We start from the raw sequence: 50,508 nt of genomic DNA, 5'->3' as shown, positions 1-50,508 counted from the left end.
ACTCTCAACCACTGCGCCACCAGGGAAGCCCCAAGTCCATTCGTTTTAAGCTTTGAAATTTCTTCTTTGTAGAACGGGTAAGTATTAATCTGTTTTCCTTTTCTGTTTAAAAATTTCTCTTATAACAACTTAATGGTTTGACTTTTAAAAATAAAATTATTAATCCAGCTAGAATTCATTTGGTGTCTCGTATAAAATGAAGATGAAAATTTTTCTCAAATAACTAATTGTTTGAGGGCCATTAAAAAAGAACCACAACAAAACCCCAAAAAATGCCTTTCTCCCATACTAACTTGCGGTGTCCTCTTTATCATATATAGCGTACATACACTTGGCATTTAAAGATTTAAATATTTTCAACTTTGACAATTTGAATGACCCAGGAAGACCACAAATATAGTATTATAAATTGCAAAATAATTAAAAATTATACTACATGTAAAGTAATATTGAGTTTTTCTGAGTACTAATTTAAATTACAAAGCATGTGGGAACAAGCTACCTAGCCCCCACATTTCAATGAAACTTGATTATTTTTCACTCATCCTAAGGCATTTTCTGGGGGAAACTTACATGCTTTAATGAGAGCAAAGGGGTACTGGGGTCCCTCCTGGCTGCTTCCCACACTCACAAGAATATTTTGTGGGAATGTCAAAATATTTATTTAAGTTTATTGCCAGGAAGTGGAGCAGTTGTTTGACTTCTGTTGGCCTCGGCAGTTATAGAAAGGATTGTTCTATTTATTGTTTATAGAGAGAACCTACATATAATCATCTGTATCTTATCTAAAACACTGTCTTCCCAGATTAAATCAACTTCTCTCCTTAGGATCTGAAATAACTGAAGGGCATGAGGTTCAATCTGCCTGATAAAGGAACTTTCCCATACTTCCTTCCAAAAAAATATTTGTGGAATGTTCAAAACTGAATTACTCACTGAAGTTAAAAGTTGGGAGATATATTCTTCATCTTTCCCTGAGTGGAAGCTTCCTTTCTGCTTTCCTGTAGCAATCTATTTGCACAATTTCTCTAGGGATTGTGGTTTTGCAAGGTTTGTTACCCTATTTTTAAAAAACAACAAATGCTGTATCAATCTCGCTCAATATTTTTGGTCTTTTTCTCCTCTTATTTAATTTTATTTTCTTCTTTTCTTTAGTTTCTACATTTTTACATTTAAACATAACTCATTATATTTATTTTAAATATTCTCAGTTTGGTCTCTAAAGCATCATTTTTAAGGTCTTACATATTTTCATTTTTATTAACCTACATATTATGTTTCTGCTCTTTTTTTTTTTGTATTGATGTTTAAGAATGTGGTGTGCAAAATCTAGTTTGGGGGAATTTACAGAGAATCTCTTTCTGCTTAAGTGTTTGATCAGTTTTTGTACAATATCCAAACATTTTCATTTCATTCACACTATAAATCTGTTAAACATAGCCATTTGGATTTTGTAAAAAGCAATTAAGTGACTAGGCTATTTGAATTTCTCTTTTTTTTTTTTGCTTGCTTGCTTGCTATGTTTCCATGACCCGGTAGTGTGATGATACCGTTTACTGCAATGGAAACCAGAATTTGTGGGTTTGAGTCCTGAATTACGTAACCTGGGACAAGTCTCTGATCTGTTAGGGAGATTAGCTTCTCTAACTGGGAAATAAGGCTGGTGAGTTCTAAAATCTCCAAGAGACTTTCCACTGTGAATGATCTATATTTTCATTACTTTTGCTCTGTATTTCTCCTAGTTTTATTTTATGTATTTTACCATTTTGAAGCATGTAAATTAAATATTTTAATTTATACTAATCACTTCCTAATAAGCATTTGTTTAATACTTAATGCTTAAAAAAAAGTGTTCATAATTACCTCATTCAATTATTCCAACAATTACATTAGTTAGATATCTTTGTTCCCATATCATGGATTGGGAAGCTGAGGCTCGGAGAAGTGGCTTGCTCAAGATCCCGTAGCTGGTAACTGGCACCTACCAAACTTGAAACCATGGCTCTGGTTTGAAAACCAGTGCTCTTTGTATTGCCCTGTGTCACCTCCCTTGGATGTTTGTGGTGGAGAGTCAGACACTGCCCTCTGCACGGATGCCTTTGGAGAAGCTGCTCCAGGGCCCCTCTACCCAAAACCATGTGGCCCCTCTGCTCCCACCTGCAAAGCTTCCCGGTCAGCCTGAGCAGCTGCAATTCCAGAAGCAGCTGAACTGTCAGGAAGTCAGATAACTACCACCCTCCAACTCAAGGTCAAGCACCTGCAGTGGGGTCTCTTTCTAGATATATTAGTGTTCTTTACATAAACTTAGTGGCATAAAACAACAAAAATATATTCTCTTACAGTCCTGTAGGTCAGGTGTCCAACATAGGTCTCCCCGGGCTAAAAAATCAAGGGGTTGGCCTCCTTTCCGGAGGCTCTAGGGGAGAAGTATTTTCCAGCTTCTAGAAACTACGCACATTCCTTGGTCCCTTTCATCCATCTTCAAAGCCAACTACAGTGGATGGAGTCATCACGCACATCTCTCTGACCCTCTGCCCACAGCCTGGAGGGTCTTCCAGTCTTAAGGGCTCATGTGATTAGAGTGAGCCCACCTGGATAATCCAGGCTCATTCCCCATCCCAAGGCCCTTAACTTTAATCACATAAGGTAACATATTAACAGGTTTGGGGGATTAGGACGCCTTCTTTGGGGAAGGGCATTATTCTGTCTACCATATTTAGGCAACAAAATCACCTCTCATTCTGTGTGAATGTCAAGCAACAGTGTAAGCTCTCAACGGTGTGTTAGATTTTGTTAACCTTTTGCTTTTAGGACGGCAGTTGAAATCTACACCCCATTTCTGCCATCTTGGCTGCTTGCTGACCATCCAGGTCAATTCAGTAGAAGATACTCCATTCTCACCCCCAGATTGCTCTGTATTTATTCCCCCAAACTTCTTCTTCCACTGTGGACTACCCTTTTACCCTTTCCACAGTTCTCTTATTTAAAGTGAATTTCCCTACACTAATTTTTTTTCCCACAAAATTCTCCTACAGACCTTCTTGCCTTATGTAAGCCCGGACTCTCCCTAGAAGATGCTAATTCCCCAGCAACATTACTGATACAAAGTTCCTCCTTTTCCTCCCTGACTGTATGAACCCTTGGGTCCAGGGCAACATCGGCATTTCCCAGCTACTTATGGCTGCCTCTGAACCATAACAGTTCTGCTCCCACGCAAAAAAAAGTCCCCTTTCCTTTAGATTCAGGCAATCTGATTATAGCTTCTCTTTCTCACCTTGTCTCCACTTTGCAAAACCCTCACCTTCTAATTCTCCCTGATGGAATTATGCCCCCAGTTGCTGTCATTTTCCTTCCTGCCCGAGGGCACAGCACGCGGCTCATCACAGCTGTCTCAGCTACTGCAATTTATTTATTTACTTATTTGTTTATGCTGCCCCATGGCTTGTGGGATCTTAGTTCCCCGACCAGGGAGCGAACCCGTGCCCCTTGCAGTGGAAGCGTGGAGTCTTAACCACTGGACCGCCAGGGAAGTCTCAGCTACTGCAATTTAAGGGCAACTTCAGTCATCACGTGGGCAGCAGCACCCACACAGTTGAGTAGACACGTAGCCATGAATATTACCAAAAAAAAAAAAATCCATCAGAGGAAGGATGACAGAGAGGAATAGGGGCTTGCTGTATTTTTTTTAAATTTATTTTATTTATTTATTTTTTGTGTGGTACGCGGGCCTCTCACTGCTGTGGCCTCTCCCGCTGCAGAGCACAGGCTCCGGATGCGCAGGCTCAGCGGCCATGGCTCACGGGCCCAGCCGCTCCGTGGAACCCGCGTCCCCTGCGTCGGCAGGCGGACTCGCAACCACTGCGCCACCAGGGAAGCCCGGGGCTTGCTGTTTTGTACAGGGTGATTTCTCAAGGTCTCTCTGATAAGGCGACATGTGTTTACAGAGAACTGAACGAAGTGAAGTAACAGGTCACGCAGGTGTCTGGAAGAACAACATTCCAGCGGGGGAGAATCACATGCAAAGCCTCTGAGATAGAAGTATAGTCGGTATGTTTGAGGAGCAGCAAGGTGGTCAGTGCCGCGGGGGTAGAGCGAAGGGGAGGTGAATAAGTGATGAGGTCAGAGCAATAGCGGGGAACGAATCTGAAGCCTCTACAAGAGATAGAGTGACGTCATGAGAATGCGAATATCAGCTCCTCGGGAAGCTAACACAACTCTAAACCTGCAAGTACACGTTAGCATCGTATGAAAACCGATTACCCATGTTCAATGGGTACACTTTATTTTATGTAAATTGTATCTCAATAGTGTTGATAAAAATTTTTTTAAAAGAATAAATGTTCATGGACAGCACATAGGAGGTGCTAGATAAATCCTTGATTGGAGGAGTGCATACATGAATAATTCATGATGGGTCACCAGCTCTTGCCTCACCTGCCCACATCCCAGGATCGCACAGTTTCTAATCCAGGAGCAAAGCCTAGCCTAGGCAGCCTACATCACAGGGCAGGGGGTGGGGGGCAGCAAATATAGACTGATAGATATAGCAAGCACTGACAAACTTACTATTTATGTCAAATCAAATTAGATAAATAAGAATACAAAAGTATACATATATAAAACAGCCAAAAAGAGAAAATTTAACCTTTTCAAATACACATAGATGTTTTGAAACTCTGACCCAGCTTTAAGACACAAAGGAGATCGCAACAAAACAACAGACCAGAAATTCTAACCATGATACACTTAAGCTAGTAATCAGCAATTAAAAGACAATTTAGAAAAGTCCCTTATGTTTGGGGACTTCCTAGTAGTCCAGTGGCTAAGACTCTGCGCTCCCAATGCAGGGGGCTCGGGTTTGACCCCTGGTCAGGGAACTAGATCCCACATGCCGCAACTAAAAACTCCACATGCACAACGAAGATCCTGCGTGCTGCAACTAAGACCCGATGCAGCCAAATAAACAAATAAATAAATGTTTTTTTTAAAATCCCTTATGTTTGGAAACTTTAAAATTCACTTAAAAAAATACCTGGATTACAGAGGAAACCAAAAATGATACCAGTGCCTGGATAGTTTATAGGCCAATTTTATGTAATTTTCCAAATATCTACATAATCTGTCTTATGTAGATATTCAGAAAAAAGAAAAAGAGGAAAAACCATACAGTTCATTCTATGAGTCTAATAAAGCAAAGTATCAATGTAAGAAAACAGTACCAAAAACAAAAAAAAAGAAGGGCTTCCCTGGTGGCACAGTGGTTGAGAGTCTGCCTGCCAATGCAGGGGACACGGATTCGTGCCCCGGTCCGGGAAGATCCCACATGCCGCGGAGCAGCTGGGCCCGTGAGCCATGGCCGCTGAGGCTGCGCGTCCGGAGCCTGTGCTCCGCAACGGGAGAGGCCACAACAGTGAGAGGCCCGCGTACTGCAAAAAAAAAGAGAAAATTCTCAGCCTCTCTTAATTTTGAACATAGATGCTGTGTGTGTGGGGGGGGGGTAAGGGATGGAGAGGAAGTGAGATTATGTATAAAAGGAGTGGGTGTTGTAAGATATTAACATCTAATGAATCTAGATGAGGGTATAGAAGTGCTCTGTGGGTTTGAAAATTTCTAAACTAAAAAATTAATAAGACTTCTTCTCCTTAAAAAAACACAACTCTATGGCAGTGTTACGGGTTGAATTATGTCCTCCCCAAAAGACATATTCAAGTCTGAACCCCTAGTGTCTCAGAATGTGATTTTATTTAGAAATAGGGTGTTGTAGATGTAATTAGTTAAAATGAGGTACTACTAGAGTAGGGTGGGTGCTTAATCCAGTATGACTGGTGTCCTCAGTCACACAGGGAGAAGGCCATGTGGCCAAGGGGACAGGGACTGGAGGGATGCTGCTGCAAGCCAGCGATTGACGGCCACCACCGAAAGCTGGGAGAAACAAGGAAGGACCCTCCCCTACAGCTTTCAGAGAGACCACGGCCCTGCTGACACCTTGATTTTGGACTTCTGGCCTCAAGAATTGCGAGGCAGTAAATTTCTCTTATTTTAAACCAGCTGGTTTGTGGTACTTTGTTATGGCAGCCCCAGGAAACTAATATCGGTAAATACAATATTTAAGTGAAAATTTAGAATTGTTCCCATTAAAGTTAGGAATAAGGAAAGGATGACCTACTATCTCCACTTCAATTCAATGTTAGAGAGGAAGAGGGAAAACTGTCTATTTTCTGTTGACAGAAAATTCAAGAGAGGGACTTCCCTGGTGGTGCAGTGGTTGAGAATCCACCTGCCAATGCAGGGGACATGGGTTTGAGCCCTGGTCCAGGAAGATCCCACATGCCGAGGAGCAACTAAGCCCGTGTGCCACAACTACTGAGCCTGTGCTCTAGAGCCCACGCACCACAACTACTGAGCCTGTGTGCCACAACTACTGAAGCCCGTGCACCTAGAGGCCGTGCTCTGGAACAAGAGAAGCCACCGCGATGACAAGCCTGCGCACCTCAATGAAGAACAGCCCCCGCTCGCTGCAGCTAGAGAAAGCCTGCGTGCAGCAACGAAGACCCAATGCAGTCAAATATTAAAAAAAAAATTTTTTTAAGTATCTCATTCCTATATACCAGTAATTAGAAAATGCAACAGGAAGATCCCAAATCACAATTTAAAAAACACAAGAAACCGAGATAAACAGGAATAAATCTTTGCACATGGTATCTATGGAGAAAATGACAAAACATTATTGAAAGAATGTAAAAATAGATCTGAATAAATGTCCATGAATGGGAAGACATCATTAAAAAGATATAAATTCTCTCCCATTTTAATCTATAAACTCCACACAATTCCAGTGAAAATCTCCATAGATTTTTTGTGGAACTTAATGGGATGATCCTAGGTTAAGACGATTTTGCAGAATGGCATGGAAATATTTGACCTACAAGTTATAAAAACGTCTGATCAAGCTATCCTAATCAAGAGAGGGTGTGATTAGCCTTAGAAATACACAAATACAATAATAGAGAGAAGAGAGAAGCCAGAATTAAATGCAGGAATATACAGATGTACGTGATAGAAGTAGCGCTGTAGTCTATGAAGAAAGACGGCACTGTTTAATGAATGGCATAGAGACAACTGGTTAGCCATAAAGGATAAATGACGTTAGACGCTTACCTTACACCATTCCCAGAACAATCAATTCTAGGTAGATTAATAATATAATGTAAAAAAGCAAAATTTAAAAAAATGTAGAATATCGTCATGATCATGGAATAAGGAAGAATCTCTTCAACAAGACACAAAAATCATAAAGAAAAATATTGATACATCTGATTTTTTTTTTTGCCTGCATTGTGTCTTCGTTGCTGCACGAGGGCTTTCTCTAGTTGCGGCGAGCGGGGGCTACTCTTCGTTGAGGTGTCCGGGCTTCTCATTGCAGTGCCTTCTCTTGTTGTGGAGCATGGGCTCTAGGCACGTGGGCTTCAGTAGTTGCGGCGCATGGGCTTAGCTGCTCCGTGGAATGTGGGATCTTCCTGGACCAGGGCTCGAACCTGTGTTCGCTGCATTGGCAGGCGGATTCTTAACCACTGTGCCACCAGGGAAGTCCTGATTGTTTTATTAAGTTAAAGCTAGTTGCTAGTATAATAAAACTCCAAAATTTGTAATGGCTCAAATGCAGTCAAAGTTTATTTCTACTCATTTAGTAGTCCAAGGCAGGTTCCTGATTGAGAGGAAGCTCTCCTCCATGGGGTCAACTCAGGAACACAAGCTGATGGGATCTCTTCCATCTTCAACCCATGACCTTCAAAGTCACTGCAGTCAGCTCCACCCTAGTCAGCCAGAAGGGGGAATAAAGTGTGGAGGCAGATAAACCAACTTCCTACAAGCCTTGGTCAGGAAATGTGGTTGAAATATAGTCACAAGGCCATTCCTACTGAAAGGAAGTCAGGAAAGCCCAGGGTAGCTCTGTGTCCACCAAGAGGAAGTGGGTTTTTTGGTGAACTTCCGTTCAACATAAGACACTATCCACAAAGATGGAAGGTCAGCCACAGACTGGGGAGTGATATTCTCAGTGTATATAATACAGGATTCATTATTATAAAGGCACCTCCGAATCAGTAACAAACGGACAACCCAATCAAACAATTGACAAAGGATAGGAACAGACCAAATTCACAGAAAAATCTATAAAAAATCTACAATAATATGAAAAAACACTCCACGCTGCTAGTAATCGAGGAAATGCCAAGAAAATAAAGGATACCGTTTTTTGACCAAATTTGGCAAACACTAGAATGATTGGTAACAAATAATCCAGTGTGGGCTAGGCTCCAGGGAGAGGGCCCTCTTACACCCTGTGATGGAACTGTGAGCTGGTGCCGTCTTTTGAAGGACAATTTGGCAGTATCCATCAGAATTTAAAATAAGAATTCCCTTTTGCCCAGCAGTTCCACTTTTAGCAATTTATCCCAGAGGCGTAAGCATTCATTTCCACAAAGGTATATGTACAAGAATTGCCGGTACAACTTCTCTTTTGAGTAAAATAGTAAAAAGTAAAGATCACCAAATGACAAATGGCTAAACAAATTATGGCAATCCATTATGGAATCCATATGGAATACCATACAATGCAGTAAAAAAAAAAATTGAGGTAAGTCTCAAGTATTGTCATGGGAAAAGTTCCAAAACATTAAATTGAAGTTAAAAGAGTAAGTCTCAGAACAATAGAGATGGTACGATTCCACATATTTAAAAATCCTTAAATCTATGTGTGTGTGCACATGTGTGTACATACATACACACATATGTATATTAATGCATAAAGCCAAAGTTCTGAAAAGATACATGCCATGCAGTTTTAGTGGTTTATATTGCGTTTTGGACAATTAATACATATTATCTGTGTAGTTAAATAAGAGAAGGTCTCAATCAGGCCAACATAGAAAAAAAGAATCAGATCTTGCTTTTATTTGGCCTTCTACTCAGTAAGGAAATAGCCTTGCTCAAGAACAGAGACATTTCCTCAGACCGCCACACGGCCTGAGCAAAGACCCTTAAACATTACCCACCGCCTTTCGTCCTAGTTTAACACTCTGCGCACAGCCCTCTGATCATTCGGGTTTCCAGGAAGCTTGAAAGTCAGAATGCTCGGATTCCCCTCGGGACCCAGTCCACTCCCCAGGAACTGCCCTTGGCGAGGATGTGGTTGCCTGGTCCAAAGTGATGCCCCCTCCCTGGGGGGCAGAGGGTGTCCTCGTCCCCGTCTGGTCCCCTTACCTGGGCCAGGTGGGACCTCTCTGCACCGCTCCTGAGTGTGCTGCTCAGACCTCCCTTCAAGAGAACCTGCCATGAGGAGTGGGGTTGACAGCTTCCAAAGCTTTGGGATCTTCTGCAGTATACACACCAAGGCCATGCCCTCCCAGGGGGCTCCCAGCCAATCACTAAGCACACTGAGGTGGGGGGGCACAGGCGGGGGACGAACAAGAGCTGGGCCACTGGGGCACCCATGCAGGACTCCTCCAATGGACGGTCTTTGCCCTGGGGCTCCCCACCAGCCCCTGGGAGCCTTTCTGGGAGCCACGCAGCAGACTGAAGGGCTTGCAACTTTCCTTTCTTTCCCTGCCTCTCTTTCCACAGGTGTCAGGCCAGAAGCTTCTGGTCCACGCTTTTCCCTCTCCCCTTTATCCTTCACAGACATTTCTCCGTACACACGCCTCCCATTTCGTCTTGGCTTCTGCGTGCCAGAGGCCCTGAACTGACACCCTCCTAGCTTCAGCGTTCCCCATGGGTCGGCAGCTGCATCACAGCCCCACTCTCCCCATGAATTCTTGCTTTCCGCTCCCCTTACGTGGTTCCCAAGAGCGCCCCAGTGGGTTCCCTGCGTGTATTTAAAACTCCATCCCAGAGTTTGCACCTGGGGGAACTCATCCTGCGACAGGAGGCTGACATTATGACCCCTGCAAAAGAATATCCTCTATTTGAAATAACGAAGCAACATTTTGAAGCAGAATCTTTTCAGAGTCAACAGAAGATTAAAGACTCATATGGCTGAAATATATGGAGACACGGAGGGTCTCCATGAGGATGATTTCCATACAGACAGGAAGATCTCTGTGACGCAGACACAGGGTCATGTTCCCAACGACACGTTCATACCTGAAGCACGTGATGCTCCAATCAGCCTTGCTCGAATCAGCCCCTCTCTCTTTTCGTTTCTTATTAATTTAATCTTTCCCCGAAAAATTTCCAGGTGATAGTCTAGTTGCTCTTTCAAATCATCTGGAAAAAAAGTCAACACTTGACAATTGTAAACCATAAGTACAGAAATTAAACCAATCTCCCACAATTTTGATTGATTCCTAAAAACTATGCTATTCCACAGACGTGCTAACCTTAAAAGAAAATTTTATCAGACGAACATGCATAAAGTGTGAACAAAACGTGAACAAAAAGAGATTCAGCATTGAAATCAACTGCAGACATCCTTCTGCGTTTCTAGTGAAATACCTCTATTTTAATAAATCACTATTAAAATTTTAATAGAAAAGGCATGAGTTATGACTCCTTGGGGCAATTTGACTTTATTATTAACAATCGTGCTCTTAACTCTGTAATACTTCCCAGGCAGGTTATCACACCACTCGAGTCTCAGTTTCCTCATCTGTGAGAAGGCAGACGTACCATATTCCCTGCAGGTCTGCAGTGAGAGGAAGAAATCCACGAACGAGCACAGAGCCTGGTACCTAACGGTCACTCAATACTTGGAGGTTAATATGAAGTCTCTGGTGAGATGGATACAGATGCCTCAGAGGTTTAAACTCCTAAGTCCTAGGAATCTGGATCAGGAGGCTGGGGCGCAACAGAAGCAGGTCACTGTAGTCTCGTCAGAAGGAGGGATCTCTTTCCTTGTCTTTAAGGAGAGTGCCAGGGCCCTGCTCAGAGGCAGACTGCAGGCCGCACAGCTTTGCTTGCAGGGCAGGGGCAGCGTCTCAGCTCAGATGTCTGCAAACCCCTCCCAACATCCGGGACCCAGAGGAACTCTGTGTGGCAGACCTAGGAGTAAATGAGGCCGTTCTGGCAGTGGTCACTGCTGCCATGAAGTGGAGGGTTCGGGTCCTTCAGAAGATGGTCATGTCGTTGGCTTGTAGTCGAGAGGTACCAGGACTATGAGAAAGGTGGACAGTAGCAGGTCAGCTCTGGACATGCCTCTCATGTAACTAACTCAATGGGGGCAGGTGTCTGGGCCTCTGACCCCTGCTATCCCAAGCCGAGGAACTCCATCAGCAGTACCACCTGCTATGAGCTAGAAAAGACTAGCTACAGTTGAAGAAAGTTCTCCTAGAGCCCACATGAAATCGCTGTGGATTAAAGCAGGGGTACATCAATCCTGAGCTTCATCAGGACAGAGAACACCCCATTTCCTGTTTGAGGTTCTGTGTGCGTCCAAGACTAAGCTCCTTGGTGGGGTGGGTGAAATGACCACCAACCAGGTGACCGTGGATCCAGGAGGAGAAGCAGAGTGTCCGGTCCAGCAGTCCAACCATCCCTCAGCCATCAGCAGTGAGTCCTCTAATGCCTAAAGAACATCTGAGGAAGCCACCAAGTATGTCTCTGAACTCCTGGCATAGATCTGAAAGGCTGTGGGAGGCTCCCTGGTCATCCTGGAATTGCATCTCCATGGCAGGATCCTTGTCCTTCTGGGTGAGAAGTTAGAACTCCACAGTCCAGCAAAGATCCCACCCGGCTCCCTGCTCATGGCTTTACTGGGGCCTTCCTGCCCCACACGTGGCCAGATGTGCTGCTCAGGGTACCGGTCAGATAAGGAAGCCGGCCGTCCCTCCACATCCCCTCCTAGGCACAAGACCAGAAATAAACAGTACTGGACCCCTCTGATCTGCGTGGCTCTCACACAAATAATGTCATACGTGATAGTGCCTGGCCAATGAGTGGAACTCCTAAACGTAGCTGACATTAGCTTGAGTTCCCTTTCACTTCTGAGTTGACGCATCTAGTTATTTCTCCGAGGTGAACCTCCCGGGACACCTTCTTTCCTTCCTCTGCCTGTTCCTCTTCTCCTGTTTCTCCTCCTCTTTTTCTGTCCCGGCCCATAGTGGGTCAGATTCACGGTGGATTAGGTAAACTGTTAGGTAGAAAACTTATCCAATACAGATACATTGCTTCCATGAGAAATGCACCTCACAGGGAACCTGCAGACTTCAAAGAGCTTATCCTTAATCTGGGCCCTCTTGGCTTGCCTGAGGTTTGTAACTAAGTTGTAAAATAGACAGCTAATCTCAAATGCTAAATGGAGTTAATCAGATTTTGTTCTAGTGTCATAGTTCTTTAAAACCAGTGAACATGGAGGAATAAGCCATTAAGTGTAGTTGGCATGATTAGAATTCTTTCATGTAAAGTACGTGGATGGTGTCATTTCCCTGCATTAAGCCTTGGAATCGTTCCCCATTTTCTCCAAATAAAATTCAAACAATGCCTTCAAGAGGGGCTGCCTTTTTACGTTTCTGGTTTCAGGCCTACCCCCTCCCTCCTAACACTATACTCATACATAATCTACATCAAATACAGAACTATTCCAAACTCGCTATGTTTTCTCTTGCCTCTGGGCCTTTATAATGCCATTTCCTCTGCCTAAAATACTTTTTCCTTCCTTTCCATCGATATAAGCCCAACTCAGCCTTCAGACCTCAGTTCAGATAGCACTTTAAAAAGAAATTTACTTTATTGAAGTATAGTTGATTTACACTGTTGTGTTAATTTCTACTGTACAGCAAAGTGATTCAGTTATACGTATACATATTCTTTTCCATTATGGTTTATCACAGGATATTGAACATAGTTTTCTGTGCTGTACAGTAGGACCTTGTTGTTTATCTATCCTATATGTAATAGTTTGCTAGATATCATTTCTTGAACGTCATGCATGACCTCTAAAGACCAGCTTGCCCCTACATTTGTCTCATGGAAGCACTAACCATTCCATTAGCCCAACTCCATAAGGACAGGGACCAGCTCTCACATCGCCATGAGTGCACCGAAGTGCCTGCCTCAAAACCCACTGAAAAATGTTCTTTGTATAAAATAACTCAAGTACCAGAGATAGCGCTGCCTTCAAAGTAGATTAGATAGATGATTAGCGTCCTGTCTTACCAAATTCACTCATGTCATCTACCAAAATGATTTCTTCAAGGATGTGCCGTGGAGTGAGAGTCATGACACTGGACACTGTCCGAAGCAAGGCATTAAATTCTTCATTGTGGAAACAAATGACAATGCTGGCAGTAGGTAGGTTCGATGGGTACCGTTTTTTATGACACCTGCAGGCACAAGCAAGAGGAAAAAAATGATTCATCTAAAAGCCTTAGATCTTTTGAGGACTCATTCAAACACCTTTCCTTATTCGTATTTTTTCCTCTTTATTCTTTTAATCAATGATTATGATAATAAGGTGACGGTACATTTAAAATACAAAACGTAAGACACAAAAATTTCTTTAAACTTCTTATGTTGTTCTAATATTTTCTAAATCATTCCTCCCTTCTTAATGCCAGTAATAATTGCTTTTCCCTGAGACTCTGCTTTGATAATATTAGTTCTGTTTTGAACATAGTATAAACACAAATTATTCCTATATTTTAGTTTCTATCATAAGAATGAATTAATAAGCTTATACGCACTGAAAGGTTCAAATTAACTTTACTGTTCTATCTTCAAAGAAAACCTATGTGTTGTTCTTACATTTGTGTAGTCTATTGCAACAAAGAAATGTAACGGATATGGTGTAATTAGATTTCTTCCAAGGCTTTGACAAAAAATGTTTTACTATTTTTTTGTGCACTTGAGAGAAGAATAGACCCTGAATTCTAGTAATATTAATTTTTAGCTGTTAAGTATTGTTTGGATTGCTATATTATTTGGTTGTATTTTGAAATATTTTGGTAGTAAATGACAAACCCACTGGCACTAGCTTAAGCGTAAGAAAGAGATTCACTGTAGAAGGACCCAAATGTCCCACAGGACCTAGCCAACAGGCAGGAACCTGGAGCCTCCAAGAGCAATTCTAACCAGAGGCTTGAAAGCCACCTGGACATGCTCCATTTCTGCTCTTGTCTTTACATCTGGGAATAATTATAATGATAACAATAACTACATCAACCTGCCTCATAGGCTGTGAAGTTTCAATGAATTAATACATGTAAAATGCTCAGGTCAGTGCCTTGCAGTCAGCATTCTACAAGGCTCATTACATGACTCTTATTCTCTCTCTGCAACCTGTCTTGTTTTCCCTCCTTTACCCCATAGAGTGGGAAATGCGGCTGACGTCAGCGTGTCCTACAGTCCAGCATCCAAGGAGAAACTGCTAAGACTTCCCCCTTCCCCAAAATTCACAGGACAGGATTCACTGGCTCAGTTTGGCTTAGGTACCCATCATGGCCAGATAGTGGGGTCAAAATAGAAAGTCACTCTATGCACTGCCGCCGTGTGAAAAGGGGGCAGTGGGTAGGAAACCCCAGGGAAGGACGTGCTGGGCAGGCAGCCCCGCAGGGATCCTGGACAGACTTTCAGGATATTTATGGATTGATGTCACCATGAAAGAAGAAGACCTTGTGCTGGTTAACATTTTTATCCAAGAGTAGATGAAGATATAGAAGGCATGCTTACCGGGTGGAAATGGACTCGTGCTTCAAGGAATGAGAATATGAGATGACAGAACCAAGAAAAGACCTGAGAGGATGGGAAAAGGGGGCGAGTGCTGTGGGCTGCACGTGACCTAAAACGTCAGGTGGGAAAATGTCGCCTCACAGAAACAGATAGGATTAAAAGGCTTGCATTCCAGTAGGATCACTGTGTGACCAAAGAGCAAGTAGATGAGACACAGAGACAGAGAGGATGCCCCCAACTAGAGAGAGACGGTGGTCCAGGGTGAGCTCAGGCTCAATCTCTAGGATCACATTCAGTCCTGGGTATATCATTTTCAGAAAACTATAAACTGAGTCCCTTCGGAGGAACAGGACAATGATACTGAAGGAGGCTGAAACCACGTCACACGTGGTTACACCCCTAAGAGAAGCCTGATGTGTATGGGTTTCTCTAAAATTAATTGATAGGGGCTTCCCTGGTGGCGCAGTGGTTGAGAATCCGCCTGCCAATGCAGGGGACGTGGGCTCGAGCCCTGGTCCAGGAAGATCCCACATGCCGCAGAGCAACTAAGCCCGCATGCCACAACTACCGAGCCTGTGCTCTAGAGCCCGTGAGCCACAACTACTGAGCCCATGGGCCGCAACCACTGAAGCCCGCGCACCTAGAGTCCGTGCTCCGCAACAAAAGAAGCCACGGCAATGGGAAGCCTGCGCACCGCAACGAAGAGTAGCCCCTGCTCACCACAACTAGAGAAAGCCCACGTGCAGCAACGAAGACCCAACGAAGCCAAAAATAAAAAAAATTAAATCCTAAAAGAATAATTCACAATTCATTCTACAAGGCCAACATTACTCTATAACAAAACCAGACAAGGACAGTCAGGACAAATACAAATTCATAGCCCTCACGAACACTGATATAAAATTCCAAACAAAATTTCAGCAAATCAAATTCAATAATATATAAAAAGGATAACGCATCATGACCAAGTGGGGAATAGCCCATAAATATAACCTCTGTTTAACATTAGAAAATCAACATAATTTACCATCTTCACAAACTAAAGATACACACATCTCAATACACAGAAAAGGATGTGACACAATTCAACAGCCGCCTGGTGAAACAATTCTCAGCAAACTAGGAATAGAAGGGAACTTCCTAAACCTGAAAAAGAACATCTATGAAAAACCTAAAGATAACATCATACTCACTGATGAAAAGCTGAGTGTTAAGAGCAAGAGCACAGCAAGGCTGCCCAATTTCACCTCTTCTGTTCAACATTGTATTAGAGGTTTTAGCCAGTGCAATAAGAAAAAGAAAAGCACGCAGACTAGAAAGGAAGAAGTAAAAGTGCATAGGTCATGCCCATCTACATAGAAAATCCAATAGAGACATCTTTGTGATCTTGGGCTAGGTAAAAGTAAATTAAAAAATAGAATAGGGGGCTTCCCTGGTGGTGCAGTGGTTGAGAGTCCGCCTGCCGATGCAGGGGACACGGGTTCGTGCCCCGGTCTGGGAAGATCCCACGTACTGCAGAGCAGCTGGGCCCGTGAGCCATGGCCGCCGAGCCTGCGCGTCCGGAGCCTGTGCTCCGCAACGGGAGAGGCCACAACAGTGAGAGGCCCGCGTATCACAAAAAAAATAAATAAATAAATAAAATAAAATAGGGCTTCCCTGGTGGCGCAGTGGTTGAGAGTCTGCCTGCCGATGCAGGGGACACGGGTTTGTGCCCTGGTCTGGGAAGATCCCACATGGCACGGAGCGGCTGGGCCCGTGAGCCATGGCTGCTGAGCCTGCGGGTCCAGAGCTTGTGCTCTCCAACGGGAGAGGCCACGGCAGTGAGAGGCCCGCGTACGGCAAAAAAAAAAAAGAATAAAATTAAACAATTGAACTCCATCAAAATTAAAAACTTCTGCTTTTCCAAAGGCACTGTTAAGAGAATGAAAAAAACAAGCCATAGACTAGGAAAAAATACATGTAATCATCAATATGATAAAGATCTTATACCAAAATATACTAAAAAATTCTCAAAACTCAATAATAAGAAAACAATCCAATTTTAAAATGGGCACAATTTAACTTCAATAAAGAAGACACACAGATAGCAAATAAACACATAAATAGATCTCAGCATCATTAGACATCACGAAAACGCCAATTAAACCACAATGAGATCTGACTACACACCTATTAGAATGGCTAAATTCAAAATACTGGCCATACCAAGTGTTGGCAAAGATGTGGAGGAATTGGAAATCTCATTCATTGCTGATGGGAATGTAAGATAGTACAACTACTTTAGGAAAATGGCAGTTTCTTTAAAAATTAAACATACACCCTAAGATCTAGCCATTCCACTTGCAAAATATTTACGTAAGAGAAAAAAGAACATCTGTTATGCAAAACTTGTCTTAAGAATATTCATACCAACTTTATTTGTAATAGACAAAAACCGGAAACAATCTGTCCTATCAACAGATGAATGGATAAACAAATTGTAGTACATCCGTACAGTAGAGCGCTACTCGGCAATAAAAAGGAACTCCTTGCGACAACATGGCTAAATTTCAAAATAATTAGGCTGCGTAAATTTTATTTATATAAAATTCTAGAGAAGAAAAATGAGCCTATGGCTGAGCAATCTCATTCCAGAAATCTTCACTCCATATATACTACCATGAGGGCATAAAAATATGTGTACAAGAGTGTTTATTACATCATTTTTGAAAAGTTGAAAGATTAAAAACAACCAGGATTTCTATTAATGGGGAAACTGTATATTTATACAATGGATAACTGCTCTCAACTGTTAAAATGAATGAGGCAAATTTTATGTGTGATGCTTTGAAAAAGTTCTCCACGATATGTTGTTAAGTTAAAAAAAACACATTATAGAATATAAAAAGTAAAGCCCATTTTCATAAAAACGATATGATTATATTGTATGCTTACTGTCTACTTATAAATATGTGTATGTGTCTATAAATTCTGGAAGGATATATACTAACATCCTGACAGTGATGATCTCTCTGTGTCAAGTGGGGAGAAAATAGTTAGGTGACACCCTATGCATTAAGACAGAAGAAAAATCCCTAGGATCATGTGTGTTTTTACTTTCCCCTTTTATGATTTTTTATATTTTCCAGGTTTTTCACAATTAACATTTAACAGAAATCTGCACCTTTATTAATTACAAGAGGATAAATGGTAATTTTACTGTGCAGAAAATCTGACAGTCGTTTTAATCAAGTGATCAAATTAACTTCACCACAAGTCACTTCACCAGTAATGGGACAAAGAGACATCGTGTGCCTTTTAATACAATGTGCTGAGAAGCATATGATATTCCTTCCATGGTATTCCTGTCAAAAATGCATGACCCGGATTTGATCACAAGGAAACATCAAACTCAAATTGAGGAGCATTCTACAAAATAACTGGTTAGATCTCTACAACTGTCACAGTCGTGGAAGATAAAGACTTAGGAACAGTTTCAGATGAAAGGAAACTCAGGGGGCAGGAACCCTGCACACAGTCTGTAGTCCTGGGTTAGATCCTTCCAGAGAGAGGACACTAGTGGGTTAAGTGTAAAAACTTGAATACCGTCTGTACATTCGCTAATGGTATTGTATTGTTAATTTGCTGGTTTTGTTTATTTTTCTGGTTCTGAGGGTACGGACGATGTTAACATTTGGGAAATCTAAGAAAATGCTAGGCAGGAATTCTATGAAATATTTTTGCAACAATTTTGTAAGTCTGAAATTATTTCAAAATTTAAAAGTTGAGAAATAAATGTAATTGGAAAACCAATCAACAAAAAATCTATTCTTCAAAGATTTGTATCAAGTATTTCTCTAGTTCAGTGAAAATAATAATATGAATTTTAAAGTAAGGCAAAGCTGAAATGGAGGGCTTCCCTGGTGGCGCAGTGGTTGAGAGTCCGTCTGCCGATGCAGGGGACGCGGGTTCGTGCCCCAGTCCAGGAGGATCCCAAGTGCCGCAGAGCGGCTGAGCCCGTGAGCCATGGCCGCTGAGCCTGCGCGTCCAGAGCCTGTGCTCCGCAGCAGGAGAGGCCACAACAGTGAGAGGCCTGCGTACCGCAAAAAAAAAAAAAGTCAATATATCCTAAAGCAATCTATAGGTTCGATGCAATCCCCATCAAAATTACAACGGCATTTTTCACAGAAATAGAACAAACAATCCTAGAATCTGTGTGGAATTACAAAAGACCCCAAATAGCCAAAGCAATCTTGAGAAAGAAGAACAAAGCTGGAGGATTCATGCTCCCCGATTTCAAACTATATTACAAAGCTATTGTAATAAAAACAGTATGGTACTGGCATAAAAAGACACATAGATTAATGGAGCAGAGTAGAAAGCCCAGAAATACACCCACACATATATGGTCAATTAATTTATGACACAGGAGCCAAGAATATACAATGGGGAAAGAACAGTCTCTTTAATAAATGGTGTTGGAAAAACTGCACAGCTGCATGCAAAAGAATGAAACTGGACCTCTGTCTCACACCATACCCTCAACTTAACTAGAAATGAATTAACTGAATATAAGACCTAAAACCATAAAGCTACTGGAAGAAAAGATAGGCAGTAAGCTCCCTAACATCAGTCTTGATTTATTTGGATCTGACACCAAAAGCAAAGGCAACAAAAGCAAAAATAAATAAGTGGGACTACATCAAACTATAAAGCTTCTGCACAGCAAAGGAAACCTTCAACAAAATGAAAAGGCAACCTATTGAACGGGAGAAAATATTTGCAAATCGTATATCTGATAAGGGGTTAATACCTAACATATGTAAAGAACTCATACAACTCAATATTGAAAAAAACAAACCAATCTGATTAAAAAATGGGCAGAGGATCTGAATAGACATTTTTTCCAAAGAAGACGTACAGATGGGCAACAGGCACATGAAAAGATGCTCAGCATCACTAATCATCAGGGAAACGCAAATCAAAACCACAATAAGCTATCAATTCACACCTGTTTGAATGGCTCTTATCAAAAAGACAAGAAGTAACAAGAGTTGGTGAGGATGTGGAGAAAAGGGAACCCTTGTGTGCCTCTGGTAGGAATGTAAATTGGTGCAGCCATTATGGAAAACCAGTATGGAAGTTCCTCAAAAAATTAAAAATAGAACCGCCATATGATCCAGCAATTCCAATTCTGGGTATTTACCTGAAGAAAACAAAAGCACTAACTCAACAAGATACATGCACCCCCATGTTCATTACAGCATTATTTACAAGCCAAGACATGGGAGCAACCTAAGTGTCCATGGGTGGATGAATAAAGAAAAGGTAATATATATCTATATAGCTATACTATATGTTATATATCTACATCTATATCTATATATATAATTCAACCATAAAAAAGGAGGAAATCTTGCCATTTGCAATAACATGAATGGATCTTGAGAGAATTATGCTAGTGAAACAAGTCAGAGAAAGACAAATACCACACGCTCTCACTTACATGCAGAATCTCAAACAAACAAAACACAATCCGCCCCCCCCCCCCCCCAAAAAAAAAAAACAAGCTCAAGATACAGAGAACAGATTGGTGGTCACCAGAGGCAGGGAGTGGGTGAAACGGGTGAAGGAGGTCAAAAGGTACAAACTTCCAGTTATAAAATAAATGTCACAGGGATGTAACGGATAGCATGGTGACTGTAGTTAATACTACTGTATTGCATATTTGAAAGTTACTAAGAGAGATCTTAAAAGTTCTCATCATAAGAAAAAAATTTTTTGATATCTATGTATAGGGACCGATGTTAACCAGACTTACTGTGATGATCATTTTGCAACATATACAAATATCAAATCACTATGTTGTATATCTGAAACTATGTAATATGTAAAAAAAATATCTGGAGGAACATACATTTTATTCCTGGTGTCTGGCACATCTCTGTAGTTGCCCAAGTTTTTACTGATAATGGAATTAAATCCGTATTTTAAATATCCACGAATAAGTTCTGGGTCCGAATAGTTAAAATCCTTACCTGCAAGAAAAGGTATTAGTCACATAAGTATAGGTTTACTACCATCACGTTGATAAAGGACAATAATAACTATATCCTGAATTCACTCCTTTTATAACATGTCAGAGTCGTTTTCCTGGAACCGAAACGACTCCCAGATGACAAGGTTAAAATCAAAGTATTCACAGAAATCAAAGCAGATTCCTTAGCAAAGTATGAACAACAAGCTACTCTAGAGTCATTCAATTTCTCCAGAGAAGGAAGTGCTCAGCCTCCTTGGTCCCATCATGATTTGCAACTGTCGTGTGAAATTATATTAATTGCGGGATTTAGGGAAGGTGGGAGAATGGGAGCTGAAGCCCCTCTCCCAAAACTCTGTTTGAGAGAATAATCTTTCTTTTCCAATGCCCAAAGAGTGTTTTCCAAAACTGGTATAAATTCTATGCTGGATATAAAGAGGATTCCCATCAAAAAGTGACCCCATTTCCCCTCGGTCCTCTTTCTTACACCTAAAAACTCCTTGGCTCTGAAAGGCGAGTGTAAGGAGGCAGGTTGCCTGGGAGCCTCAGGACAGGGGCAAGGACACGGTGGGCTCCTGATTTCTTTGTTGCCTCCCGTAAATCCCAGACAGGGGGCTGTCGAAGGCTGCAGGTGGAACCACTAATGGGCACAGACAAAACAAGCGCCAGGATAAGCCTGTTCCTCCAGCCACCGGGCCAGGAAAAAGGACAACTAACCACAGAAACCCTCTGGGAGCACCCACTGTAGTCCAGTCAAGCACCAACGGGAGAACCACACCGCCCCCTGTTGGCTCCAGTGGGGAGAGCAAGGAGTGCATCCACCTCTACTCCAAGGAAACAAGGGGCCGTGCTCCTCTTCCCTGAGCATAACCTAGCCTTCCATCCCCCTTCCTGGCAGAAGAAGGCAGTGTTCTGATTACCTGTCTGTCTGGTGTGGGTAGGCTGAGCAGGGAGCTGGTCTTCCAGAAGCCTGCCTGGTAGAAGCAGGTGGTGCTCTGGTTCTCCCTAAGGTAGTGTCTTGTCAGTGGCGTGCTGAGCCTCCAGCCCCACCTGGCAGCAACAAGGCTTAACGAGGTGGTGCAAGGTGAGGCTAGTCACTGCGCCATGTACCCACTGCCCCTCATATCCATGGGGGTCTGGGGAGAGCTGAACCTCCACCCTCAATGGCAACAGGTTGTGCAAAGCAGGATAGTGGATACTCTGCTTACCCCATCTCCTGACCCTGGCATCAGGGAGGCCCACCGGGGAGCTGAACTCAGAGACAACAATGTCATGCAAGTCAGCGCCCAATTTTCCCACCGGGGCTGCTGAACGTCCCCTCCACCATCCACAGCATGGCAGTGCCCACTCTCCACGGTTGCCAAGGGTGGAGTCGGCAGGCCCAGCAGGAAGCAAACACACCCACCCACCTGGCCCTTGTGCTGCATCTTAACAGAGGTCAGCCTAACAAAGAAGCTTAAACGGGACCCAGAGTTTCATAATGTCCAAAATGCCCAGGATACAATCAAAAATCTTTTGTCGTACAAAGAACCAGAGAGATCTCAAATTGAATAGGAAAAGACAATTGACAGATGTCAATACCAAGATGAATCAGAGGTCAGAATGATCTCAGATCCTAAAGCAGCCATCATAAAAATGCTCAGAAACAGAAAAAGGGGAAATCTCAGTAAAGAAATAGAAGTTATAAAAAAGAACCAAATGGAAATTATAGAAGTAAAAATAATCTAATAAAAACTCGCTAGATGGGCTTAATATTAAGTAGAATATTGATAACAGAATCCACCTACTCTGAGCAATGGAGAAAATAGACTAAAAAAAAAAAATGAAGAGAGTCTCAGGGACCTGTGAGCTAACAACAAAAGAGCTAATATTCATATTAGTGGAGTCTCAGAAGGATAGGAGAGTGAGGAATGAAAAAGTACTCTTAAAAAATAATAGTAGAAAAGTTCACGAATTTGGTGAAAGATGGACATCTACAGCTTCAAGAGGCTGAGGAAACTCCCAAGTAGGCTACACCAAAGAAATCCATGCCACATCATAATTAAGCTTCTGAAAACTCCAGACAAAAGAAAACTCTCAAAAGCTGCAGACGGAAAGGAGGCACTCACAGAGGAAAGATCTGAATGACTGGGGATTTCTCGTCTGAATCATGGAAGACAGAAGGAAGTGAGAAAACATTTTCCAGTGCTGAACAGAAAGAACTATCATCAGCGAAGCCTAGGTCAGCAAAAATATCCTTCGGGAATCACGAGAAAAATAAAGATACGTTCAGATGAAGAAACACTAAGAATTTGTGACGAGCAAACCCACCCTCAAAGAATTGAAAAAGAAAGTTCTGTAAACAAAAAAGGAAAATCATAGCAGATGAAGGGTTGCAACCTCAGAAAAGAAAAAAGAACATCCAAAAGGGTAAAAAATATACTAGCCTGTGCTCATGGGTTTCTTAAGTCTCATTCAGTGATTGGAGCAGACACTACAACACCATCTGATGTGATGCTCCATGTACACGGAGGAAATGCTGAAGACGATCGCATTTTAAAATGGAGGATGCTAATGGACTTTGCTTTTTACGCTTTACTGGAAGTGGCAAAACATTGATTCAAGGAGACGTCAGTGTGTTACATATGTATCATGTTAATACCTAGAGCAACCACGAACAGAGCTACACAAAGCAATACATTAAGAGAACACTGGAGGGCTTCCCTGGTGGCGCAGTGGTTGAGAGTCCGCCTGCCGATGCAGGGGACACGGGTTTGTGCCCCGGTCCGGGAAGATCCCACATGCCGTGGAGCGGCTGGGCCCGTGAGCCATGGCCGCTGAGCCTGCGCGTCCGGAGCCTGTGCTCCGCAACGGGAGAGGCCACGGCGGTGAGAGGCCCGCGTATCGCAAAGAAAAAGAATACTGGAAGTAAATCAAGATGGGATTCTGAAACATGTTCAGGTAACTCACAATAAGGTAAGAAAAGAGAACACAACAATGACAAACGGAAGAAGCAAACAAAAAAATAATAAAATGGCTGACTTAAACCTTAACACATGAATAATTATATTAAATGCAAATGATCTAAATATATCAGTTAAAGACATAGATTGTCAGAGTGCATTAAAAAATATGTTCTGGGCTTCCCTGGTGGTGCAGTGGTTGAGAGTCCGCCTGCCGATGCAGGGGACACGGGTTCGTGCCCCGGTCCGGGAGGATCCCACGTGCCGCAGAGCGGCTGCGCCCGTGAGCCATGGCCGCTGAGCCTGCGTGTCCAGAGCCTGTGCTCCGCAACCAGAGAGGCCACAACAGTGAGGGCCCGCGTACCGCAAAAAAAAAAATGTTCGAACAATATGCTGTCTACAAGAAACTCCCCTCAATGTGATGTAGGTGGATTGAAAGTAAAAGGATAGAAAAAGATATATCTTGCAAATAATTTTAAAAGCAGGACTAACTACATTAATATCAGATAAAATAGACTTTAGAACAAAGAAAATTACTAGAGACAAAGAGAGACAGTATATACTGATAAAAGATCAGCCTACCAGTAATATATGATGATCCTAAATAGAAACATACCAAAAAACAGTCTCAAAATACATGAAACAAAAACGCATAGGGTTGAAAGGAGAAACAGACAGACCCACGATTATAATTGGGCTCTTCAACACCCACTCTTAGCAGTTGTCAGAACTACTAGCTAACAACTCAGCAAGGACACATAAGAATTGAACAATACAATCAACCAACCAGATATGACTGAGATTACATATACATAAAACACTTCCCCTAACGATACTGGAATACACATTTTTTTTCAAAGTATCCACGGAGCATTCACCAAGATAGGCCATATCCTGGATCATAAAACAAACCTCAAAAAAACTCTAAAAGAATCGAAATCATAGCGTATATTTTGTGACTACAGCGGAATCAAACTGGATGTCAATTATAGAAAGACAGAAAATTATTCAAAACACTTGGAAATTAAACAATCGATTTCCAAATAATCCAAGAAGAAAGTCTCAAAGGGAATATAAAAATACATAGAATGGAATGAAAATGAAAATTAAAAAATGAAAATTAAAATATGTGGGATGCAGGTAAAGCAATATTATTAAGATATTAATTCTCCCCAGACTGATCTCTAGACTCAATGCAATTCCATTCAAAATACCAGCAGGCTTTTTTGTAGAAATTGACAAGCTGTTTCTAAAATATATATGGACAAGCAAAAGACCTAGAGTAACCAAAACAATTTCTAAAAAGAATGAGAATAGAGTTCCGAAGCAGATCCAACAAAAATGGCCAATTGATTTTTTAAAAATAAATTTATTTATTTTAGGCTGCATTGGGTCTTTTTTGCTGTGCGTGGGCTTTCTCTAGTTGGGGTGAGCGGGGGCTACTCTTGGTTGCGGTGCGCGGACTTCTCATTGCGGTGGCTTCTCTTTTTGCGGAGCATGGGCTCTAGGCACACGGGCTTCAGTAGTTGTGGCACGCAGGCGCAGTAGTTGTGGCTCACGGCTTAATTGCTCCGCAGCATGTGGGATCTTCCCAGACCAGGGTTCGAATGTATGTCCCCTGCATTGGCAGGCGGATTCTTAACCAGTGTGCCACCAGGGAAGCCCTGGCCAATTGATTTTTGATAAAGGGACCAAGATGGCAAAAGGAAAGTTTTTCAACAAATGGTGTTGGATCCATCTGGAAAAATGAACTATGATCCTTACCTCACAGCATCACAGAAATTAATTCAAAACGGAGTTAATGTAAAACCTAAAATTTTAAAATTTCTATTAAAAAAAACGATAGAAGGAGGTATTTGTGAACTTGAGGTAGGCAAAGATTTCTTAGATAAAACATAAAAAACATAAACCACACAAGAAAATGTGATAAACTGACCACAGAAATTTAAAATCTTGCTTCTTGAATGAAACCACTCAGAGGAGAATGAAGATACCCAGCATGGTGACTCTAGTCAGCACACTGCTTTATATACTTGCAAGTTGCTAAGACAGTATACCTTAAGTTATCTCTTGAAGTACTGAGATAACTTTTATCCTTTCCGAAGAAAATGTCATGAATAATAATGGTGAATTATGTGATTATAAATAATCTTGTTTTCAACTGTGGAAATTAGAAAACATTCTCCTCTTGGAATATAAGAATAAATTGTATATTAACAGTAAAAAAAGAAAAAAAAGAAAAAAGTTATCATCACAAGAAAAAAAAATGGTAACTATGTGTGATAATGTATGTTAATTAAATTTATTGTGGTAACCATTTTGCAATATATACATAGATAAAAATCATTGTGTTGTACACCTAAAATGAATACAATGATATATATCAATTATATCTCAATTAAAAAAAAGAGAATGAAAAGACAAGGCACAGACTTGTGCAAAATATTTGCAACTCACAAATCAAAGGATTTGATACCAGAATATATTTTAAAAGTCTTAGAAATCAGAAGACAGACATCCCAATTTAAAAAGGGACAGAAGACTTGGAGAGACACTTAACAAAAGGAGATGTACGTGAGGCCATTAAGCACATGAAAAGGTGTTCAAAATCCTTAGTTGTGGAGAAATGCAAATTAAGGCCACAATGATACCATTACTCACCCATTAGAATGGTTAAAATCTAAAAATCTGACCATGTCAAGTGTTAGCCAAACCTGGAGAAAATGGAATTCTCATCCACTGCTGAAGGAAATATAAAATGGCACCCTTCCTTTGGAAACCGGTTTGTCATGTTCTTTACAGTTAAGCCTACAGCTACCATATGACCCATCCATCCCATACCTAGGTATTTACCTGAGAGAAACAAAATATGTTTATACAAAGACTTACACGTTAATACCCATAGTGGCATTGCAATTCATTCCAGAACAGCTACAAATATATTAAAAATACACACTATGGGTCTTCCCTGGTGGCGCAGTGGTTAAGAATCCACCTGCCAATGCAGCGGACACGGGTTCAAGCCCTGGTCCGGGAAGATCCCACATGCCGCAGAGCAACTAAGCCCGTGTGCCACAACTACTGAGCCTGCACTCTAGAGCCCATGAGCCACAACTACTGCAGCCCACGTGCCATAACTACTGAGCCCACGTGGCACAACTACTGAAGCCCGCGTGCCTAGAGCTCGTGCTCTGCAACAAGAGAAGCCACCGCAATGAGAGGTCTGCACACCACAACGAAGAGTAGCCCCCACTCACCACAACTAGAGAAAGCCGAAGCACAGCAACAAGCAACAAAGACCCAATGCAGCCTAAATAAATAAATTTATTTTTAAAAATACATACTGTATTTTTCTTAAAGAAAATACATAAAAGAAATGAGGAAGATATCTAAGGAGGAGGAAGAATTGGGGTGAAGTTTTTACTGTACCTATTATAATTTATTTCTTTGAAACACAGAAAGCTATCTGAAACAGATACAGCAAACTACATAAAAATTGTTAAATTTAGGTGGTAAATACATACAAGCCTGTTTTATTATTTTCTCTGTGTGTGTGTGTGTGTGTATGGGTATATATGAATATATATGAGAAATATTTCATAATTTAAAATTGAATTGCTCTAAAAAAGGACATTCTCTCACTCTTCCCAGTTATTAAATTTATGGTATATTTTCCCCTTAAAATGGATAACAGAGGAAATCAAAATACTTACCTAGTTTAAAAAATGACTTCTGTTCTGTAGTTTCATCTTCATTAGGCCTTTTGACTGTTACATACGGTCTTGGTATTTGCACTGAGCCACGTTCAGTTTGCAATTTCTTCCCAAGGGACCAAATTAATGGATTTCCTTTCTCCTGGATCTTCTTCTCCTCATTCTTCACAGGATTATGGTGAAAATAAATACTAAAGATGGCTGTCCAGATCCCAAGTGTCAAGGATCCATAGAGTAAACACTGAATTATAACATTTCTCATTGTAAACCTAGCATTTTTGAAGGTCCATTTTAACATTTCCTAAACCAGAAGGATTTAAGAGAAGCTGTATTAGCTATTTTGATGGTTTAGAGATCATCGACTTGGCTTAAATTCAATTTACAGTGTTTTAAAAACAGGATTATTTTGATATCAGCGCTTATCATATACTTTGATACGAGAAAGTGTATCCCTTAAAAAACTCTTAAAACTGATATTCATCAGATTTCTTAACATGAAAATGTATAACGTGCTTATAAAACATACACTATCATTTCAAGTCATTGACCCAGACTCCTGAGATAAAACTAAAGCAAACAATGTGAAAGAAGGGTTTCTCATCCCTTCCACCTTCTCGACGCATCTAGGAGTGATGGCATAGGTCTCTGTTTTAAAAAGCTGATCTGACACTAATCAGACTGTTAGAAATGTAAGAACATGCACTGCCCCATGGTGGAAAGAAAGTGGGCAGTGAGAAGTGCGGACCCCCCTGACGGGACTGTGAAATGGCACAGCCGCTCTGCAATCTCTGCAGGTTGAGTCTATACATAGGGAATGTGGAAGTAGTTCCATCCCTAGAGATATACCCCAAAGAGACTCTCGCCAGGAGACATGTACAAGAACATGTACTGGAGTCATGTTTGTGGTAGAAAGTAGATACAACTCTAGTTTCCCTCAACAGGAGAACTGATAAACTGAGGCTGTTCATTCAGCGTTGGAAATGAACCTACTGGAGCAACACGGATTAATATTGTAAAATCTAAAACACATAATGTTGCACAAAAAACAAGTAGGGTATGATGTTACCTATATAAATTTGGAAAACACGGAAAGCAGTGCAATTGTTTATGCATACGCTTGAGGGTAGCAAATGTTAGGGGAAGACACCATGTGTGTGCACGGTCTACACAAATATAGGAAAAATACAGGATAGTGATAACCTCTGTGTGGGAGGGCGTCAGGAGGAGGATAAAGAGCTCGGACTGTGTCCTTAATGCTTTTTATTTTGGTCGTGGGTTGTGGGATCTTAGTTCCCACAACTAAGGGGGATTTCAGTTTCCCACTGAAAAATGCATGGCGATTTCAGTACAGGTTTGGAAGACACACGATTGGCCGTGTGACCATGACTTGGAAGGACAGAGGGAGTCACAACTCCAGGTGGGCAGAGCGAGGACTCTGAGACAGATACGCATCTAGCAGACCCCAGGGCAGCTCAGGGTTTGGAGGCCCAGGCTTGTCAGGGGGCACGAGGGGAGGCTTTGGAAAAGGTCACACGCTTCCATGCAGGACAGTCGGCTCCGGACACCCCTCCCCGCACAGAAAAGTCAGACAAGAGCCTGGCAATTTCTCCTCTGGAGAAATGGGACTGTAGAGGCTCAGCCTCCACAGAAGGAAGCTTGAGGCTGAGGTCAGGGGAGTCACCTGGCTCTCTTTCCCGCTTCACGCACAGGATCCCAGCAGCCAGGTTGCTCAACCTGAGGTAGGAGAGGGGAGAATTATTCTGTGATGAGAAGACAGGCCCTAGAGAAAAGCCCCCCTCACAGTGAAGCGTATGGGGTGCCCAAGAAAGCAGCCGACTCCCCGCGTGTCACTGTGAAGACAGGACACCTGTGGGAGGGGGTGAGCCCAACACCCAGAAGCTCCCGACAGCGTGTTACAGTCTCTCTTTTCCGCTGGAATGGAATGCTGTTGTGGACTGAATTGTGTCCCCCTAAACTCATATGTTGAAGTTCTAACTCCCAACGTGACGGTATTTGGAGACGGGGTCTTTAGTAATGAAGTTTAAATGAGGCCATTAGGGTGGGCCCTGATCCGACAGGACTGGTGTCCTTATAAGAAGGGGAAGAAACACCAAGGGTGCAGGCACAGAGGAAAGGCCATTTGAGGACACAGTGAGAAGCTGGCCGTCTGCAAGCCAAGGAGAGAGGCTTCAAAAGACACCAACCCTGCTGACACCTTGACCTCGTACTTCTGGGTTCCAGAATTGTGAGAAAATAAACGTCTATCGTCCAAGCCACCCAGTCTAAGGGACTTTGTTGTGGTTGCCCTAGTAAACTAGTACGGATGCCAAGGATTGGCTGAGGTGCTTGAGGGAAGCCTTCAGAAAGAAAGAAAATACAAATTGAACCAGAAAAGGGGAACAGCAAATGAGAGCTTTCGAAACATCAAAACACTGATTTTGATTGTTCAGAGAGAGCTAAGAAGACATTACATTTATGAAACCAGAGAAGCAGGCTTGAAAAAGGAACACTTAGAGAACAAAAAGAGGCTGCTGAAACTTAAAGCATGATCGCTAAAATTAAAAATCATCAGAAGGTTGTTAAATAGCATGAAAGGAATACTCTGGAAGCACAGATAAATGAGAGAGGAAAAAAGTGAGAGATGTGATATTTCATTCTACGAAGTATCGATATAACATCCAACTAGTGCAAAGGGTTGATCAGAGAAACCCTTTGGTGATCAGAGAAAAGAGGAGAAAAGCATCAAATAAATAATACAAACATTTTCCCCAGAACTAAAAGGGCCCATAGGATGGCCAATGTGATCGATGTAAAAAGATCCTAGAAGCTTCCAGAGGCAGGAGAAACAGGTGACATATACGAGAAGGAGAAGCAGAATGAGATCAAATTTCTCAACAGCACCGTTGGGTTCTGAAAAACTGCAGAGGAATGGCTTCAAAATTCTGTCAAATGATATTCCAGCTAGATTTCTATATCTAGTCAAAATTTAATAAAGCTTGAGAGTAAAGATGTTTTCAAAAACAAATTACACTTCTTGCCTTCCTTTTTGGGCAACTATGTGTGGATTGTAAGTGCCAGCAACACAAAGAATAAACAAAGAGTACAAGGACCCAGGGTAGTGGATTCAACCCAGGAGAGACGCAGAGCAGTCTCGGAGGGCAGGTGTCAAGTGGGCTTAGGGTGCAACCAGCAGAGATTGGAACAGAAGCTGGTGTTGAGCTCCGGGTGCTGCACCCCTACCCCACAAAGGAGATGGGTCCAAAGAATATCAGATTTGAGGAATTATTTGGGGGTGGGGAAGTGCAGGTAGATGATCTCTATGATGGTAAAAACTAGGGAACGATATCGATAGAGTGATGAAGATGTAACCACCGATAACTGTATTAACAAACAAACAAAAAAAAGTCACATAGATTTATTGGAAAATAAGCTAAAAAGCATAGAAGCCGTGTAAGAAAAAGGAAGTTGGTGTATAATATAGATAAACCAAGAAAGAGAAGTCTGAGAATATTATTTAAAATGTGAAGGTAACCGTCCTAAGAAACAGATTAAAGAGTCTCTTGCTTTCAGGGAGTTGAACTGGGGTGGGGGTCAGTGTGGGAATTGGGAAGGGCCTGCTGACTTTCTTTTAAGATTTTGTTTTTATTTTATTTTTTATACATATGTATTACTTTGACAAACGTTTTTAAAGCAAAGATTTTTAAAAAGATTGAAAATGAAAACAAAATGTGAAAATAAATCAAACAGCATCAATACTGGCAAACACAGTGAACATAGATGCTCCCATCCCTGTCCCTTTAAGTCCCTGGATGTCCTGACTCCTGGGAAAAGTAATCAATGAAACGAGCCTCATGCTCTCCAGGTCCCTCCTGGGTCCAGGTCCCTCTGGCATGGGTTTTCCTTCGCACGCTCCAATTCATCCCAAGTGACTTCCTGGCATTCAAACATTTAGCATCATCTCCCACTTTTACCCTTTCTCGGACTCGAGGGAAGAATTTGGCTTCTACAGTTTTGACCTTGGCCCTTCCCTAGGAACAAGCTTGCATATCCACCGTGGTTCTTACTGCTCTTGTTCATGTAGGAAACCCATACTGCTCAACAGAACCCAGTGGCCATAACAGCTCCATGGCCTCAGCCACCAGAAAGAGACCTGAACACACCTGGATACAATGCCTTAGGCAGAGGTGGGCACCTGCTCCCCCTACTGCCAAAGGCTCACAGCCGAGTCCATGCCCCAGAATTACCTTTGGCTGAGGCAAGCTGCTTTGCCCAAGGATCCCCGTCCCTGAGGGAACTCACGCTTAAAGACTGATCGATGGGTGGAAGCCTCTTGTCTCACTTTGGGATGACTCTGAAGGCCCCTCCGGCCCAGAGTTGCCCACGGGGCTGGCAGGGGCCCCTCAACCACATCACACTCCAGCCTCTTCCTCTGCTTGACCCATCTCCCTCACTTTGGGAAGCCAAACCCACGTCAATAAAGTGCTTCCACGCAAATCTCAGAGTCCATTTTCTGGGGAACTGGAACTACAAGAGTTGGTAGTGGGAGTGGTCCTGGGAAACGGTCTAAAATGGGGTTTAGGGGCTGGGTCACCCTTAGCTGACTTCCCTGAGGACCCACTGCTGGTGGAAAGGCAGCATTCTGATAGCCCCTTAATGAAGCAGTGCCCTCACTAAAACTTTGCTGTGGTGACCTGGGGTGGAATCCTGGCGGAAAGGAGTGTTCTGGTTGGCCCATTTGAGAGATGAGGGCAGGGAGCGGTCACCACAAATACCACGGAATCAGAATGTCTGAGGTTGAGGCTGTGGACGCAACTGAGAAAAGTAATGGAAAGCTGAGGGTTATTCGCCCCCAATTTAAGGCAAAATATCTGAGTCAGAGGGCCTCCTTAGCAGGGTATAAAAAGACTCACCCCTTGTGACAGCCTGGAAGGGTGGGATGGGGAGAGTGGGAGGGAGGGAGACGCAAGAGGGAAGACATATGGGATCATATGTATATGTATAGCTGATTCACTTTGTTATAAAGCAGAAACTAACACACCATTGTAAAGCAATTATACCCCAATAAAGATGTTTAAAAAAAAAAGACTCACCCCTACAACCAATGGGCAAGAAAGCAGGGCTTGATGAGGGCAGCTGAGCTGCAGGGAAGGGAAGGTTGATTCTCACCTTGGCTAGTGTTCAACCCAGGAAAGGAGGGAGACTGAGCCTTGGGATGGGAGTGTGTGGGTGGAGACACGCCGGAAACCCCAGACCCACCGGACACTCTGGACCCACAGCGATGGCCCCTCCTCTCCACGAAAGGCTAGCTCTCCTCCTCTCCTTGAAAATAACACAGAGGCCTCCGTTTCAAAGGGCAACACCTGCCCTCCCTCAGGGTCACCTCTCAAGTCCGCTCCTGGCCACCAGGTCAGTAACAAGGACCAAGTCATAACATAGCTTGGCCGGGAATGTGTGAGGCCCCCTCTGTTCCCCCAGAACTGCAGGGCCCGGGCATCACCACCCACTGGAGTCAGGGGCCTGTGCCTGGGCTGAGTCCTGAGGATGCTCGGTAAAGGGAGGGGACATAAAGCTGGATTCGGGAGAGTTTATCAGTATGGGAGCATTCCCCTAGGACACAGGATCTAACGTCCTGACAGAGATCCTGGTTGCACAATAAAGGCTCATTGACTAAATGAATAACACTCTAAAAACGAAATATTTAATTATGCAAAGAAAATGTATCGAATGTGTAGGAGAAGAAGATAAGTTCTAACTAGGGGAAATGGATGGAGTAAAAGAACTGAAAAGAGAATGAAGCTGTTTTAACTTATTACCACCACATCTTCCTATTAGCGTCTAAATTTTGAGAGACATCTGTTTTGATTTTCTCCAAAACCCAAAAGCAATTAGAAACTAGTGAAAGAAGAAAATAGGTGAGGGGAGGCCACCAAGTTTAATATACAAAACATACACACGAATTCATATGATAGAATTATTACTGAAAAATAAAATAAATCCATACTCTGGAAAGATTCTACCATACTAAGAAAATTTGGGAAAGAATAGATACATGCATATGTCTAACTGAATCACTTTGCTGCACACCTGAAACTAATACAACACTGTAAATCAACTCTACTCCATCATAAAATAAAAATTTTCTTACAAATTAAAAAAAAAGAAAATTGGGGGAAAATTTTCTTTAGATATGAACACTTATAAAAATATCCCTCCCCCCAAATTTCTTATTTTACTAATATCAGTTGCCTTATATTGCATTTTCTTAAAGCAGAGCTCCCATTAGTTCTCTGGAATATGCACCTCATCTCTCCCCCTCCCGCCCCCAACAGCCTCCCCACACTCCCACAAAACGCAGAAAACTTCTCCTACCCAGAGACAGATCCCGCAGCTCTGTGATTGGCTCTTCAACTCTGTATTCTCAGAAGGAAACCATGTTCAATTATTTCCTTCACTAAAACTCATATGCTAGAAAAATACAGAATTAAGTTGTAAAAAATACTTCAGTGATGATTTGTATGTATAGCAAACAAAATTTTAAATGCATTCAAAAAAAAAAACAAAAACCTGAGAGTTAATGAAAATAATCCAGTAAAGCAAAAAAGAACGCTGCCAGTAGTCACTAACACATGTGCACAGGCATATAACCGAGAAACCAAAGCCCTAAAGTAAATCTGGATTTACAGTCACTGAGTTTTAAAGTGTTCGTTTTTAGAGCCAGGAAAACATGACCATGCTTTAGATAATGTCACAACTAATTTTTTGCAAATAATCAGTATTTGTAATCCCTTGCTTTCCAAGAACAATCTTAATACCGATCTCCATACAAGATCTCTGACTTTCTGATACTACCAGGAGTTTTTTTTTCTATTTCGCTTTTTGAATAAGTAATACATTCTCTTTGTATAAATCCTAAGAAGTACAAAGGGTGTACCTTTGTGGTATACAGTGAGAATTGGCCCTGATTTTCAAGAACTAAAGTTATTACGATGCCCAGTAAGCCTCTAAGGTGGCATAACCCAGCCCGAAAAATCTGATCTTCTGAATCCTAATCCCCAGAGCCAGCATCCCATTCAAGATTCCGTGATTTGATGCGCTGCTCCCACTGATTCTAGGTGGAAGGACCGCCCCCCCCATCTTTGTTCCCACTTTTCAGCAGACTGAGTCCAGCCACGTACCACTGAGACAACCACTGGCTGCTCTCTAGTTGTATTCTCCAAGCTGAGTCACAGGCGGAATCAGGCAGGAGTCTACACCGAATGATCCGGAAGATGGAATTTCTTCCTGAATGCGTTCTGAGCAAATAACTTGACTGTGCTGGGTACCCTGCCCCGCATGGCAGGGCTCAAAACACAGGCGGCCCCAGGCTAACTCACAAAGCCCTGTGACATCACACAGCTCCTCACCAGCCCCAGAGGCCCCTGCCCGGGAGCTCCAATCAGCGGGCAGGATCCAGGAATTCCAAAGTTCAAAGGGTCTTTCCAGAAAGTCTTAGAATTCTCTCTCCTCAGCTGAGGAAATAGGAAAAACCTAGCATTGAGCAAATCAAAATCCTAGCCTTCTCAAGGGCAAGCCTCGTTTTTGGCTCTTCTGAAATAAACTTAAGAAAACAAAGACGTTTTCAGAATACCTCAAGAGACAAAGATAAGCCAAAGAGTTACTGGCTGCCTTTTTATTTCTTACCCTGTATTACTCAACTTTAGATATTAGTACCTGAATTCAGCCAAATGCTCGCAAAATTTCTTCTTTCTTAACATGTCTGAGCAGATCTGACCCTCCCCCCTTGAAGGAGGCTGACTCAGTGTTTTGCCTGGGACCAGCCATCTGCTGGTATGTGAGAGGAAGCGGGTGGGCTGCGGTTTTGATACCTCTCCTGGGGCGGATACGACAGCCAGTTATAAACCTCCAAGCATGACTTCCAATCTCCTTCAGACAGGCTCTAAGGGAAGGTGCTTTTTTGTACTTTTATAATAATATTAAAAGGTAAGCTTCTATTCATAGTAGCCCCCAACTGGAAACAACCCTAATGCCATCAACAGGAGAATGGATAAATTGTGCTTCTACATGTAACAGAATGCAAAGCAGCACTGAAATGACTGAGCCACAGAGCCACACAACAGGATGAATGCCCCAGACGTAACACTGATAGAAGCCAGACGCAGCCTATAATCCTAATTCTATGAGGCTCTAGAAGAGGAAGAACTAATCCAGGGTGATGGTGGTCAGAGTGGTGATTACCTCTGGGAGGGGGTGGGAATGCTTGCTTCTGAGAGAGGCCCAGAGTGAGCCTTTTATAGGGCCGGACACACTGTATGTTCTTGATCTGAGTGAAAGCCTCACAGAGCCTACATATACAGTCAGCGGGCTGTTCACTGAACACTGTGCACGCCACTGTGTGCATGTCATAGCCTCACAGCCTGAAGGGAAAAAAAGTGAGTTGGCCCCAGTTTTGGACAAATGTATCACAGGAGTTTTGCAAGCATTGCATGGTTGGTTTGTTGTAATAAAGTCAAATCTTTCCTTCTGAGAAAGGTGCACATACAACAGTTAGAATTTTATTTTATTAAGATATAATTCACATAACACAAAATTCAGCCTTTTAAAATATAACAGTTCAGAGGTTTTTTAGTATGTTCACAAAGCTGTGGGACCACCACCACTATTTAATTTCAGAACATTTTCCTCAGCTCAAAGAAACCCCATAACACCTAGCAGTCACGCCCATTTCCCCTTCTCTCCATCCTCCATCAACCACCAGTCTACTTTCTGTCTCTGAGAATTTACTTATCCTGGACCTTTCATATAAATAGAATCACACAACACGTGGTTCTCGCGTCTGGCTTCTTTCACTGAGCATCATATTTTCAAGGCTCGCCCAGACTGCAGCACATGTCAGTACTTCATTCCTTTTTATGCTCAAATAATAATCCATTGTATGAAAATACCACATTTTGTTTATCCAGTCATCAGTTGATAAACATCTGGGTTGTTTCCACTCAGAATGGATCAAAGACCTAAGTGTTAAGAGATGAAACTATAGGACTTCCCTGGCGGTCCAGTGGTTAAGATGTCGCGCTTCCACTGCAGGGGGCCACGGGTTCGATCCCTGTCGGGGAACTAAGATCCCACATGGCACATGGTATGGCCAAAAAAAAAAAAAGAGAGAGAGAGAGATAAAACTATAGAAACTCTTAGAACAGGGTAAAAGCTTCATGACATTGGATTTGGTGATAATTTCTTGGATACGACACCAAAGTACAGGCAATGAAAGAGAGATAAATCGAACTACCTCAAAATTAAAGACTTATGTACAAAAGGACACAATTAAGAGTGAAAATGCAACGCACAGAATGAGAGAAAATATTAAATAAACACCTATAAACCATGCATCAGTATTGTCCATAGGAGTAGAAAAAGGGGACGTATTTCTCCACCACCTCCTGTTTCTAGTGGGTGAAGGTTTGTTCGCTCCGCCATGATTCTGAGTTGGGTGTTCACAGCACTAAGGGGACAAGGGGGACAAAAGGGACCAAAGATGAGCTCTTCCACATGCACCAGCACGAATCAGTCGGGCATCATCACAGAACCAGTCACCTCCACAGTGGTGAGGGCAAGAGTATAAGGAATGAGGCAGAAGAGGCGCCCCATACAGGAGCTGTTAGGAATTGTGTCACATAAACCGGGAGTAGGCAGAAATGAGCAAGCCAACCTTCACTTTTCTTCTCAAACCTCCATCCTACCCTCATTCTCAGCTGGTGATGGCAGAGAACAGAGAAGCACTCAGATGAGAACTGTTGGGTTGGCCAAAAAGTTCATGGTTTTTCCGTAAGATGTTACAGAAAAACCAAAAGAATTTTTTGGCTAACTCAACACCTCATTTTCTTTCCCTACCACCTATTCCACCAACCACCAATATTTGTATATATACTCTCTGCCTTTTCTCTGTTAGAAAAGGAAAAATGTCCCTGCTCTCCCTGGAGGCAAACCCACTGTTATGCTCAGAATCCCATCCTCTTGCCTTCGCAAGGGCTGACCTCAGACTTACGTTTGTCTCATCTTCCTGCATCACCAGTTTCTCCCTCTCCACTGAATCTTTTAGACTGTCACCAAGAAGAACACAAATAACAAATGTTGGCAAGGATGTGGAGAAAAGGGGACCTTTATGTGCTGTTGGTGGGAAATGCAAAAAGACACATAGCACCCCAATGTTCATGGCAGCATCATTTACAACTGCCAAGACATGGAAGCAACCTAAGTGTCCGTTGACAGATGAACGGATAAAGAAGATGTGGTATGTGGGTGTATGCGCACACACACAATGGAATACTACTCAGCCATAAAAAAGAATGCAATATCGCCATTTGTCGCAACATGGATGGACTTGGAGGGCATTACGCTAAGTGAAACAAGTCATACGGGGAAAGACAAATAGTATATGAAATCACTTATATGTGGAATCTAAAAAATACAGCAAACTAGTGAATATAACCAAAAAGAAGCAGACTCACAGATATAGAGAACAAACTAGTGGTAACCAGTGGGGGGCGGGAGGGGCAATATAGGGGTGGGGGAGTGGGAGGTACAAACTACTGGGTGTAATAAGATAGGTTCAAGGATGTGTTGTACAACATGGGTATCAGAGCCAATATTTTGTAATAACTGCAAATGAAGAATAACCTTTGAAAGTGTATAAATTTTATTTTTTTGATTTACAAATACCCTTCCTTGACCCTTTGTCCCCTTCCAGCCACTGTTCTCTTGGGAAATCTTGGAAGAGGTCTCCATGGTCACTCTCTCCATCCCTCACATCCATTACTCCCTGCAGTAAAAGTTACATGAGGTCTCCAGGCTGGCTCTCCTCTCATTCCTGGGCAAGCAGGAACACTTACAGCCCTTAACAGTTAAGAGGGTCCATGCTTCTTGTTCTGGCCAGATGGCTGTGGTCCAGGGGATTTAAGAGTAAGTAAGAAGTCCCCCCCACCAGCTCTTTTCCTGAAAAGCGACCTTTGAAGTCTGCTAGATGGCATAGCTACAAGATGGAGGGTGTAGATACCACAAGGTATAGTTACAAGATACCGGATGCACAGGAGGCCTAATTTAAGCAACAAATGAACATTTGTGTTAAGCCCCTGAGACTTCAAGGGTGCTCTGTTATCCCTGCCTAATCTAATAATACTCTTAACTATACAGTCTCCAAATCGACCTGCTCAGTCTCCTATCCCTACCACTTCGCTAGACCACTCTCACCCAAGTCACCAACGAACACCGGCCAAATCCAGTAGTCACTATTATGTCCTCATCTATTGGCCTCTCAGCAGATACCGCAGGGTTGGTCACTTCCTCCTTTTTGAAACAGTCTCTAAACTCGGCTTGCCTGAGCATACTCTCCTTTGCTTCTTCCTCGCTGGAGCTTCTTCTTTTTCTCAGCCTCTAAAATCAGAGCGCTGTGGGGTTCAGTCCTGGATCCTCTATTACCATTTATTTGCACTTTCTCCCAGATGACCTCAGTGATCCTTAGAGAGGAAAATACCATTTGTGTGCACTGACACCCAAATTCATACCCCCATGTCCTACCTCTCCACTGAGTCCTAGTATTTATCCAACTGTCTAAGCATCTCAAACTTAACAAATCCAATTAAAATGAAACTTCTAAGCTATAATAGTCTTTGCTTACCCCATGGCCACCCAGCTAGCGGTTACATTCTGACCTCCTCTAGGTCCCTCGGGGCTTCTCCTGGGTGCTTCTGGATCCTCAGAGTGGGTGTGAGTCATAGGGTGGAAAGTATTCCTCCTTCAACCAGAACACCTCTGCCTTTATCTGATTAGCTTCCACTTAAGGCTTCATTTGAGGGAAAAAAAAAAATTCCTCATCTAAGAAGCCATCTGCAGAGCCACTGAACAATTACATGATTCCGGGGCTTCCCTGGTGGCGCAGTGGTTGAGAGTCCGCCTGCTGATGCAGGGGACACGGGTTCGTGCCCCGGTCCGGGAGGATCCCACATGCCACGGAGCGGCTGGGCCCGTGAGCCGTGGCTGCTGAGCCTGCGCGTCCGGAGCCTGTGCTCCACAACGGGAGAGGCTACAGCAGTGAGAGGCCTGCGTACCGCAAAACAAAAACAAACAACAACAAAAAAAACACAATTACATGATTCCGTTCAGTTTGAAAAATGCCAACATAACCTCTCTGAGCCTCAGCTGTCTGATCTCTAAGCGGGGAGAGTAGTGTTGACCGCCTAGGGTGGCTGTGTAGGTGAAGTATCTAGAGGAGTTTTTAGGCATATTGTAATGAGAAGAAAATCCACAAGAGGGGAACCGGCGAACAATCAGGGAAGGGTCGTGTAATAACACTGAAGGACAGTCTTTCCAGGGAAACTTGGTAAAGGTCTGACATAAAGTTTGGTTGAGCTATTATCATGGGGATGCTTGCTGTCCATTTATTGCAAAAGCAGTAGTAGCTGCCGATGGTGCTTTCCTACCAGCCTGTGAGCTCCAGGAGTGGAGAGGTTATTTCTTATTAATCTTTGCATTCTTGGACTCCAGCACACAGCTGGGAATCCTGCCCTGAATCTGGGAAACAGCAGTGTGATGTGAAGTGGAGGGCGCCCACTTCTACACCTGCAGGGAAAGGATGCTAAAGAAGCCAAGGTGTAGGACTTCCCTGGTGGCGCGGTGGTTAAGAATCCACCTGCCAATGCAGGGGACATGGGTTCGAGCCCTGGTCGGGGAAGATCCCGCATGTCACGGAGCAACTAAGCCTGTGCGCCACAACTACTGAGTCTGCGCTCTAGAGTTCGTGAGCCACAACTACTGAGCCCAAGTGCCACAAATACTGAAGGCCGTGTGCCTAGAGCCCGTGCTCTGCAACAAGAGAAGCTACCACAATGGGCAGCCCGTGCACTGCAACGAAGAGTAGCCCCCGCTCGCCGCAACTAGAGAAAGCCCGCGTGTGGCAACAAAGACCCAACGTGGCCAAAAATAAATATAAATAAATAAATTTATAAAAAAAGAAAGAATCCAAGGTGTAAAACACTGTAAATCAACTCTACTTCAATAGAAAAAATAAATTAAAAAATTGCTGTACACCAGGAATTAACACAACCCTGTAAATCAACTCTACTTCAATTAAAAAAAATTTAAAAAACAAGAATCCAAGGTGCAGGGTGGCCCCTTTCTTCCCTGGGCTGGGAGCCATTGCACCCCTTCTGAGGAATAGCCAGGGTAAATTGGACTGTATGCTTTTCTCAGCCCTCCCTTCAAAGCTGATTTAAGGGGGTCTATGGACAGTCACCATAGAGGAAACTTTGAGAATGCCAGCAAGGTGGAAAAGTGTTGTAGGGACTAGAGGGAGCAGAGAAGCCAATAGCATTTTTCCTGCTGACACTAGTTGTACTTCCTTCTTCTAGATATCATCTTACTACGGGCTGAATTTTGTCCCGCCACCACCACCCAGTTCATATATTGGAGTCCTAACCCCTAGTTCTTCAGAATGTGGCTGTGTTTGGAGATAGGGCCATGGAAGAGGTGAGAAAGGTAAAATGAGGTCTTGCGGGTAAAATGAGGTCTTGTGGCCCTAATCCAATAGGACTGATTTCCTTATAAGAAGAAGAGATTAGGGACTTCCCTGGCAGTCCAGTGGGTAAGTCTCTGCGCTCCCAGTGGAGGGGGCCTGGCTTCGAGCCCTGGTCGGGGAACTAGATCGTGCATGCATGCCACGACTAAGAGTTCTAATGCCCCAACTAAGTAGCCCGCACACGCAACCAAAGGTCCCGTATGCCACAGTGAGGCTCCCGTGTGCCGTAACTGAGATCCAGCGCTGCCAAAATAAATAAATTAATAAATAAATAAAAACAACACTAAAAAAAAGAAGACGAGATTAGGACACAGACACATACTGAGGGATGACCAAGTTCAGACCCAGAGAGGAGACAGCCGTCCACAAGCCAAGGAGAGAGGTCTCAGAGAAAACCAGTCCTGACAACACCTTGATCTTAGATCTGCAGCCTCTAGAACCATGAGACAATAATTTCTGTGGTTCAAGCCACCTGTACCACTTTGTTATGGTAGCCCTAGAAAACGTATACACATCTCGATTGCAGAAATATATCTTCTCAGAAGCTTCTGCTCAATGGAACGGAGCTCAAGAAGAATGCTTTTGTAGAAAGCAAGGGATAAAGTGATGGAATGGGAAGTACAGGGAGTGTGGAAGGGAGTGCTTGCTGTCCCTCCTAAGACAAAAGATGTCTCCTCTTCTTTCCTGCCAGCTGGGCCTATGGTTCACAGCCTGTTGCAGTTGGCTGTGGCCATGACTATGATCTCTTCAATGGAATGCAGGTGTACCACTCCAGGCCTGGCCCAGAAACCTCCAAGGAGCATCCCCCCATGCTCTGCCTGGGATGATGGAAGCCACACGTTCAAGATGGTGGAGCCTCCATCAGCCTGGTTCCTGCAGGACCATGTGGAGCAACTTGAAATATTCACCCGGGGTAGTTAAGTGAGCGAGAAATAGACTCTTATGTGTTGTTCTATTCTATTTTGGATCTTCTTGAACAGGGGTTCAGCCTACCCAAAATATAAGACACATGTTAAAATAAACAAGTATAAACTGAGAGCATGCCGGTGTTCGGTCTTTTCTGTGGGTATAAAGGACACAGAAGACATGGGTGCTGCCCAGGAGTCGCTTGAGGGTTGCCAGGGAGACAGACGAATCATGAGAGAAAACAGGGGAAGATACAAGATAAAAATTGCTGAATTGTGTGGCACAGACTGGAGTAGCCACAGCCGGGTGTCAGGGAAAGAACCGCTGTGTCCGGGGGCACAGCTGCCAGACCAATTCGTAAGGGGAAAACAAAACACAAGGCACTGAACAAAGCTGCGACACCAGGCGGGCAGCCGGCAGGAGGTGAAGGGAGGAGGAGGAAGATAGAACTTATGGACGGCAGGGAACATCAGGGAGAGAGTGAGGTGCTTGTTCAAGAGTGGAGGCCAGTTCTGTGGGAGTGACCGGAAAGCCTGGAACTTTCCCTGTGGGTAAAAGGAAATAAGGTGGCTGAAACCGTAGAGGTTTTCTCTCAAATTCGTAGGCACGTTTCACCCTACTCGATTCTAATTAAACAGTTCTAGGGAGAAACAAAGCAGCCCTGAGCTCTATTCTCAGGTTGAGAAGGAAAAGGAAAACACATGATGGGAAAGGCATCACCGTGTTAAGATGGGTAGAACTTCAAATCGAGAGCCAGGACAACTGTCATCCTTCTGCTTCTGTGTCTCCTGAGGGAAAAAAAGCAATGCTTCAAACAAAGGACAGAGAAGCAGAAACAGGGAGGTCAAGTTGAAAGAAAACAGGCAAAAACACTTGGGTATAAAATTTGCCAATTTTATCATCACAAACCATCCCAAGGGTTTTTGAGGGTTGTAAGCTCTCGGAGGGCAGCACCCCCATCTCGTCCATCTCTGTGTTCCGTGATGTGTGATGGTGCTAGGAGACACAGTCACTAAATAAATTCTCAAATAATGATAATGCTTAGGATAAGACAAAGGAGTTGGTAAGCAATGATGTAATGTGAATATCTTTGGGTGGGGAGGGGAAGGAAACAAAAGGAGGGAAGAGGGAAAAAAGGAATTGAAAGTTCACGAAGTGACCTTAGTCTCAGTCTTGCCTGGCTCCCTCCAACCAGTCCAGGTGGGGTCATTTATCCAAAATCTCCATCCTGTCTGATTCTCCAATGAGAAAGGCCTACAGACCTTCCCAACACATGACTCTTACCTGCAAGTTCCTCCACATGCTATTGGTCAAATTTACCAGCCTATGCTCTTCCTTGTCTTAAAAATCCTTCATAAGAATCCAGTCCCCATCCACTCCTGTTCCCAGTCATTCAAACAATTCATTGCCACCACCGTTTTGGGTACCAGCAGCATTAGGAAACTCACAAGTGGGGCTGTAATTTGAGAGACTCCCATTAGAAAGTAAGGAAGATTGGCTGGGGTGGGGGGTGGGGGTTACTGTGGGCGCAGGGTTGGGGTGTGAGGTTGAGGAGAAGGCTGAATCTGGTAGTAAATGTCAGGCAGAGGCCTTCCCTTGGCTGATATCCGAGGAGGACCACCCTATCTGATAGACCATGAGCTCACTGCTCTTATTCTAAACCAGCGTTTTGTTTGACTCAGGTTATAAAACTTAGTACAAGACAAAGGAATCTGTAAGCCATGGCAACACACGAATGTTCGGTGGAGAAGATGTTGTTTTTCATCTTCAGGTACCTCTTGGTTGAAGCAGCTAAAGGCTCTGTGTACTGAGACCTGGGCGAGGCTACACCAGGGACACAGAATATGCATCCATAGCTCTTATCCTAGAGTGGCTCAGGTCTTCAACAGGGAAGAAGACATTGTTCAGGACACTGGTTCAAATCCCGTGAGTGGATTTGGCCAAATGAAGCTAGTTCCCCTGGATAAGTAATACCAAAATTGCTTTTGGTAGACGTTAATCATTGGCCTCTTGGTGAAATGATCAGTTTTGTTTTCAATTACTCAAAAAACAGAAAACTCTGGTTCTGGGATGCCCCAAACATCTGCCTGACAAAGATGCTCTAAAAATGAGAATTACATAAACTCTAGGGCCTTAGGTCAATTATTCAAAGTATTGATTATTTAATTAGAAACAGTCTATTTGAAGCCTTTTGATGTTGGTAGCTTGGTTCACGTGCCAAATAATAAACTTTTAGACAGCATTATTCACAATGGCTGAAACATGGGAGTAACCCAAGTGCCCATCGACGGATAAGGGGATAAGCAAAATGTGACATGTCCATCCAATGGAATATTACTCAGCCTTGAAAAGGAAGGACATTCTGACAGATGATACAACACGGGTGGATCTTGAGGACATTAGGCTAAGTGAAATAAGCAGTCACAAAGACAAGTACTGTATGTTTCCACTTATAATATTTAGAGTAGTCAAAATCATAGAGAGAGAAAGCAGAATGCTTGCTGGGGCTGGGGAAGGAGGAGGGGAATGGGAAATGAATTGTTGAGTTTTACAAGATGACAAGAGTTATAGAGATGGACGTGCTGACGGTGGTACCACACGATAATGGTATTTTATACCCCTGAACTGTATACTTAAAAGCGGCTAAGAGGAAAATCTTTATGTGCATTTTACCACAAATAAAATTGAGGAGAAAAAGTACCTTAAGGTGATTGATATCCTTTGACTCCTGCTAAGAAAACATCACCCTCATCCACTGTGCTCTTCGTGTGCTTTTTAAAAAGCGGTTTCATTTCCACACGGCACTTTCTGCTTCCTGTCGACTTCCTGTAACACTTGTTAACTTTCACTTCGGGTTTGCTTTGACTGCTCTATTTTGGATGTCATTTTCTTTTTAAGTAAACATTAACAACTCTAATCCATAGCCCCTATATTTTTGACTTAGTAAAAACAAAAGCAAGAAAACACCCTAGCACTTTTTTTCCTTTAATTCAAGTAGATGTCCAGTATGAGATATGTCAGGCTCTGGTGACTTTTGGATTACTTTACTCCCTCTCTCACTTAAGAATAAAAGGGGGAAGTTTTATTAGAAAATGCACAGAGCCATGTGCCCCAAAGGACTAGGTCAAACCTATAGGGTGCACACAGCTCCGTAGGAGCACAGAAGCAATTCATCGCTCCTTCGGGGGCTGAACAGAGAAGAGCTGTAGAACACATTTCCTCCTTCCTCTTGTCTTCCACCCAACTCTTATTTCTGTTTTCCTGTTGGTTCCAGTCAGATACAGGCACCACCTTCTCGCACTGACATGCAGGTCAGCTGCTCCAGGAGGAGGGTGAGACAGAGATGGCTTTCTGCAATGACCTAAAATGATCACTGGTTCCTAGTAATTGAAAGGAAAACTAATACGTGATTTTAAAAATAAAGTTTTCCAATACTATCTTCTAACAGTGAAGTCTTAGGGATCTAGATGCCTTTCGTTTTTGTTTTTCTCACTCCCTTCTTACTACCTGTTCATTTTATTGTTTTTCCCTATTTATCCCTTAATGTAAATAGACTCTTGTATGTATGATGACTTTCACATACGTATATATATATGGATATATATATATATATATATGTATAACTGAATCACTTTGCTGTACACCTGAAACATTATGAATCCACTATACTTCAATTAAAAAAAAATCCCAGTTGGGAATCAAAACGCGGAAGAGGGCTACTTGGCATCTTGAACATCATTATTGAAATCTATAGCACAGGAAAAAGGAACCTTCCTACATTGTTGGTGGGAATGTAAACTGGTACAACCATTATGGAGAATAGTATAGAGGTTCCTTAAGAAACTAAAAACAGAGCTACCATATGATCCAGTAGTCCCATTCCTGGGCATATATCCAGAAAACACAAAAACTCTAATTCGAAAAGATACATGCACCCCAATGTTCACTGCAGCACTATTTACAATAGCCAAGACATGGAAGCAACCTAAATGTCCATCAACAGATGAGTGGATAAAGAAGATGTTGTGTATACACACACACACACACACAGAGATATATATATATACTAGAATATTACTCGGCAATAAAAAAGAATGAAAAAATGCCATTTGCAGCAACATGGTTGGACCTACAGATTATCATAATAAGTGAAGTAAGTCAGACAGAGAAAGACAAACATCATATGACATCACATACAGGTGGAATCTAAAAAATGATACAAATGAACTTATTTACAAAACAGAAACAGACTCATAGACATAGAAAACAAACTTAACGGTTACCAAAGGGGAAAAGGAGGGGGAGGGATAAATTAGAAGTTTGGGATTAAAATACACACATTGCTATACATAAAATAGATAACCAACAAGGACCTACTGTATAGCACAGGGAACTATATTCAATATCTTTAAAAGAATCTGAAAAAAATATATATATATATATATATATATATATATATATATACACACATATATATATACATAAAACGAAATCACTTTGCTGTACACCTGAAACTAACACGACATTGTAAATCAACATTTCAAGAAAAATTTTTTTAAAGCTAAAAAGAAAAAGTAGTACAATCCTTTTGTGAACGATTTGGCAACATGCAGAAAAGCTGAAGTAAACCAAACACAGTGATCCAGCAGTGCACCCAAGAGAGGTTCACACATATATAGGAGGCAAGTATAAGAATCTTTGGTATAGTACTGTTTGCTGTGAGGAAAACTCCAAACAATCTGAATACTTCAGAATAAGAGAATTGGTAAATACATGGTGGTATTCATACAACCAATAGAATACAGAAGAGAATGAATGACTTGGAGCCACGAAGATAAACTTCAACAGCATAATATTGAAGGAGAAAAGCGGATTGCAAAAGAAAACAACCAGCAGCATAACGTCCTCATAAAGCTAAAAAAAAAGTAAAATAATAATTTGTATTGTATTTTTTTTAAGTTAATTTCAGTTTTTAATTGAAGTAATTGTGGATTTACAATGTTGTGTTAGTTTCAGGTACACGGCAAAGTGATTCAGTTATACATACATATATATCTATTCTTTTTCAGATTCTTTTCCCTTATAGGTTATTACAAAATATTGAGTAGAGTCCCCTGTGCTACACAGTAGGTCCTTGTTGGTTGTTTGTATTGTACTGATACAATATATATTGTATATATATATGTGTATATATATGATACACATATAATGCAGAGAATTATAAAAATATGTATAGGAGTAATAAATCCAAATTCAGAATAATGGTTACCTTACTCTGTGTGTATGTAGAGAGGGATGTACAGAGGGGCCCTCAACTGTATCTACCTTATTTCTTAAAAGATCTAAAGTAAATATGCGGCAAAATGGTAAGGTTTGATAAAGCTAGTGTGTGGGTGCATAGTTTATATTATTCTCTATACACTTTTTATAAGTTTGTAATATTTTGTAATAACACCAGTGAAAGGTCCTATTCAACTCATAGGATTCACAGAAATCGATTCCTCATAATCCGTAAGATTCTTCGTCATATCTATTAAAAACAATTGCTGTGTTTTATTTCATTGACGGCCCACAAGAGGGAGACCTAGAACGATTCAGGGACCAGATGTATAAATGTATATAAAGACAACTGGCATCTTGGGGAGCACGGCCGGAACCCCGCGGAAACCAGGGTCTGTCGAGGCTCTGTCCGGCCTCTGTCTAAGGCAGGACAGACACATTCAGAAATCTGCAGAGGGCTTCCCTGGTGGCGCAGTGGTTGAGAGAGTCTGCCTGCCGACGCAGGGGACACGGGTTCGTGCCCCAGTCTGGGAAGATCCTACATGCCGCGGAGCGGCTGGGCCCGTGAGCCATGGCCGCTGAGCCTGCGCGTCCGGAGCCTGTTCTCCGCAACGGGAGAGGCCGCAACAGTGAGAGAGAGGCCCGCGTACGCAAAAAAAAAAAAAAAAAAAAAAAAAAAAAAGAAATCTGCAACCACTCATGGTAAAGAAGACACATTGCAGGATGCGTCGGTCCTAAACCGAACGGCGTTTTTAAAAAACACAATTTTATGAGATGTTTGCAGAGCGAAGAGCACGCAACAGCAAGAGGAAACGGGATTAACAGTGCAGGCAAACATGGGGGCCCACAGTGTCCTCTGGAGCCTGTGGCCAGGTGCTCGGGGTCTGCTCCCCTGGAACAGCACAGAAACTCCTGCCGCTTACCCAGGGAACACGGGAGAACTGCTCATCTACCCGTTTCTACCACGGCAGCTAGAAACAATACAGCTAGTGATAAGCATGGCTGTCCTATAGCTGTAATTTAAATTTACCGTTATGAGGACCCCCTTTAACATTTAAACTATGTACGATGACTTGCAGGCTTTTCCATTAATATTTCTGCTACTTACTTTATTCATTTGTAATCAGGTGCCCAAGGGTTTCAGTAAACATTGTGGAGGATACATACATTAAGAATAGTCTCTTCACTGGGATCTTGGTAAACCATTACTTCTAGCCGTTACTAGTTAGTGCCTCTTCACCCCTGGGAGGGCAGGGACCCCCTAGTTACCTCAACAGCAATTTATCTCCAGCAGCAAACGCTGTGCCTGCTACATCACTGGCACGCAACACGTTTGCTAAATTAATCTATAGCCAAGTGTCCGTCGATAGATGATGGGTAAGCAAAATGCGGTCTATGCACGAACGGAATATTTTTCAGCCTCCGAAAGGAAGGTATTCCTGGTAGCTGCTACAACATGGATGAAACTGAGGGCGTGAAATAAGCAAGGCACAAAAAGACAAATACTGTGTAATTCCACTTCTATGAGATACTAGAGTCATCAAATTCATAGAGACAGGAAGTAGAATGGAGGGTGTCAAGGCCTGGGTGGGAAGTGGAGGGGGAACGGGGAGTCAGTGTTTAATGGGGACAGAATTTCAGTTGAGGGAGACGAAAAAGTTCTGCAGATGACGGTGGTGGTGGTTGCACAACCTCGTGAATATACCGAAAGCTACTGAACCGCACACTTAAAAATGGTTAACATGGTAAATTTCATGTTATGTACATTTTACCACAACTTAAAAAAAATACGGAAAGAAAATTAATGCAGTAGAAGGGACATTGGAGAGGGTGAAATGCCCTCTGTTTAGGGTGGAAAGGCTCTGGGTGGTTCTAAACTACATCAGTGGGTCATGGTGGCCCCGTGGTGGGATCCGCAAAGCAGTGCGATTTTGGGTGTATGGCCTCCTCAGGGGGTCCTTCCGGAGGGAGGAGGGGACGGTCTGGAGCTCTCACCCCACCCCTCCCCCCAAACTCAGGAACCTGAGTCTGGCTCAGGGTGAAGCACACGGGTCCTGCTTCCCCCAAACACAGCCCCCAGGGGTCATCGTTCAGCTGAACACCAAGAGGAGAGGAGACCAGCAGAAACCAAGGGAGAGATGCAAGAAACCACCTCGCGAGTTGAAGTGTCACAGGTGAGCAGGGTCACAGAAACCGCCAAGCAGCCCGAAGGGTAGAGAGGGAAGGACAGAAAGGCCTTTGTGCCGAAGCGCATATTGTAACTTTCTTCCCGCCGCCCAAACCTTCCCCGGCAAGGTTCCCAGGGGCACAGAATCACTGGTCACACCTGAGGAAGAATGGGTTAAAGGGAGGAGACAAGAAAAAGAAACAAAGAACATCTGTGGGAAGACTGAAAACCCAGCACATCTTCATCTTCAGAGACAGAAGCTGGATTCTGCAACCCGTGCTTCCGTGACTTGGATGTCACCCCTGAGCCAGGTCCTAGCTTCTAGGACGCAGAACAAAGCGTCCTCAAAGGGAAGTGTATCACAGGGAGAAATCACAGTCCTCCAGAATTCTCAGAAAAAGGGGGCCACCTGCCCAATCCACTGGTAAAGGGTTTTTATTACACAATCATGTAATTACTATGACCCGACAGCTGGCTTTTATCCCACGCGTCAGGCTGTTGCCCTGTGAGGTAAGAGAAAATACGTGTATATATTGGTCTCTGCCCTGGGTTCCCGACACAAAGCTCCTAAAACCCTTGGAATTCCCTGGGTGATAGCAGTGATTAGAAGTTGGGAATATTCAGCCCCTGCTCCCCTGAGAGCATCCTCCTGAGAGGGCAGACAGGCCGGGAATGGAGTTAATGATCCAGCATGCCTCTGGGATGAAGCCTCCATAAAAATCTCCAAAGTGTGGCATCTGAAGAGCCTCCAGGTTGGTGAACACGTGGAGGTTCGCGGAGGGCTCAGCAGCTCTGCATCCCTTCCCATAAACCTTGCCCTTTGCGTCTCTTCCATATGGCTGTTCCTGAGCTGTGTCCTTTCACCATAAATCGGCGACCTCGTAAGCAGAATGTTTCTCTGAGTTCTGTGAGCTGCTCTAGCAAGTTAATTGCACCCAAGGTGGAGGGGTCACAGGAATCGCTGATGGGCCAGAAACACAGGTGAGAACCTAGATTGTCGTCTGAGGTAGGGACGATCCTGTGGGACCGGGCCCTGAAGCTGTGGGATCTGACGCTGTCTCCGGGTGGCTAGTATCAGAACTGAGCTAAACTGTAGGACACCCAGCTGGTGTGACAGAGAATTGCTCGGCGGAAAAACCCCTACGTGTCTGGGGTCGGAAGCACTGTGAGTGTGGTGGGACAGAGGAGACAGACTGAGGTTTTCTAAAACATGCCCAGAAAGAGAGGGGGACCTGTCTGGCTGCCTTTGGAAGAAC

At 42.9% G+C, this 50,508-nt stretch overlaps 1 protein-coding gene across 1 annotated transcript; it reads right to left on the bottom strand.

The window, feature by feature from the left end:
* Positions 1 to 7,755: 7,755 nt before the first annotated feature.
* Positions 7,756 to 44,561, bottom strand: LOC112405907 (inactive polypeptide N-acetylgalactosaminyltransferase-like protein 5). Its single transcript, XM_024754513.1, has 7 exons — positions 44,507 to 44,561; positions 33,702 to 33,797; positions 27,333 to 27,633; positions 20,558 to 20,678; positions 13,150 to 13,316; positions 10,141 to 10,263; positions 7,756 to 7,814 (listed from the first exon to the last, which is right to left on the bottom strand). The coding sequence occupies exons 3-7, from the start codon at positions 27,628 to 27,630 to the stop codon at positions 7,804 to 7,806; spliced, it is 720 nt and encodes a 239-aa protein (XP_024610281.1). The 5' UTR covers positions 27,631 to 27,633; positions 33,702 to 33,797; positions 44,507 to 44,561; the 3' UTR covers positions 7,756 to 7,803.
* Between the last annotated feature and the right edge of the window lie 5,947 nt (positions 44,562 to 50,508).

This window comes from Neophocaena asiaeorientalis, unplaced genomic scaffold (genome assembly GCF_003031525.2).
Source record: "Neophocaena asiaeorientalis asiaeorientalis breed wild unplaced genomic scaffold, Neophocaena_asiaeorientalis_V1.1 scaffold407, whole genome shotgun sequence".
Taxonomy (NCBI): Eukaryota; Metazoa; Chordata; class Mammalia; order Artiodactyla; family Phocoenidae; genus Neophocaena; species Neophocaena asiaeorientalis.
This window is presented reverse-complemented; position numbering and strand designations above follow the sequence as displayed.

Bases quoted from the DNA above. Each gene is read 5' to 3' on its own strand.
- LOC112405907 (XM_024754513.1), bottom strand. From the start codon at position 27,630: ATGTTAAAATGGACCTTCAAAAATGCTAGGTTTACAATGAGAAATGTT. The intron at 13,317-20,557 runs GTATGTTCCTCC...TTGTGCCTGCAG, and splicing joins CCAGACACCAGGAATAAAAT to GTGTCATAAAAAACGGTACC. The intron at 10,264-13,149 runs GTAAGACAGGAC...CTTTTTTTCCAG, and splicing joins AGATGACATGAGTGAATTTG to ATGATTTGAAAGAGCAACTA.